The sequence below is a fragment of the Metopolophium dirhodum genome, chromosome 1 (genome assembly GCF_019925205.1).
Source record: "Metopolophium dirhodum isolate CAU chromosome 1, ASM1992520v1, whole genome shotgun sequence".
Lineage (NCBI taxonomy): Eukaryota > Metazoa > Arthropoda > Insecta > Hemiptera > Aphididae > Metopolophium > Metopolophium dirhodum.
The window spans coordinates 77,267,382-77,339,470 of record NC_083560.1 but is presented as its reverse complement, the minus strand read 5'-3'; the positions used below and the strand labels follow the sequence as shown (position 1 = coordinate 77,339,470).

The window sequence follows — 72,089 nt, the reverse complement described above, 5'->3', positions numbered from 1 at the left end:
GCGGTACACAACTTTATGAATAACGAAAAACATTGAAAATATATGAAAAAATAATAAAACGAAAATGTGACCGTTAGAATACGCACATTGCCCACTATCAGTTAGATAACGGCGCACCGCTATCACAAGCTGACGGTGGGACAACGCACGCACTCCTCGATCCGTTGTCGTGAATCACACACATGCGCACACCAGACAGCCAGCTGATTTGCTGTTGGCGCGGAAACGAAGACATTTAATTTGTTTGCGGAGCGAACAGGTGACATTTTAAAGACTAAATGGGCAAGTTTGAGAGATACATTTAGGAAAGAATTTAAAAAATTAAAACGTCCCACAGGATCAGGATTAGAAGAAGAAGCTGTTGAATCTCAGTGGAAATATTTTGAGTCGTTATATTTTTTAAAGGATAATATAACTCCTAGAAAAATGGTGGGAAACATAGTAGAAGAATCAAAAACTCATATTGATGAACAAGAGAGCTTTCCAAATTCACCATGTAATTCGTCCATTGATGTCGTGAATGATTTTGATGAAACAAGTTTTTCTGAAAAACATACTGAAAATCCATCGTCTGGTATTTTATCTTTTGAAGAAGGACCATCATCAAAAAAAAAGAAGGGAAGAAATGATGTGATGCAAGATTTACTAGCAATCGAAAAACAAAAACTTCTACAGTTCAATGAGATACAGGCAAATTCACAAAAAAAAAAAAATGATGAAGATGAAGATTTTTATTTCCTTATGAGTTTGTTGCCTCATTTAAGAGAAATACCAAAACACAGAAAGTTAGCTGTAAGGCTTAAACTTCAAAATGTTGTAATGGCAGAACAAACTGAAAATACCACTGGATCAAGTAATACTTTTACTCCTTCAACATTCTTTGTCAATTCATCGATTCCCTCATACTATATGAATCAGCCCGAATATTCTTCATCAAATTGCCAGTCTAATATTAAGAACACTATTCCTTGTGGTCAAACAAACTTAAATCCTACAGCTGTAGATAATACATGTTTATCTTCTTGGCAAAACATTAATAACGAATAAAAAAAAATGTATATTTTATAAGCAAGTTAATTTTTTACTATAATATTAAAAAGGTATGTATTATTTTTTTTTAAACTGAAAGTACGAAACGTTGTTTTTTTATTAAGTTGTTCAATAAAAGTTGTTTTCATTATTTTATTCTTATCAATTTGTTCAATAAAACTTTTTTACTATTTTATACTGATCTATTTGTTCAATAACTTTATTCATGTTATATTAAATTTGTGTAAAAAAAAAAAAACGTAATTATAGCCTCGGAAAATTATAATTATCTCATTTCGTATTAGTTATTTTATATATTAATTGAAAAATATTAAGTTATGATTACCTATTAACAATAATACTAATACTAATATAAATAATAATATTTACCTTAAAGTTACTACAAGTCTTTCTTCTGGAATTATGCATTTTCTGAAACTGCAATACTTTTCTATGTATGGACGAATTTTTTCCAAAATATAAAAAAAGGTTTCAGGTGATACCCTCATATATTCAAAAAATTTGATTGGCTGTTTTAAAAGTTGTGGGAAAAGCGTGTGAAATTCACCATATTTTTCCCTTTCTTCAAATATTCTGTTGACCCACCATTGCCTTTGTACTTTTTCACTGAACAGTAAATACTTTAGAACAGGACTGGTTTCCAAAAAATAAAGTTGGTTGATTACTTCCATTTCATACAACTACTGAACAACGAATGAGGCATATTACAATATATTCAAACGGATGTGTATATTCGACCGATGACGGGTGTAGTGAGACCAGAAAATTCGGCCGATAAATGAACCCGAAAAATCGGACGAATTTGACGGTCTCGAATCGGCCAATATCGGGCGTAGTGTGACCAATGCCTAAAACGCGTTGTGCTAATTTTGATCATACCGATATTCGACATGTTCCTGTGCGTGCGTAAATGAGTTATCGTTCCGTGAATTTCCAAAATCCTACTTCAATTCCACGGAACACGGTGTATTTAATATTTATTACTATATTATAATATTTATAACCATATATTATTTTAAGGATATATTATATTGACTAGGTATATTATTATTATTTAACTGCAATGATAATATTATTTTTATAACCTAGTCGTTCGATAACCACGCGTTTAGATTTAACATTTTTTTATATTTAAGTAAGAAGTATAAAAGTATTAAAAACATTTTGTTTAGGAAACATGTTACCTCAACTACTTATTGACTAATTATTAATTATAATACCTATTCAATCTTATTTTTTTTTTGATAAAAAATAAATAAGTACCTACTACAAATTAATATACTTATCTATAGTTATTATTTTTATTTTATGTAAATTAATTTTTCATTCATAATTAATTTTTTTTATAATTTCGGGTACGACACGACTATATTATGAATGAATATATTCCATAGTTGTAGCTAATAATTATATAGGAACATTTTAATATTTTTCCGACGAATTCTCCTGCGGCTTGGTTTATTTTGATTATCATCGTAAATCCGGGAATTCAAATTTCGTCTCGAAAACGGCGATAACGGATTACATACACTAATGTTCATTTACTTTTCACACATTGACACAGCCAAAATGTACAAGTAATATGAAATGCCTAAACACTACTGCTTAAAACATGGTATGCAACAGCCCCATTAAAATGTAAATTATAGGTACTATTATGAAGTTATCAACATTTTGAGCAATTTAAATATAAAAGTGGTGGAGCCCTTCAAGCTCTTCTAATACTCGTACCAAATCCTAAATACACCACTGTTATCATTGTGATTTGTGACAGTGTATGGCTAGGAATTATAGAGGTTGCATTTTTTATTATATGCTCTCAATTCATAGAAGTCTGCGGGGACAATATTGACAATGGGAAGTTTGAAAATCAAAAATTTAAAAATTATCATTTTGCATTTTAAAAAAACTATAGAATGCTATAATATTATAAACCGCCAAGGAGCCAACAGGCAAACAGTTTTCACACACATATTATATGGGAATATCTACGAATATTTGCATATATATTTCGTCTTTTTATGCTCTTAAGTTATCAGTGACAATGTAGCAACCACAATTATAACATCATAATCCACTAATCAAGTAAAACCGTATTTTTTTTCGAAATCATAGAATAAGTATCACATTAAAAGCGTCCCGTGGTCACGTATATCTAATAAAACTTTGGTATATTATCAATTTAACTCATAATATAGAATATAAATGCAATTTATCTACAATAATTACTAAATAATTTAACATTTTAAGAATATCATATAATATTATGTACAATGACTAATACCAATTATTGCAATATTAATTCATTAATCATTTTAGTTATATTTTATCAATTGATAATAGTTTCAAATAGTTTTCCACGATCTAAATATCGGTAGTCAACCGATAATATTATTTGGATTCAACAATTAGATAACGATTAAGCTTACATATCTATCTAATGATTATAATGATTCACACGAATCGCCTAAATAAACTATTTTAAAAAATATGATTAAAAAATAAAAAAATACGATTTTTAAAAACCAGTTTTAACCGGTAACCGATCACCAAAAAACCTTATCAACGGTTTTTAAACGATTAACGTTTATCATAGTGTTTAAAGTATCTTTAAAGAAACGGTTACCGGTTACCATAATATAAAAATTAAACGATAACCGGATACCGGTTTTAAAAAATTACCATTTTATTGGGAACGGTTTTAAGCCCTGGTTGAAACCCTAATACTATTAGTATACCGATCTAAAATATTATTTTGAAAAACATATTATGAAATGTATTTGATATTATACGCTGTTTTTCATATACAACGATATATTATTTAATTAAAATTCAACACCCTATTCATTGCATGACCCACTTGATAGTTAACACCTAGGTACTGTACTGCGTAGTAAAGCAGTACCTACCTACCCATTGGCCCCCATTTTTAAATTAAATTTTTTTTTGTCTACCTATTTAATTTTACAAGTAGGTAAAAAACTACTGGACATTTTCAATGCTGACCTCTTAAAAATACCAACTAGATTAATTTTCCTATCAGAAAAGATGCTAAAGTTGAAAATCGACTAAAAATAATGTTTATAGACAGAAGAAAAACACATATCATATACATACATCGCTACCGGTTCCGTTCAAAATATAATATGCATTGTTCTATTTTGAGTAGTATTATAAGGAAGGTTTAGGTATTTATCGGTGTTTGAAAAATAAACTTAAAACATTTTACAACTTAAGCATATTTATTTAATTTGAGAATTAAATGTACTATTATAGGACATGGTCTAACTATACTTAAACATTAATTATACATACATTATGTAATTCAATTTAGATATATAAATTTAATATATTAAATGAAAATATTATAATTTATTAATTAAAATTAGTTGGCTTAAAGACATTCATATTGATAGGAAGACCGCGACGTATAGTTGCGTATTATTACGAATCGGTTGGTACAACGGTTTCCAGCTGCTACTAACAATGTGTTCTATACATGCAATTATATGTACCTACACACCGTATAGACGCCAAAAAAATATTTTTGGTATAGAATGCCTGTAAGCGTGCATAAAATTTTAATTCACGGAGCTGAAGTCGCCAAATCTATATTATTACCTATTGGTATGATGTCAGAAGAGGCACAAGAAGCCAGTAATAAAATATATAGACGAGTTCGCGAAAGACATACCCGAAAAAGCAGCAGATTGAACACTACTGAGGACCTCATTCACAATATTCACATGATGCTACAGCAATCAGACCCAGTAATATCAAAGGCAAGAGGACTACCAAAATAAAAATGCATGAGCTCCCCGAAGACGTTTTACCTTTATTAATAGTAGACTCGATGATTGACGATGACCATTAACATAGTATATAAACTTTTTATAGGATTGCTTGTTGATTTTTTTTTGTTATATTTTGTGTTAAAAAAAAAATCTTATGAATTTTTTATAAACTATTTTTATGGACAATTTTAAATTCAATAGATTTACTAATTAAATTTAAATAAACATAAATATTTGTTTCTTAATTAATATACATTTTAATTGTATTGATAAATATAAATATGGTTCAATACGTAAATTGTCAGTTTTGTCCATCTAGATCTGGGATTTGTCCCACTGTGCGCCACAAGAAAACAACACCATTGATTTCGATGAACATAAAAATGATAATAATAATAATTCAATCAGCTCGGTCGTGGCCGTGGAAACCGGGTTGGATCATGCGGTACATAAAATTGTTCTCAATATGCCTTTAAAGAAAAATAAACAAGAAACAAACATTTCAGTTATAAATGCATAGGTTTATATGTTCGTAATTGAAAAATTATTTATTTATTTATTTTTATTTTTAAACAAGAGAATTGTACAGTCTGTAATTTAAAGGTTTACAATAAGGACAAGTGATAAAAGAATAATATAGAAAAGACGAAATAATAGGGTAAAAACAGACGGGTTGATAATTACGATTATTTACAACAATTCAGACAAGGGGCATGCGAGAAGAGACCATCCATTGATGGGACTTCGTGGCGTGTGTTGGTGGAGGTTAGGCTAAAAGTAAATCACGACCCCACGTTCGTTTTAGTCGCCTTCTGGGGTCACCAGGAATAGTGGGGATAGATAGTTCCGAAATCAAGGGATTGCAGTGATTGTGGAGATTGGTGGGCATGCGTTTGTAGAAAGACTTGGCAACGTTTTTAACTGTTTGGATGGAAAGATATTTACGGAGAGTATCATTAGAGATGTAAAATGTGGCATTAGTTATTTGTCGAAGGCATTTGGATTGAAAAGTTTGGATTTTATTAATATTGGAGGGTTTGGCAGCACCCCATAATTGGATGCCATATGTCCATATTAGTTTGAGGAGTAATTTGTATAAGAGAAGTTTATTTTTAAGGTTTAGATGTTTAGATGTTAAGAGAAGGCATAATTGATGAGTCCGATTATTTAGAGCAAGCTGTTTTGTGTGGATATGCGTTTCCCAGGTTAGCCGGCGGTCTAGATGAAGACCTAGGTAGCGAACGTTTTGGGAAGATGGAAGCGGGAGGTGATTGAGGTACACAGGAGGGCAAACAGCTTGCCGAAGCGTGAACGTACAGTGGACGGATTTGGTTTCATTGACTTTTATCCCCCAATCTTTATACCATATTGATAGGAGATTTAGGTGGTTTTGGGAAAAAATATTAAAGTATAAATGTCTTCTATTTATTTCATTAATATTTAATAATTACAAATATACATTTAAAAAAAAAAACTTCAATTGTTTATCTCTTATAATCTGGAACCCACCCATTGAGGGGGAAGATAGAGCAATGATGTCGATCCCAATGTGCCCACACTGAAGTATGGTATGAAAAAAAAATCGTGGCTGGTAACTCGCACAGCAATTTTATCAAATATGATACACCATTGACGCAACTTAAAAGGTAAACTCCACGACTAAAATGTACTAAATGTATCAAAGAGTCTTTGCGTATGATTATTAAACATAATAATACTGTTCGGCGTAACTGCGTATGTATGTACTGTGGACTGATGGATAATACTATAAGTACTCGCTAGATCTTAAATCGTACTTGTCACACATCGGTATCACTATTATTATTTTATATTATTTAAATTAGGGTCAATGTGACCTGCATAATAATATGTTGTTACATTTTTTTTTAACAACCGTAAAACATAATATTAACAAATTGTTTTATATGTGAATCAATTTTGTATTGATGGCCAGAATATTACAGCAAAGAGAAGCTATATGAGTAGGTATCTCACTACCTCCTATGCAAAATGTTATAGTATAAAAAATGCTCATAACTCACCAATTATTTATAATTTAAATTTCGTAAAGAAATAATGTGCAGATTATTTTCTTAAATCCTACAAATGTGGCCTTAGAGTGTGTTAATAAAGGTAGTTCAATATTAGGTGTATAATAACTGCTGTAATATTAAGAGGATCGGTGGCGGACCGTTTTTAAGGAGTTTGAATTAGGTTATTTTCAAATTGCATGCACGCGATTCTTGTAAATATGTGCGTAGTAATTGATCGTTGATATGTGTATCTGTGTGTAGAAAAAATAGTGGAACCTTCCCGCACAAGCATGTACAAGTCACGGCCGCACCGCGGGGTTGCGCTCGTGAACGGTAAACGATTTATGCTCATCTGTATGCGTACTTTGTTCTATCCTACCGATCGATCTAGTCATGCGATCGTTTTAAAAAAAACTGATATGAATTTCTTCTTGATATCGGTCGGTCCACATTTTATGATTTCAGATTTAAATTCCGAATAATCAACGTTTGAAAATTCCAAAATTTCATAATATTTAAACTAAATTTATTGTTGTTGTTGGTGTTGGGGGAGGGGGGGATGAAATTGAGAAAATTGGACTGACCGATCTCAAGAAGACATAAAAACGAATCCAACTCAGCTTTAAAAAGTATCATCGCATTACATAAGATTGATAAGTAAGTTTTGATTAAAGTAATTGTCCGCCACACATCCACTTAACGCTAAAAACTTATAATCTGTTCTACTGAACATACATTTGCCCAATGTGTACATTTAAAAAACAGGTGACAGACATAACATTTATAGGTAGGTACACGTCATGGTGATTCAATGTCATCTTAATAATATTATAATCATGAATTAGTTACCTCTAGTTCTTAGATAATTTATTTGACTGTCAACACCTGATATTTGTATTGCCGGTGGTGACGATTCCCGCTCTCATGGAGATATAGATTCTTCTGGCTTAACATTTTCCGAATCGTAGTAGTTGAAACTTTTCCGGTAGTTAATCAAAACTCTTGACATTATAATTGTGTAATTGTATGTAGTTAAAAATGATACCACAATAAACTGACTATTATCACACATGGTTCAAGCCGTCTATGCGAATATCGGTAGTGTGAATAATGCTGTCGTCGGCAGTTGTGGTGTGGTGGGTGTGGTCGTGTTTGAGATTGGACACGGCGTTCAAACAAACGTCACTACTTAAAATATTCTCGTAGCACCGTAGCTGCGCACAAATCACTGTTATTTTATAAAATAGCTCCGTAAGTGCACAACATACAATTTTTTTCACAATTTGTTTTGACATGGCTTGTGGACTTTTGGTGTTAAAAATATTTGTGTTCATGCGGAGCTACAGTGCGCCCTATTTTTCAATCTACATTTAAAATGGGTGGTTGTGGTAGGATGGGGGGTGTAAAGTTAGGTATTTTGTATCATAGTCAAACAGCACCAAAAATACGATGGGTGACTGTAACGGGTGGTGGAGAGAGTGTATGAGAGAGTGTTACAACTAGATTCGTCTCACGGTAAAAATTTCTTCCGAATAGCGAGGCGAGATTATTTTTGGGTACATGCTAAAGTCAGGACACATTTTTAGCGTACCTACATACGAATTGCGTTCCAGGTTTTTTTAATGTAAGTACATACTAATTAAACATTTTTGAAATAAAATAATGTATCCCAAACTCTATTCTCCTTCTCATTTTTATTAAGATTAAATACTAATTACGAAACTAATAATTAACAACTAATAACATTTTAATCCGGGTACAGGTCACATTATAATATAGCTCGCTTGGTCCATCAAATATAAAGTCATATATTAAATCCTAATTTCAATAATACATTCAACTTAAATCTTCAAATCCATTATGATACTACTGTTGAGGCCGGGAACGAAGCAACTATAGTTCGTGCGCCCGGACACCGAAGCGTTTACACGCACCTTATCACACACCGACCGACCTGTGTAGCTATTATTGTGTTTAACGGTGTAATAGCTCAGCTAGAATTGGTTGGTTCGCCGCGCAAATTTTAGTTAGTTATATTGTGGTGTAGTGACGTGTATATTTGTGTTTGTGTGTAGGCTTACAGCTATTGACAGAGGGTAACTCTAATTAACAAATGGATAACACGGTTTGCTGTATGTAGTTGCTGTATAACTCACAATTGAATATCCTAAGTACAAAACAAGCTGACTTGCAGTAATACAAATATTTATGAACCTCGGAACCTTCTGGCCCAACGTTTTGTCTATGTCGTACATGTGTATTACCCACTTAATTCATTAGTTTTTAGGTGACTTGATTGGTTGAGGAAATTAAAAATTATAATGCTGCAGATACCATATTATAATACTATATTAATAAACAAATAGATCTTCATATATTTCAGTAAAGTCTGGTAGTTAAATTGTATAATGATATGCCTATACTGTTTGATATTGCTTATGTAGGTACGTTTAGTAAATATAGTTTTTAAATAAGTAATTGATAAACAACAATAATTAATTTAGCGGCGTCGCGTCGTTATTACTATATACAGGCTTGAATATATGCGTCGGAGAGTTAGATTTTTTTCACGGTTTAAGAGTCATAGATTTGACTTCAGTTTTTAACTCGATAGGTAGGTAGGTAGGTTAAGGATGACTTGCGGGTCGTGGTTTCGATGCCGGCCCCCGGGATAGAAGTTAATTTGTGGCGGCCGTGTGATTTCGGATTTTTTTTCGCGTTTTTTTTTTCTCGTTATTTACCTTTCGCTAACACTTCCACCTTATCATAATATTCGTATTTAACGAAAATTTTACGTTATTTTTTCAAAATTCGAGTTTTACCCCTACTGAAGACGTCGGACCTCCCCGTTGATGACTTATTCGCGTTCCCCGCTAAATATATTGACCGCCTGCGGTCGTACTTCGTTCGCGTCGAGTGCCGCGGCGGAGATTGGAGAGCGGACAGCGTCGTTATTACTAAATACAGGCATATATATTATATATGCGTCGAAGAGTTCGATTTTATATTTTACAGACTTTTGCATACTCGGTCTCGGTGACGCCGTGAGCTACTCATATCGGTATTTATATATTTGATACACGCTATAGCCACAGAAGGTACTGTAGGTAAATGCATATTATAATAAATAAATGTATAAATGTTAAGAGTTGATACGGTGGTTGGGTTAGTTAAATTATAAAATATGATAATCCGGATTTTTTTTCGCGTTTTTTTTTTTTTGTTATTTATCTTTCACTATTACTTCCGTCTTATCATATTATTCGGAACTAACGAAAATCTTACAATTTTTTTCAAAATTCGAGTTTTACCGCCTTTACGGACTCCACACGGTCTTGTTGAAACCATCTTAGTTTAGAACCTACCACCCACCCACCCGATGGACCAATAACCAATAGTTAATACATTTTAACAAAATATAACATATAACTATATATGTATCAATGCAATTATTTTAATATAATATTAACAATAATGTACTATACATACATAATGTTACTGATAAAACCTAATAAAGCAGCAGCAAGTAGTATTCTCACTGTGGTGAATGAAAGTTAGCTATATTCACAATGTTAATTCATTTAATTCAATAAATTCATCAGTTTTAAAAAAATAAAATAAAACCGATGAGACAAAGTTTAAAAATATAAAAGAAGTTAAGTGTATACATATAAGTACATATCATATTAATTTAAAAAATAAAATTCCATCAAACTTAATTATCAAACTAGAAATTATTATATCATTAGTCATTTGTTATTACCGTTTTAAATAAATTATAATAGTAAATAGGTAAAAAATTATATTATGGAAACATTATTTTATATTCAATATTTTTATAATTTTAACACCTTGCTAACACAACTTTACTTTATACATTTAAACATTTATGCTTTCATATTGAAGCATAAATAATAAATAAATGTTACTATTTTAGCAGTACAGGTTAAATTATGAATAATTTTATATATTTTGTATAATTTACATTTTAATTTAATTTTACAATCTTATTATAACATTACTACATTAGTGTTTTTTTTTTTATTTATTTAAAAGTTTAAGTTAGATTTTTGATAATGTAGAACTTAAACTTGCAAATATATTAGTGACATCTTCATTGTTTATTTGAACATCTGATTCACATGTTATAATCATTAAATCTTCCAAACGATCTTGAGAAATAGTTGTACGTAAAAGGTTTTTGAGAATTTTTAATTTTCAAAATGTTCTCTCGGGGCTAGTACTGGATACAGGCAATGTACAAGCTATTTTTAAAGCTAAGTACAATGTTGGCAATATGCTTCCTAATCCAGAAGTATGGCAAACTTGAAATATATTGAGTATACTTCCTAAATTGTTCAATATTTTGTTTTCGTCTCCAAATTGGCTCAGTTCTTCATCATTATCTTGATTCGTTATCTTGGGCACTATCATCTTTTTCTGTTTCAATATCTTTATGAAGACAATTTAAATTGGAATGCATGGCAACGTCAAATTGAAAAAAAAGTTTAGAGAATTGAATATACTGACTTCTTAAAACTTCAAATTGTATATGTTTGTTATATATTGTACAAAATACCTTAAAAACATCTTTTGGTAGTAATGATGGATCTTTTTTAATTTTTAGCAGCCGATTTATTGAAAAACATGAAATGTCTTTTAATAAGCCCTTAGATGTTGAATTAAAACGGTTTTTAATTGCTGTTGAAGCTTCATCTATTGTACATAAGTATGTTTTGATTTTAAATCTTTGTACTGGATCATCAATAGTTTCATCTGACGCATTTTCTCCAGGCATTTTCTTTTTCTTTCTACTTCTACTTGTTGCCAACATTTTGAATTCATATTGACTTATTGTAATTATGTCTGTAGCTTCATTATAAAGTTCATTAAACTTATCATCACAACGTAGATTTTTTAATTCTTTCATTACTACCTGGAGGCTAGTTACAGCTCTCAATAAATCAATGTCAGGAGATTGAAATGTCTTAGTTATTGGATCAAGGATATTAAATATTTTTGTGAATGTCAAAGCTGTTAATATCTTTCTGTTAGTAAAAAATCAACAAGCCCATTTGCCCGGAAACGCACTTTAAAATCTGATTTTTCGGTTTCTTTGATGTTTTCTAAAGTTTTAATAAAATCATCAAAAGTTATTAAGACAGTTTTTAGAGCATTGGAGAAAGATGACCACCGAGTAGTTTCAACTCTTTTTAATCGTCTTACTCTTTCCTGAGAATTAATTTTTTTTTGGTGGTTTTCAAAAAATGCTACTCGCTTTTTACTGCTTAAAATAAAACTTTATAAATCTTCTAAAATGTATCAACTGCATCTACAGAACTTTTACAAACTTGAACTACAACAAGATTCAACCGATGAGCATAACACCAAGTGTAAATAGCCGATGGATTTTCTTGTTTGATTAATGCTTGTAGCCCCTCATACTCACCTTTCATATTACTAGCTCCATCATAACATTGGCCTACAAGGAACCATTTCCAATCTAGAGCATTTTCGTTACAAATATCTTGAAATACAGAAAAAAGGTGTTTTTTAGTGGTTGATAATGATTCCTTAAGTGTAGGAAGTCTTTCACGTATAACTGGTACATGGTCATTATAACACACATAACGTATTATAAAAAGAAGTTGCTCACGTCTTGATGCATCAAATGTTGTATCAATTGATATACTAAAATACTTATATTTCTCAATTGATTTTGCCTCTGCCAAGAGAGGAAATTAATTTCACTCCTACCACGGAACTTCAGACGATCTACATAAATGGCCAAAGATGGTGAAAATTTGCTGATAAGTAAAGTAAGGTCTTTAAAATTTCCTCTGAGTCTATCTTCCCAATTTTTACGATGCCCTCGAAATGGTAGTGAATGTTTACCAAGAAACAATGTTATTTCAATTAATGTAATAACAATTTCTCTGTTTTCAGCAATTTGTTTCCTTTTATGCTCATATATTTGTGGAAGAACTGGTATAGCTGATAATTTTGAACTTAACCACAATAGAAGCATTGATATGTGCTTCAGTTTTTTCATATTAACCAATGTCTTTTATTCTCTGCCATGCATGAAATCCATCAATGGTCCAAGATTCTTGAACATTTTTTCCAAAAAACATACAATATAGACCATTACTTACAGAAAAACTAAGCCATTTTCTTTGAATTCAATCACCATCTGGCATATAACTCTATAATAATATTTTGTTGTAAATCGGTGACCATGTTCCTGAGGATAGCTTAAATTCACAAGTTCATGTTTTCGTGGTTGAAATGGTCCTCTATTCAAAATCATAATTTTCTCCTCAGGTGTTAAACTGTTCAATCCGACATATAGTTTTGGGTCTAATGATGAAATGCAAGTACCTGAATCAACTGAACAAATTATATATATACACGTAATTTAATATTAAAATACAAATGTATAAATTTGTAAAATAAATATTTAGTCAAATCCCAATATTTAGCTTAATTTTTTTTTTATCGCTTGCAATATAACCAACCTTATATTTTTCATACAGTATGATAAATTGTATTATATTATAATTAAAAAGTTTATTTCTTGTTGATGTGTTAAAAATAAATTTTAAAAGTGATTTAATATTTACCTAAAATGATTTCCTTTATATTAGTATCTGACAAATCAATACCACTACTTTCGTCAATCCCACAACTATTGTCGACATTCACTTCTAAATTTTATGCAAAATTGAAATTAAGAAAAATAAAAAATTAGGTAATACACTGAATAATTTACCTGGAATGTTTTCATTTACATTATTATCTACCAAATCAATACCACTACTTTGGTCGATTCCACAACTGTCGCCAACATTAACTTCTAAATTTTAGGCAAAATTGAAATTAAGAAAAACAAAAAATTAAAAATTAGGTCATACACTGAATAATTTACCTGGAATGTTTTCCTTTACATTAGTATCTGACAAATCAATACCAATACTTTCATCAATCCCACAACTATTGCCGACGTTAACTTCTAAATTTTAGGCAAAATTGAAATTAAGAAAAATAAAAAATTAGGTAGATAATACACTGAATAATTTACATAGAATATTTTTTTTTATATTAGTAATGATAAGTAAACATTATTACCTATCTATTAAGAACAGAAAATAAATAATAATAGATTAAAAATTCTTTTGATAAAATTAAGATTGAATATCATTATTATTTTTATAAATATTAGTTTGATAAAAAAAATATATATTGAAGTTAATGTACATATTATTTATGTATAAAATATTAATATACTAAAGTCAAAATTCAAAATTCATTGAATAAATCTTTAAGTTAAATTAACCAAATAATTATAGTATAATATTAATAAAGAACTCACAATAATAATTTTACCTAATTAAGTATAAAAATAAAAATCGAATAAAAATGTAAAATAGTTTTTAATTTTTTGTTCATATTGTACTAGCTTAAAAAAAATTGTTTCTGTAATAAAATATTGTAAATAAAATATATTATAATATATAACCTAATTACTTACATAGTATGGGCTATGATAACTATTTATATAGATACAACTATTATTTAATATTTAGTGTTATTACTTAAAAATTATTAGTTTTAGTACCTAATTACCTACTTAAATTACTAATTTATATAATTATATCTATTAATTAGGTATTCAATAAATCAAGTAATTACAAAGAAAAATAAGTACCTACATAGGTTCTATAATATTTATTAACTATCAGACTATTAAAAAAAAAAAAAAAAATAGTAATTTATATACAAAAATAAACAATATTAATAAAAAAAATACTTACCTAACTCAAAAGTTTTATCAATTTTTCTTTTTTTGAAAAATATTTTTGAATAGAAACAATCGGCCGGATAATCGGCAATAAAGGTGTATTGATTTCTGTTTTTTAAAATTTTTTTTGACTCGACGTGTCTGCCAATTTGTTTTATTTAGATTTCCTCTAATTTTATTACACGTATCACAATTCACAGGCATTTTAAATAAAAATAATAAACACAATAATGATTTGAGACTCGAGTGTACTTATAATTTATAACCAAATACAGTAACAGTTTTAATTCAAGAGATAGAGACGAACATCGGTCTTCGAGAGTTCGAACCAACTACCAAGTACAATTAATGTACAATGTTTCTTCGTTTCATATCAAAATAAAATAAGTAGAAATAAATATTGTTCAAGCTAAATATTTCTTATAAAACAAAAATAGATTTATACGTGTATTATTATTTTATATTTGTATTAAAACATGTGACAGCTGACAGGTCCGCGTTATAATAATCTATACAATAGTTATTGCCCAAAGATAAATATAGAACACACGACACACCCATTCACTATTCATAATGTTTATCATTTTTAAATATAATATTAACACGTTGACCGCCATACAGCCAGGGCCTGGACACTGATAAAAATTAACACGGTAAACATACAGAATACTCAAAAACGCGGCGGCCATGTTGGCGTTGGTTAATCAGTGTCACCATACCAGAAAAACAAAATGTTTATTACAATATTTTTCCAAAAATGTATAGATCCAATTAGCTTTATTCAAATTATTTGCTAGGTACTTGCTTAAAATTTAAAATTTTTAATTTTAGCAACCGTAAAAGACTATTATGGATCAAATACACAGTTAAGGAAGGATAATGTACTGAAACACATGGTGGAAAAAATACACATTTTATTTTATTAAATCAAATATATATTTTATGTATAAGCTTAAATGCAGCTGATGTAGTTTTAAAAGCTAATAGCACACGAGTGTTTGAAGGCAGGCTTGAATAGTGGAGAGAGATACCATATGAATATGGGTTAAAAATTAGAGAATAGATTGAGAAGGCATGTTGAGGCATGAAGAAATAATAAAAGTCAAGACAGGTAACTCAAATTTGAAGGAAAAAGATAAAGAGGATTGGTTATTGCAGGAATATGATGGTATATTGAGCAAAACAAATAGTAGTAGACCCCACTTGCGTGGAATAAAGGCGAAGTTGGAGAAGCAGAAGCAGCAGTGAAATATTTCTGAAAAATAAAACATAAATTAATATACGTGACCAATATACTAGCCATATTAAAATAATTAAATGATACTAATGAGATCACTTCACTGCCAGTGATGGGCAGTGTCTTAGATATATTTCTATCTTGTATATTTTGACATAGTTAATTGTAATTTGTATCTTTATACTATTTTCAGGTATTTGGGATCCTGGTGTCTAAAGTGCCTGTAAAATTATAACAATAAATAAGTCATTATTTTTAAAATATTAGACAACATGTAATCTCAAATTAGACTAAGAAATTTTTTTAATTATAATTATAACTAAATTGTACAAATAAAAAAAAAATAAAAAAAAACAACAATAATAAATATTAAATACTAATTAAACAATATTTGTCTAGAATATGATGAATTTTACATTATTATGTCATCATGTTATCATTAATTATAAATGTTTTAGTATTGTCAGTTTTCTATTTTTAAATTGACGTTCTGATACTAACTCTCTATTTAAAAATTTAACAGAAGAAAATATTCTAAATCTTACAAATAGCTTAATTAAATAAACATAATCAAAATTTGAACATGGGTGCTTAAAAGGTACATTACATAAAAATCCATTTAAATTAGAAGACTATTTGAGCCACAAGACACATCTTTAGTTAAAGTGGTACAGATTCCAACTTTGTCACTAGATGATAACTCCAAAGATGTACTTACATCACAACCATCTCTTTCATCTGAATATAAATAAAAAATAAAAGGCGATTAGAAAATTACTGCTGCTAAATGTCATATTAGTTCTTACGTACCTGGAAATAGTGTAGGTATAGCATCTGGTTTTAACCTGTTCTCCAAAAAATTTAAAAACATATTTTTTTCAAAATGTTTTCCACATAATTTAGTATTTTTTTGTTGTAGAATGTCAGCTGGCAGTTGACATCGCTCTAACCAAATTTTACATCTTAAAGTGTAATAAAAAAAATGGTTTATTTATACTAAAAAACACAATTGACTTGGTTCTTGTTACATATTGTAGGTGCACTACATAGTTTACTAGACTTAAAACATTTGGTATATTGTGCAACTGTGTAATATTATGTTATATATTTAACAAGTACCATTGAATAGTTTGATAATTAACATCATTATAAGTTATAATATAAAATACTTACCGAGCAGGATCTTCGGGAAAAGAAAAAAAACTAACACTTTCTTTTTGAATTTTAAGTTCTCCGCACGATTCCACAATACATTTAAATGAATACCCACTCTTTCGGCTCGACATTGTTATAATATGAAGATATATAGGTAACAAAAAGTACAATATTTTTGACAAAGGCACAGACCACAAGAGCACAGTTAAAAGGCAGTACGCACTATAAATAAAAAACGTGTAACAAATGCTCTTGCTAAGTTTTTTAATAACCTTAAATCATGAATTATGATACCAGTTGTTTACCTGATAACACTAAATTGATAAAGTAGCCAACGTCAACATGACCGCCACGTTTTTGTTTACATTTAAAGTGTCCCTTCTGATTTAATCTATTCTGTGATACAGCCGCCGGCGGTCGTACTGTTGTTTATTATTATTACGCCATCGGTTATTCAGCGTGGAATTACGAAAACGCTCGAACTGTTATCTCTTGAACAATTAGGTCTAAAAATACGAATTTAATACCAAAATATTTATTTTTATACGTGGATTATTAATATGTAATAATAATTATACGACCGCCGGCGGTCACACGGCGCTCAGATAATACGATTCAGTGTCAATCGCCATACGGCCGCGGGCGTGCTTACTTATTTTAACTGACAGTTGCAGTGTTTGAATTTTAACATTTAAAAATGAATTCGCGTGTAAAAAGGTTCAATTCTGGTGATGAAAGTGTTGTTAGGGAATTGTTGGAAGAGTCTGATGACGATTTAAGTTCGTTCAGTGAATTTGATGACACGGATGAGGACAATACATACTTGCCTCCAAACTTGTCAGGTGATAATCAAAGTTCCAATGGTAAGTACGATATTATTATATTATATACCAACTATAATATTTTATAATACATAGGTACTACATAGGTACATAGGTACATATATTAGATACTAAACCAAGAATTAATAAAATTAGATATAAAAAATAATTTAAATAAGACCTCATCGCAATATGGTTTTATTTGTAAAATTTAATTTTCTAAACAACTTTTTAGTCAATTAAATATTTAAAAACTATGATATTTCAGATAGTAGTGATCTTGATGAAAATACATCAGTAGTTAATAATAACCACCCAAGAACTTTTGAACAAACATGGAATGATGTAACGAACCAAAACCAAAAACATTTTTTGTTCGAAAAAAATCCCGGTCTATAAATTGAAATTCCGCACGATGCAACAATATGGACGTATTTGAACTTGTTTATAACTGACGAAATAATTAATTTAATGGTTGTAGAAACGAATAGGAATGCTGATCAGGTGTTGTCTAAACATCGATTAACTAAATCTAGTAGATTTAGTAAGTGGGCGCCTACCAATTATGTTGAAATGAAACAGTTCTTAGGCTTGCTCATGTGGATGGGGCTGGTCCAAATGCCTAGTTTAAAAGATTATTGGAGTTTAAAGATGTTATATAAAAATTATGTAACAAAAAATATCATGTCGAGAAATCGATTTGAGTTGATTATCAGATTTTGGCATTTTTCCGATAACGATCAGGCTCCTGAAATTGATTGTATTTTTAAAATTCGAAATCTGATTATAAAAATGGTTCATAACTTTCAAAATATAATGGAACCAGAAGAAATGATGGCTGTGGACGAAACAATGGTTCCATTTCGTGGGCGATTAAAATTCAAACAGTATATTCCTGGTAAGGCCCATAAGTACGGCGTTAAATTATTTAAACTTTGTGGCGTCAACGGGTATACGTATAATATTGACGTGTATGCTGGAAAAAGCCAAACTGATGGAAGAGGCTTAGGTTGCAGAGTCGTTGTAGATTTGAGTTCTATATATTTAAATTCCGGCAGAACTATTATCACAGATAATTTTTATACATCGCTTAATTTAGCCAACGAGCTTTTAGAAAAAAAAACGCATTTGATCGGTACATTAAGGTGAAATAGGGTTAAACTTCCAGATATAACAAAAGCTAAGCTACAACCAGGACAAATAGTAGGAAAAGAAACTTCAAATGGTATTGTGGTTGCCAAATGGCGTGACAAAAGGGATGTCACCATGTTATCTACTCATCATGACATTTCTATGGTAGACACAGGTAAAAAAAATAGGAAAAACGAATCAGTACTGAAACTAAAAATAATAATTGACTATAATGCTGGGAAGACTGGCATTGATTTATCGGACCAGCTATCGAGTTATAGTAGCCCCGTACGAAAATCAATAAGGTGGTACCACAAAGTGGCAACCGAAGTTTTATTAGGAACTGCAGTAGTGAATGCACTAATAGTTTATAACTTAAATACGCCACAGAATAAACTAAAGATAACGCAATTTCGTGAATTATTAGTAAACGAATTGCTTGGATTTAATCAACCAGAACAGGACCAAACTTCACCAGCGCTGTCTATAAGACGACGTATAAAACACATTTTTGTACAAACTCCGTTAAGATGCAACAGAAACCGAAAGCTGCGAAAGAGGTGTGTTCATTGTTACAACGAAAAAACGACTACTGTAGGATCAGTACAGGCCTGCAAAGACGTGAAAAGGATAACAACTCTATGCGAAACATGTGATGTTTACACGTGTGCTGATTGTTTTGTCAAACACCATTCAAAATGAACGATATTATTGAAATATTGAATGTAAATAAAGTTTTTTAAATTTGAAGTTAAAATAATTTTTTTTTAATAATTCTTTATTTTAAAAGATGTTTATTTTTTGTTCATTATTAAAAGTGATGTTTGTTTTTTTTTGTTAATTAAGTATTGAAATTTATCTATTTAATAAAATAAAGGTTTTTTTTTAAATAGTATGATTTTGACATTTTTATTGAATAAAATAAAGATTTTTAATAAAAAAATTTCTTCCTTGGTAATTTTCTGTATTAAAATATGATACGAAATTAATAATAATAATTATTATTAAAATATTTATGGGTACTTATTTGAGTAACAATATAACTATGAAATAACCTTGTACAAGGGTAAATAATATACCAATCGAAGCGTAATTTTCAGCTCTACGCCATGAAATAATTATAGAAATCATAACTACAGCGCCAAGAAATGTATTGCTATATAAAAGAATATGAGAAATACGGCAGCCGGCGGCAGTATGGCCTCACAGGAATAAAATGTTACGGCAGCCGGCGGCCTAAAATTCTTAATTCATAACCAGATTTTTGTGGCCGCCGGCGGCTGTATGGCGGTCAACGTGTTAAATAATGTAATATAATATAAATATAATACGGTGGCGCTGTCGTGGTAGAAATTTGAATCATAAATAGTGAATCTGTGGAGGAAAAAACTAAACTCACTACTTTCTTTAAAGACTTTTCCCCTATATTTATCACTACAGGTGTATTCATTGCAACGCAAATTGAAGCAAACGAACATAATCTCAATTTGTGCGTTTCGTGTTTTTTTTCGTACATTTGCAGTGTTCTTCGATCGCGCGAGGGCAGCGTGTCTGGCAGCTATCGAGGATCTCCTTCGTGTAAACGAGAAATCGCTGGGCGACTTCGGTTTGCCCCTCACCGACCCCCGTATCCTGGAAACACAACAGGACAACGCGCTGTTACGAGCAATAGACGCGGTGGCACGGTGGCACCTACAGGTGGACGCGTTAAACGCCGAATAGCGAACGGCGTACGACCGCGTGATGGCGGCCGTCGACGACCAACGTGCGGTGTCGAAAAATTTCATCGTTGACGGACCAGGAGGTGCCGGAAAAACAACGCTCTACGGATTCCTGCTATGGTTGCTTCGGCACCGACCACCACAGCGGGAGGTTTTGTGCGTGGCGTTTACCGGGATCGCCGCGTCGCTTATGGACGGTGGCATGACCGTGCATTCGACGTTCGGACTGCCGTTTGGTACTCTGACAGAAGACTCGACGTCCACCGTCATCATGCAGTCCGAGTGAGCGCAGAAGATACGCAACGCGGCGCTCATCATCTGGGACGAAGCCCCCATGTCGCCGGGACTGCAACTGACCGTTGTGGACCGCATGCTCAGGGACGTAATGAGATCGGATTTACCGTGGTAAAACTATGCTGTTCGCGGGTGACATCAGGCAGATTGTCATGTCATCGATGAAGGAAAACGGTCTTTGGCGTGGCATGAAGCGCTTTAATCTTATCCAGCACGGACAACGACGCGGACTTCGCGACTTGGTTGCTACAGATTGGCAACGACCGCCTGCCCGTGGTTGACGGCGTTACGGACACCTTGCAAATCCGGGATAAATGGTATGCGAAGTTGTTGATTTAATCGATTTCGTGTATCCTCGGCAAATTTCGATGGCCAATGTCGATGAAATTGTTCGGAGAATCATTCTGTGTCCCACCAACGAAGATTGTAGAGATCAACAGGGACGTGTTAGAGCGCGTGGACGGTGCTCAAATGAGCTGCACCGCCGTCGACACCATGATAACGGACGATCCCGACGAAGTGGCCAATTTTCCAATAGAGTTCCTTTACAGTTTGGAACCGGACGGCCTGCCACCGTATAGGCTGATGTAGAGGTTGGGGTGCATCATGATGTTACTAAGAAATCTCGATCCGAGGAGACGACTGTGCAACTGTACGAGGTTGGTGGTCACCGAACTACGGCGTCACAATTTTAAAGCGAGAATTTCGGGAGGTGACGCACATGACGAGGACATCGTCGTGCCCAAGATACGGCCAACGTCTAGCGGTGAGGACGACCTGCCCATATTACTGCACTACCTTCAATTTGCGGTGAGATTGTCGTTCGCCATGACCATCAACAAGTTGCAGGGTCTGACGTTTGATCGGGTAGGTTTGATACTGACGTTACCCGTGTTCACGCACGGGAAACTGTACGTAGCGTTTTCTAGGATGAGAACCACCCAATCCGTGAGGGTCAGCATGCACGGTGATGAAAGTGGGCGATTCGTCACCAAGAACATTGTGTAAAGGGAAGTTTTGTAATGCAATAAAATATGTAGACCATATATGTAAATGTAAGTGGTTTATGGACTGTAAGTGATTGCCACGGGCCAAGCCTTGGTGACGCCCGATGATGAAGCCTCGGTGACGCCGATTGCAGACTATGGTCCTGAATAAATAATTTAATTAGATTTATAATGCATTGACTGTTTTTAATAAAATATACTAAAATATCATTACGTACGAAATTTTTGAATTTATTTTTTCGGCTGCTTTAAAAGAACATTATCAACTACCAAGTTATATGGTCCGATCGTCGCACGTTGTCCGCTATCCGACGAAGTCGCATTTCCTACCTGGATGACAACGGCGAACGTCATTCGAGGTTGCTGACCTGCTAGACACACAATAAATAGCAGCAGCTATACTATAATCGAAAGGTTTTTGGCTGCAGTAAAATATTCTGTTTAGCATTAAGACAGATCCTAATCACCAAACCTCCGTATCACAGTTACGCAATCCATGCCACTTCCACAATCGGTATAGATTCAGAGCTAACAATTTGGGGCCTTTGGATACCTATGTGATTTGATGACTGATAATAGTATTATTATATTTTATTAAAAATAATTTACTTTGCGTATGATATATATGGCCAATCATCTAAACAACCTCTGCAGCACCAATTCCTTTTGCCCTATTTTTATTTTATTACCGATGCTGCATACATACTTAAAAATACTGTTATTTTTCTCATATGTTTGGGTCTGCGCTCGTATATTTCAATTAAATATACAATGGAAGTTTAAATAATTTATTGTTCACACCTATTGTTGAATCGTTTTTAAGTTTTTCATAGGTTCAGACCTCAGATCATAGGTAACCAAGAATCAATTCGGCTGATCGAGTTTCACTTCTATATTGTTCTATGGTCTTACAACTATCACTACCTTTATAATTCAAACAACTCTACTCCAAAATTGGAATCCACTCTCAGCGAGTCCGACGGGCCCCGAGTTTCACTTAAAGCTAGTTTATAATATAAAATAAAATAATTTATGGTTAATTTACTAACACTTTGAGTGGCGAATTAGTTTGTAAACATTATTTTATCATGATTCATCTTTTTTACAAAATATCAAGATTCACCAAAAATAGAAAGTACATTTCAACATTAACCAGCGAATGTCTACAGCTAAGAAAAAATTGACATTCACCAGAAATTTTGGCAAATGTGACATTCCCTATATATATATATATATATACTTGCCTATATTAGCCCCATTCACCCAACACCCATTAGACCATGGCATATGCTTCGATAAATAATTAATTATTCCTAAAATTATATTATTTTTAGAACTATTTTTTTATTGATTGCTTGTAGCGTCGTACTAATTTGGTAAACTGAATAACTGTTTTTACACTATTTTATTTAAACTCTGTTTATTTTGTTAATTTAATTATTCATTTATTAGTTAGCAAAACAACGAGTAATGTTAATATGTTATACACCAGTATATTTTTTGTAAATTCACAAAAGTTATTATCCTATACATTAATGTTAATACATTTTTATACTTTATAAGTACCTATTCTAAATATCATTTATTTAAATAAAATAAAATAATTATTTAAATGGACTGATTTACCCTCTGTAATATAATATTAGTATATAGTATAAGTTCCTTGGTTTTTGTAAATATACATTTTTAAAATACAGTGAAAGGTCATATTAAATTAAATAACATTTCTAAAAAACTAACTAGTTTTTTATTTCTTCTGTAAGAGGTGGATTGGTTACAGATGTGGTATTTTGAATCGGTTCCAGATTGTAATATTTCATGCACCACTTTGTATTAGTCCAGTATTCCTTAGCTACAAATAATAATAATTTTAATTAAACATTTTTTTTTTTTTTTTGTTGCGTCAAGTCATTTTTAAGCCATTTGCAAGGTTCTTATATTATTGAATTAGTATAAAAATTAGAAAGAAGTGACAATGAACCTTGGACGTAACATCATATTCTTAGAATATCTTTGGTAATTTTTTAAATGGTTACTGGTTGTTTAGTTTTATGCCAGCACAATGAGAAAATTTGTGTCTGTACAAATGCGATTTGAATAAAGTCATAAACTAAAACTTGTTTAGGTGTAATGTATAGTGCAATAGTAAAAAACTGTCTTTGGCCCCAGAAAAAAGATTACTGTATTTAAGGGTCCTTTTTCGTTATGAAATGATTCATTGTCGAATTCAAATTCAACACATATTTTACATTGACTTACTCAATGATGAGATACACTCAAAGTAAAAGTAGTGTAACCTACTTTCCTCTTTTTTTTTATGTTTCAAAATACTTTTTAAACAGGAAAATGTTGTAACAATATTCAGGGTAGTTTCTGGTATAAATTATATGAATTGCCATCCAACTATATGCGAGTTTCCTCCGAACCCTAAATTGTATGGGAACGAAAAGACCTATTACAACTATACTAGCTACCTCCAAACGGGTAGGTAGCAATTTAGTAAATGTACCTATAAGTGGTTCCAAACATGTTAAATTATTATGTATCAACATAATTTTGTAATTTAATGGTCAGAATTAATGACTTGTTATATTTGATATTTGATACGATTATATTATCTATACGCATGAACATCAAGGGCGCCTATTAGGGGGTGCAAGGAGGTGGCATGTCCCCTCATAGACAAATGCAAAATGATTCGTAATTTATAAACTATTTATAAACTATTTTTACTGATGATATTATAATAGATTACATAAGGTACATCGTTTACATCGGGGTAACTGGGGGGCTTAGGGGGCTTAGCTCCTCCGTACTTCTATTTAGCCCCCCTATGAAGTTTTACTTTTTAGCCCCTCCTTAAGCTTGTTGTTAAAACCCAAATCGTTACGACAAAAAAATAACATGTTAAAATAATTAAAGCCTTTAAATTTAGTTTTCAAAAAAAGTTAGCCTTCAACTAAGAACGGCGGAACTGTCCGTCAAAAATATGTAAAGCTTCTATAAAAGTAATTTTTGACGAAAGTAAGTTGAACCATAATAATCAAGTAGCATTATCTGAACAAGTACTTAATAGGCAAGAAATAAGTAACTCTTTAAAAAGAAAAGCAGTCACTGAAACATTATTATTTGAAAGGCCTTCAAAGTTATTACACGCAGAATAAATTAGGATACCATAAAATAGATACAATATCACAACTATCGATGTATTGTATATTTGTGTATAGAAAAAAATTACATCGAGCTTGTAGTTAATTTTGTCAAACTTTTTTAAATAGTGAAATTAAGTTCATAATGTTTTAGACGAGATAGATATTATTTACGAACATCTCTATACATGCATCTATATAATATAAATGTTACGGGCAAAGTTGGAATAAGTAACATTGTCCGGGCATTGTAAACAGTGACCATTTAGGTTCGGGCACTGTAGGTTAAATATTTAATATATTAAAAATCAAATAAAACATTTTACTTCATTTAATGACAATCATAATAAAAACTTGAAATTGACGCTTTGAATATCAGTTGCCTTTTAATAGTTTTCAAACTGTATTATGGTATATCCTACTGAAGAATTCATATTTTTATCTAAAAGTGGTTTGACATGAACAAGATGAATATTATTTATAATTAAATTATAGTTGTTTTAATAGTTGTAATTTGATTATTAATTAATTGTTACTAAAAACTCATCTTAGATTCTTAGTCACATAAGGTAGCATTAAATTATACTTAATTTATAAACACATACCCGACTATTATGGCACTTTGAGTTACAAAAGTCGACCAAATTCTTTGCATCTACACCAATTGGTATTACATTATATTACAGAAGTAATGACGGACTACGCGACGTCGTGACAATATTATAATCATTCGATTTCGAATAGGTAGGGGTTTTATAATAAGATAATGAAATATTATCTATATTACCTATATAATGTTTGAAATTATTATTGTGTTCGCGCAAATGCGCAATATACTATGTGTTCACTTTGTCGTTCAACTTACGGATCGGTTCGTAGTATCGTAAGTTTCTTTTTTCAGTGCATACTAGTTGCCTCTCAAAATATACGAATTGCCTCTCATCCTTATCGCAAATAAAAAGGTTAATTTAAACTAGTTGCCTCCGATGACCAGGTAGTTCATAATTATATACGAGTGGCCTATCAAGAATTTTCGGACTAGTTGCCTCCCGTATAGAATTAAGTAAGTAGTGGTTCATAAACTTCACTTAACAGTTCCAAATAAATAGATTAACTTATAAAACTAACATAGTATACTTGTAACCTGGATTTGAGTAGGCAAAGTGAATTAATTACTGCACACATTTATGTCGAATGGTATTTATTACAATATGACCACAAAACTATTCTTACATAATATTATTTCATTCTTTTGATACCACGACTTACAAGGCAACTAGTCCGAAAATTCTTGGGAGGCCACTCGTATAAAATTATGAACTACCTGGTCATTGGAGGCAACTAGTTTAAATTAACCTTTTTATTTGCGATAAGGATAATTCGTATATTTTGGGAGGCAACTAGTGTGCACTGAAAATAGAAACAAATAAAAATTAAGAATTTAATAATTTATCATTATTTTACTAATTAACTGAAAATAAATAAATATTATAATTCATTATTACTTTGTACAATCATACGAACATTTATTCTGGAGTCTTAACTCTTCTAACAGCGTATTGAAGTAGTCTTGTTTTGACTCTATAACAAAGAATATTGTTCAACTTTTTAATAATTTCAATTATAATATATTTTAACATTGGGTGAACGACAATAATATATTACATTATTTAAAATATGTATTAGTTATGAATAAAGCAAGGATTATCATATATCAAAATAACCGAATTATGTAAATATATTAAATAAAAAAAATAAAATACGATGGTGGAAATTTCATATTTTCGATGTCTAAACGGGTGAGATCTGTCTGGAAAAATATCCCATTTATTCCGCAATCGATATCTCCGATTGAATGTAGGCAGTTTAAATCAGTATTTGTATTTAATACAGTATACATTTTATCTTTAACTGCCACTCCCGATGGTACTACCCCGATGTACCGTCCTGAACGCACGGTTATGGATAATTATTTAAAATTATCATTACCGTGGACTAATATTGACAATTGTTTTTCTGGGTCATAAAACTCGATAATCTTAACTTATGTTGACCATAAATTAATTTCCTGAAATATATTAATTTGTGGACGTATACTATTGGAAACACGAAATTGTCACAAAACTAGAAAAGTAGGTATATTTAGTTTACAATTATAATCGTATTCCTAAATTATTAAAATTGTGTAAATATGTAGGAAAAAATGAATTTATTGAGAAAAATGTAAAACTATGTAGGTAAAATTATGTATTTATCATTTTATTACAAATCATTTAAAACAAATTTATCACTTACCCAAATTAAATTATTTATCACGGTAAAAGTTAGATTTTTCATATGAACTGCTCTTTACATAATATGACTTAAATGAATTATAATTTAGAAAAAAATCATTATGATTTTAGTCAATATTATTAAATCACAGAACTAGAAAAATACCATGGACAGTATTTTCATTTAGTTAAAAATAGCTGCCTATTATTTTTATATAATGAATTATATTTGTATATATTTTTCAAATTTTTACTCTGGAAAAATTATGTAAAAATATTCTACCTGGCCATAACTTTATTTGTTCTGTAACAACGGCAAAAAAATTTGTTACTTAATAATGATTTACGTTAGATGAGGTTAGATTTTTTAATCTATCCCTAATTATCACAGTCTACATAGTACAATATAATTAACATACCCTCAATTGTTTTTTTGGTACTCTCAGTATAACTGTTCGTATCTACACCATAAAATAAAAAAGTGTAAATTATAAATATTGTTTAAATCTTCCAAGCAACACGTGATAACTCAGACGATTGTAAAACATTTTTATGCTGCAAAGTGAAAATTAAAAACAGGCTTTGTTTCTGTATTGAAATTTGTAGAAATTTGATCTGTATTAATGTTTATTAGTAAAGCATAATTTATTTAATTAATCAATTGAAGTTAAGTAGGTTCATTTATTCTATAATAATGTGCTTACTTAAATTATACGATATAATGACATTTTCGTACGTATTTTCTAAGATTTAATAAATACAAACTCATATTAATATTTTATTACATTTTATTTGTACTTATACTATTTTAAGATTTAAATTTTATATAATTTATTTATTATTTATTATACAAACGCCAATCAGTTTTTACATATAAATAGTATGAAATAATACATATGAAGGTAATTATTATAACATTGCAATGACATAACTGTTATAAACAAAAAAATTTTAACACATTTAAAAATAACAAATCACATTCAAATAATAGCAATGTATGGCCTATATATCAACATTATTATTTATTATAATTTAAGCTACGGACTGTTCTAACAAAAGGATCATTCGATAAAAAATTATAATGGAAAGTTATGATGTGAAAGGTCTCAGGGGATCTAGTATGGACGGCTGGAACTCTGTGGTTTATATGCTCAAGGTGAAGTGGTGCATCGGTATTACTCTGAATTAATTTTAATAAAACATTGTGATCAGCCCTTAAACGCCTGTACTCGAGAGAATAGCTTTAGCGTTTTCACGACTGGTAGATAACAAATTCGGGATGATAAATTTTTAATAAGAAGCGATTCTGCAGTCATACAACTAATTTTATTTTAATTCGGAAATAAGGATTCTGTCACCTGTTATGGACGTCTCCAAAACCGAGTTTGTTCGTTAATAAAGAAATACGTGGTGTATGAGTTATCACTAATACTTTATAAATATAATCAATTTTAAAAGAAATTTAGTTGTACAGAATACTTATTAGACTTAAAAGATTAACAGAGGTTCTGCTCGATGGTCTGACAGTACTACACTGACTCTTATACAGACAGCGAGACACGGTAGGGGCTCGCTCGGGCTCAAAACTGTCCACACAGCGAATTCCCTTAGACCGTGTGACTCTGCCTGTTCACATATTAATATGCTTACACACTATCATATATTATACTATTACTATATCTCATACTGCGTATAGCATACAGACAGGGGTTCAGAACACGCCGCCGCGACAATATGAGTAGGCTCTGCCACCGACCGGCACACACATACACACACATACACACACACAGTCGTTATTATTATAATTTGTATTAAATGTTTATTGTGAATTTATTATTGTTATGTAATATGCAGATTATAAAGCTCGTTATCGCATGCCGCCGCGTCCGCTGTTTAGTTATGATTTTTGCACGGCCGCCGAAAGAGTCCAGTCCGCTCGGCAGTGCTAACGTTTTATTGTCTAGGCGCTAATCGCCATCGTTTTTAGATTCTGAGCGAAGCGATGAATGTATTGATTCTACAATGATGTGTGTTTTTTTTTTTATTTTTTTTTTTATTTTTGTGTCTGTCATCACCTTTTAGGACAGTAAAAGTGCTTGGATTTTCTTCAATAGTAACTTTTCTGATAGGAAAGTGAATCTAGTTGGTACTTTGGGGGGTCAAAAGTAAAAATTTCCCAGTAGTTTTTACAAGCGACGTGAAAAACAAAAGAAAAATTAAGGAAAAACGGGAATTTTTACGCAAAATCTGTTTTCGAGAAAATCGATTTTGGTTTTTGGTGTAACTCTAAAACAAATGACCGTAGGGACATGAAATTTTGACTGAATGTTTATATTAGCATTTTCTATGCACCATAAAATTTACAAAATATTTTGACTCTTTTTGAGCTGTTTACGGCCATTGTCAGTTTTCAATTTTTTTAGTTTTTTTTTCTATAAATATCAATAAAATTTTATCTGTTGAGTAAAAAAGCTTGAAAATTTAATAGAAGGCTCCCAGGTTATTGTTTCAAAGGCAGATGAAAAAAATTAAAAATCCTTAGTCACAGTTTTTAATTATAAGCATTTAAAGTTCAAATTTTGACAAAATACGGAAAAATCACGAAAAATAGCAAATTATTTTGATGAGAATTCATAAAAATTTTTCTTTTTAAATCTAAGATTTGAAAATGTAATATAAGATTACTCATAAGTTTGTCTACCTTTATCAAAAAAAAAAATGTCTAGAAGAAACTTAAATTAAATTTTTATGAGCGTCTGAAATTTATATTTTTACAACATTTGATATTTACTCGATTTCTCATGTAACAATTTTCTTATTTTATTGTAATTAAAAAACGAATGACTGTAGATACTTGAAAATTTCACTGAATGTTTATATTAGCATTTTCTATACACCATAAAAATATGTTGAAAATATTTTGACTCTTTTTGAGCTGTTTACGGACATTGTCAGTATTCAATTTTTTTAGTTTTTTTTCTATAAATATCAATAAAATTTTATTTGTTGGGTAAAAAAGCGTGAAAATGTAATATAAGGCTCCTGATATATCGTTCTAATAGCAGTTGAAAAATATTAAAAATACATAGGCACAATTTTTTTTTATAAGCATTTAAAGTTCAAATTTTGACAACATTTATCAAATTTATAATTTATTAATTATTTTGTAGTTAAAAATTTATAAATTTTTAACTTTTATGGCTAAGGATGGAAAATTTAAAACAAGGCTCCACGTAAATAGGTTATATATAAATTACTTTATTCACAATCATCAAATATACTTGGTAAAATCATAGGCTGACTGACCGTTTTCGCTCAGAATCGTTTTTCTTATACAATGATATTATATTATCATTGAATTCAAATTTAACACCATCCATTACAGTGACCCACTTGTAACCTACCGTACAGCAGAGCGACATCCACTTATCCACCTTTTTTTTTTATATTGTAATTTTTACGTGCGCGAATCGCCGTATTTTTATAATGTATTTATTGTATTTTAGTGTGCGCTAATCACCACGAATTAACGTATGTTATTATTCATATTGTCGCATAATATTGATTATTGACGTTTACGCTATTTATTATACCTTTATACTATATGAATTGTGAATTATATTGCAAATTATATTATTATTATTGCCACTAATGTGGACACAAATTATTTAGGCACAGGTAGCAGCTGGCCAGCAGTGCACCGCCAAATTATGTGAGTTCCTTTTTATATTATTATTATATTTATTATTGTATTGCTGTTAAGCCAGAAGGGCTGCTTATTATTGTTATATTTATTGTTGTATTTAGGCCAGGCAATAGAGACAACATTTTTGAAAATGGCGGGAAAAATCCCAACCAAGATTTTTTTTTTTTAAAGTTTTTATAAAATATGCCCTATAACATACTAAAAGTCCCCATTGATCGGACTGGAGCTTTTTTTTAATAAGTTCACGAAAGTTTTAAAATACGAGCTTTTATGAATATCTCAAAAAATATTACAAATATCAAAAAAAGTTTCAAATAAAAGTTATTTATTAGACAATTAACAAAAAAAAAAGTGTTCTTATATTTTTTCATTTAAACAAATATTTGGCAAAGATATATTTGTATAAAAATTGACAGTTAAAAAATTATTAATAAATTTCTCTCTCTTTCCGTGTTAAATTTTTTTACACTGTATTAAATATATTTATGTGTTCTACAAACTAAAGGTGAACGATTCAATTATAATAACATAACAAAACATACTACAAATAAAAATAGTAAATAAGCTAGACGCTAGAGAATAGGTAAAAGGTCAGTCGCGAATTCGCGATGTACATACTTTTATCTGAAATTCTGTACGGCACGTCATAAACTCATAGTATTTATAAGCGAGAAGAAAATAGTTTTGTGCCAAATAATATTGCTATATTGTAATCTATTCTTACAATAGTTTCCCATCATATACGGATGGTACTGATGGCAGTAGTGTACGTATCGTAGTCGTAATGAGTCAGTTCAGAATTTTAACGTCTTCTTCGATATAGAGAATATTACGTAGTTTCAACATTATTAGTTCAATTTTTATTTTAAATTATAATATTACAAAAAATGTCATTAATAAAGTGTTATATTTGTCAGAAGACCATAGGCGTGCGCAGACTTCAACTTCCGGTCGAGCCTGGATACAAATTAGTGCCCTAATACTTATACTGTGCCCCTAATTTTTTTCTAACACTCCTTCATAGTAGATTCTGTTGTAAAATAAAAACAATGTAGTATTTATATCTATACATAGAATCAAGTATTTTACTGCTAATTTTTGGATATATATTTTAAGAGTACATATTTTACAAAGTAAAACTTTGAATTCTTTAACATCAAATGATATAAATACAATTAATAGTTATGTATAAAAAGAACAAAACACATTCCCCAACATTTAAAAAAAAGCTTGGTTTAATAAACAAATATTCTTTATAGGTACTAAATTAATACATAAAGCATATATAATGTATACATGTGTAATTATGTATAATTTAAAAACAATTATAAATGAATTCTCCTATTTCCCATCATTTTGAATTCGTCAATCACCATGTCAATGTTAATACTAGATGTTAATTCTGATTCAGTAAACATTAATAATAAACTATTAAGTCGGTCTTGTTGCATAGTACTCCTTAATTTATTTTTTACTATTGTTAGTTTTGAAAATACCCGTTCGCAGGAACAACTCTTCATAACTATTCCTCATAGCCATCAAGTTTTGTACTAAAGATTGTACACTGTTTACTGCTAGTACAAGATCCATGTTTGGCGACTGTAATAAAGAACTTGTCTTTAATATTATATTTAATATAGGATTCAATAAATACAGCCCAAAAATAAAGTCAAAACTTTTTAATTGATACTTCAAACCCATTCCTTTTGCACACATTTCTGGAACACTTCTACTTTCACAAATTTCTTCTTTGGCTAAAAGCAAAACGTCATAGTTATTAAGCACTGATTTGACTGCTTCTGCTCGACACGCCCAGCGAGTAATAGAACACGACTTTAATGTAAGTAACTTAATTCCTACATCTTTGGATATTTTTTCTAAAATTGCATGCCTCATTGCACTACTTTCAATAAAATTGTAGGTAAATTGTATAGTTCCAAAAAAATTGAATACTAATTTATTTCTTTTGGAATTTTTTGATTTATCACATACTGAATCAACAAGTGCTAAGTTTAGACAGTGAGCATAACAGTGAATATATTTAATATTTGAATTTTGTTCTTTACATTTTGTCTGCACGCCTCCTATTTTACCAGCCATAGTTGAAGCACCATCAAAGCAAACTGATAAAACTGAATGCCAATCTTTTCCCATAAGTATCAATACATCATGAAGACAGTCAAAAATAGCCTGAGCTGTAACAGATTGCATTCGTTTCAATGTAATATAAGTTTCAACTGGTCTATTTTTTTTTTCATCAAAATATCGAAAAACAATTGACAATTGTTCAAAATGTCCAACATCTGTAGTCTCATCAGCCATTATTGATATGAACGAATTTTGTTTTTTATATTTCGTAAAATAACATTTTTAATTGATGTTATTAAATCATTCTGTATTCTGTTACTTGTGTACAAAGCATTTTTTGGAGCCTCTTGTAAATGGTCTTGAAGAACAACATCATATTTTGTCAGTAAGATTACTAATTCCTTAAAAAGTCCTTGATTACAACTATCAGATTTTTCATCATGACCACGAAATGGCCTACCACTCTTTCCTAAGCAAATTATAATATCAATGATACGATTCATAAATTCTCTGTTTTTCAAACGATCTTTTTCTTTTCTACTAATTTCTTCAAGACGATTCTTATCGAGCACACAGTCAATTGACTTCAAATTAATAAAATCAGTTAATGCTTTTGCACTGTTTAAGTGACATTTAGATGATTGATGTTTTTTTAATGCATCAATAGCTCGATACCACGCTTTAAAACCATTACTACTAAATGTTGATTCACTGTAGCTGCTATTTATTTCATTACCTTTAAAGCAGCGACAAGGGAAACAAAATGCTGTGTCAGAAGCATCACTATACTCTAACCAATCAAAAATATCATACCAGTTTTTCTGAAATGACCTTTTTTTAGAGTTTTGAAGTGACCGTGGATAAAGATCTAATATAGGCTTGTAACGTCCTTTCAAAATTCGATTTTGGAACTCTAAGCGATCTTTTGATGGATTAACCGGATCATATACATTCACCATATTAACTTAAAACAAAAAAAATATAGTTAATAAATATATAATATAATTAATAAGCTACTAAAAATACATACCATCATCACTATATAGTTCCTTATTTTCACTTTGTTTTGAACTGTTGAATATAGAATCTGTTGTATTTTCTGCACTAGCTGTTGACAGAAACATTAAAACCATAACAAAATTAAAATTTGTTAAATTGATTGTCTTATAATAAAAATACATACTATCATCACTATGTAGTTCCTTATTTTCACTTTTCTTTGAACTTTCGAATATGGAATCTGTTGTATTATCTGCACTAGCTGTTGACAGAAACATTAAAACCATATAAAAAATTTAAGTTTATTAAATTTATTGTTTTATAATAAAAATACATACCATCATCACTATGTAGTTCCTTATTTTCAATTTTCTTTGTGCTGTCAGATATGGAATCTGTTGTATTATCTGCACTAGCTGTTGACAGAAACATTAAAACCATATAAAAAATTTAAGTTTATTAAATTTATTGTTTTATAATAAAAATACATACCATCATCACTATGTAGTTCCTTATTTTCAATTTTCTTTGTGCTGTCAGATATAGAATCTGTTGTATTTTCTGCACTAGCTGTTGACAGAAACAGAGTTATTGAGTTATTATTATTGATTATTATTATTATTATATTGTTATTATTATTATAAAAAAAATTTGTATATTATAATTTAAACTAATGTGTAATATAGGGTGTAATATGTTATATCCATTAATCCATTGAGATTTCTGGGGGGCTAAATTAACTAAAAAAAACTATAGGTATTTAAATATATAAGATTCTTATGCCAACTCAGTCAAAAAACTGAGGGGCAGTTGCCCGTAGTGCCCCCCCCCCCCCCCAGATTACGACTGTTCTATTATTTAAAATAACTCATTACATTAATTCAATTTTACTGGGGTCTGAGTCTATCTAGACTCTTGATAAATGATTTATTTCTTACATTAATAACTATTAAGAAATTTATTAGGTACTTACAACTTTGAAAATTGGATGTGCTTGATGTAAAATAATTTTTTATTGAACATTTACTTTTAATTTTTAATAGTTCTGCTTCTTTACAGGCTTTACGTTTTCTCTTTTCACAACCACTTCGTTGACTTGACATGTTAAAGTTCTTTGTTGAATACAATTTACATAACACCCGATGTATTAACAAGAATAATATTAAATATAATAAGGTCTGATACTCTGATCATATTATTTCGCGGCACTATAGTATAAAAATATTACAACGGTAAACATGGACACACGGTGTACACTGAACAGAAAAGTGACAAATCACAAATGACAACAGTAAACAGACCGATTAGATTATTGAGGGGACCGTTTATTGTGTTTCATTGAAACTTGAAAGCGAATAATTATAAACGCATGGGTTTTTCCGTGGAGCAGTGTGTATGCGACATGCGTCCACGAGCGCTTGCTGGTGCAGGTCCGCATTCCGCTTATCTTAAAACGATTTAGGTACCTCGAATAATGGTTATTAGAAAATAATCATTTATTATAGTCATAGTACCCACATAATATTTCGTACAGAATAAAAGTGATATAATGATAGCTAGGTAAACACAAAATATATTTTATATTATATTTCACAATCATGAAAAATAAAATTTTAATGATTTCCACGGGCATATTGAAATATATATATAGACATTTTACTATGCCCCCAAAAAAGTTCCGGTCGAGCCGGGGCACGCCCGGCTCGCCCCGTGCGCACGCCTATGCAGAAGACTCAAGGTAACTTTGTTGAAGTTAAACAAAAGGGTTTAATAAGTCTCGTCAAAGCTAGTCAAATGCGTGATGACAATAAGTTTAATAATGTCAGTGGCACGATAATGGTACATATTGAATGTAGAAAATCGTACACGCGTAAAAGTAGCATCGTAAGTGACTTAAAACAAGCTAGTGCTTCAACTGCGTCTAATAAGTCAGCGCCTCTTACACCTATCAAAAATAGAGTACGGTCATCTCATCAGTCGCTTCAACTAAAATGTAAGTGTCTTTTTTGTTTTGAAATTATACCAGACAATTTTTCGGATATTCAAAAGAAAAAGCCTGTTGAGAATAGACAGATTGTATATTTGTATGTACAGAAAATATTTGAAAATAAACAATTTAAGTGGTTGGAATGGATACATGGAAAATATATGTCAGCTTTCCCCAATAGACTATTCACTTTCGCAAATAATATTTTTACCTTTTGTAGATTCACCCGCTCATAGTTATGATGCAATTTCAACAGTACTTCATTTTGCAGTAACAAAATCAAACGAAATTTATCAAAAGACTACGTTTGTTACTTTCAATATTTGCCATTGTACATGAAAGCAAAAGATATTGTTCATACTCATGGCAAAGAACTTTCAAACGTCATTGTTCGACTTGGTGGTTTTCATCTACTTTGTCTTTTCTGGGCTGCATTGGACATTTATTGACGAATAGTGGACTTCAGGAAATGTTAAACACTATATATGCACCAAATTCTGTAGAAAAACTTTTAACTGGTCATGCCTATTCTAGAGCCGTCCGAGCACACTCATTAACACACTTAGCTTTATCAAAACTTATTTTTGAAAGAATTAAATTAACTGAAGATGAACGTGTTAAAGCCAACAAATATTTCAGTGTATACTTTGAGCAACCAACAAGTATGGAAGTTGTAAACCAAGATCCAAATTTTAATTTAATGACTAATAAGCTTATAACCGAAATAAATTAAATTAAAAATCTAGGGCCAACAGCTGAATTATGGATACAGTATTTTGAAATGGTAACATTAATGAAAAAATGTATTCAAGCTGAAAGATTAGGTGACTGGTATTTACATTTATCTTGTTGTAGGGAAATGCTACCTTATTTTCAAGCATCTGGTCATATCCCGTACGCTAAGGCAACCTATTTGTATCTACAAGAAATGCTAACATTAGAACAAAAAATGAATGCTGACGAGTATTCAAAATACTAAAGGTTACTTTACTATCCACCGCACAGATAAAACTTGGCCTGGTTTATGGACTGACATGGCATCGAACAAACTTTTATGAGGACGATGAAAACGGTTCGTGGTCTTACTCATGGTAGAGGTATGACGAATAGTGTTAAGACTAAATGGATTCTGGGTATGCCTGTTTTAAATAATATTTGTACCAATATTGAACAGTTTGTAAATCTTACTTCCAATGTAAGCGAATAGCATGTTGAGCTACGGGATTCTAGAATATCTAGAGATGACAGTGATGTTGAAAAAATTTCTCAATGGTTTTCGTTTAACTATCCTTTTCAAAATACCAACTGTGCTATGTCAATCGCTAGCGGAATTTCTGGTAACGATAATGTTAACTGTCACAAAGCATATGAAGTTGCTCTTGATCTAGTAAACTCAATGGTGGGTAATAACTTTTATGATATAAAACTGAAGAGGTCAAGTAAAGTTTCAACTCTAGCTTCAATAACTTCTGGTGTTAAGATTAATGAGAAAATAATTAAAATTAACCCGTTACTACTGTTTCAACGAATTGCAATCTTAAAAAAAACGATGATGAACTTTTATCATACCTTCAATTTGAGCTTGCACCTTTCCCGTTAGCATTATTTGATGAACAAGGTCTAAGAAAAACCAAAAAATCAGCATTGTATGATATCTTACAACCAATACCTTTAGAAAATATTAATATAACTTACGGAAAATATGTTATTGATGAAGGATTTCTCCTACATAGAGTTGTTTGGCAAATAAACCAAACATTTGAATTGATTTGTGAGTCTTATATTACTTATGTAGAAAAACATTTTGGTGCTGATGTAATTATTGTGTTTGATGGTTATGAAAACAACGCAAAAAGTATAAAAAGTTCAGAGCGTCAACGCCGAAGGTTGAAAAAAAAGTGTAGTGATGTGTTTTTTGAAAGCCATATGATAGTTCCTGTTTCAAAAGAGAACTTTTTATCAAATGATAATAATAAAATGCGATTTATTGAAATGCTTAAAATAAAATTAATTAATCATGGGTTTATTGTTAAAATAGCAAATGATGATGCTGATACATTAATTGTTAGCACTGCCATTAATGTATCAAGTTATCATCCTAAAACTATCTTGGTTGGTGAGGACATTGACTTGTTAGTACTTCTAATTGCTTTAACTCCTAGAGAAAATAATATTTATTTTCTAAAACCTAGCTCAGGAAAAATAGAAAAAAAAATGTACAATACTGAATTCATACAAAACCACGATAAACCAATGATAAATAAAATATTGTTTTATCATGCGCTAAGTGGATACAACGTCAGCTTTATTCCAAAAAGGAAAAAAAAATGCGTACAAATACTAGATAAACAGAAGGATATAAACTCAATCGTTTCAATTTTTAATAATCCTAATTCAACTCATGAGGAAATAGTAAAAAATGGTGTTAAATGTTTTTTATATTTATATGGCACAGCAGAAAATGAGAAGTCTTTGAACCAACAACGTTATAAACTGTTTACAAAATATGCTACAAAAAACAAAATTAATCTTGCGTCACTTCCTCCAACAGAAGAAGCTGTCAGACAACATTCTTATAGAGTTTACTTGCAAGTGCAGCTGTGGCTAGGTCATATAAAAATCCCGGAGGATTTGGGAAGGACATTTCAAAATAATATTTTGTTACCAGTTACTACACTGAAAGCTCCAGCACCCAATCAGTTACTTAAATGTATATTATGTAGTTGTACAAAAGGTTGTGGTAAAAACTGTGGCTGTCGAAAAGCAGGTCATATGTGGACATTGCAAAGGCCAATGGTGCACTAATTCTATAGAAATAGAGGTTGATTGTACAGAAGATTGTACACTTTCAGAATTATTAGATGGAATCGCAGAAGAAGAAAAAGAATACGAAACATAAAAGTATGATCTGCCTGCACTATATGTAGTGTAATTAACTTTAAATTATAATATTATTTTTTTTTATTATACAAATTATTTGTATGCTATCATAAGTTTTAAAAACACCAATTTTTACTATGTTATTATAATTCAATCGTTCATGTTTATAGTTTGTAGAACACACAAATATATTTAATACAGTGTAAAACCTATTTAACACGGAAAGAGAGAGAAATGTATTAATAATTTTTTAGCTATCAATTTTTATACAAATATATCTTTGCCAAATATTTGTTTAAATGAAAAAAATATAAGAAAACTTTTTTTTTGTAAATTGTCTAATAAATAACTTTTAATTGAAATTTTTTTTGATATTTGTAATATTTTTTGAAATATTCATAAAAGCTCATATTTTTAAACTTTCAAGAGCTTATAAAAAAAAAGCTCCAGTCCGATCAATGGGGACTTTTACTATGTTATAGGGCATATTTTATTAAATCTTTAAAAAAAAAAATCTTGGTTGGGATTTTTTTCCGCCATTTTTTCTTCTTTGCCTGGTCTAACTGCTGTTGAGCCATTATTATTATATCTAAAACGTGTATTATAATTAATAATATAATAACTTGTATATTGAAAATATACACGCATATTCATTATTTTGAACCATAAACCTATTGGTATAATTTATTTCCATAGTTTTAAGCATACACACACACACACAGACACACATATACACACCAACACACATCATCACACTACATAGCTCACTAGTATTTATGTGGCATACCCAACCAATGCTAGTTGAGCTATAACACCACTACACACAGGTCGTTCGGTGTGTGAGTGAGCGTGCGAAGTAGTTTGGTGACCGGACACCACGGCCTATTATTGTTTGTTCCCGGCCCGTACAGATTCCAAATGATCAAGTCATAGTCAAGAATTTAAGAGCGGAGAAAAGAGTTATTAAACAGGCTGCTGAGGTCAAATTATTAGTATGGTGACGTAGGAACCAAATTTGTCTAAGGCCTTACAAGTGATATAGTCAATATGAGGTCTAAAGGGAGGTGAAAAAGTATATATTATACCTAGATTCTTTATCTGGGAGACTCGATTTAAGGGTAAATCATTATAGGTATAAGTGTAATCAGCAAGATTGCATGATTTAGAAACTGTATTACTTTACACTTCGTCGTCTCAGAATAAAAAGGTTTTAAATAATTTTCTTTGAAAAATGGTTTTTTTGTATATAATTATTTAATATTTATTGTTGTATAATTCAATCTTGAAATCGTATCGATCCGTTGATTATACAATGAAATACAGGGAATGAAAAGGTTCTAACTCATAAAAACGTGAATGATAAGGGTTAAACCGAGAAATATCAGTTACAACCTTTTCATTCTAAACAATAATTAAGAATGAAATAGTTCTAAACGGTCTTAAATGTAATATCTCAGAATGAAAAGGTACCGTTATAATACGGTTATACCACTGGTACAATATAAATTATTATTGTACCATGATTAAATATTATTCCAGCATAAATTTATCACCTATTTTTGTTTTGTTGCGGTGATAAGGTAGGTAATACCTACATGCCACATAGTATATAAATTTGAATGTCGTTTTTGACATTTATATGGTTGCCTAACCTAACCTAACCTATTGTGATTTATGATTTATGCCGTTTAATTTATATGGTTGCGTTTTTCTTCGTAATTGTTAAATCGTGATATTGTACTTAAATTTTCAACAGGAACTCGAGGAGAAATAGAATAAATAAAATGATAGCGCTAACAAAAAATAATTCAATTATCGGTTCCGGTTCTGGTTTAGGTTCCTAAGAAAATCAAAAAAAGGGTTTCGGTATGGTTTCGGTTCCAATATATTCAATAGGTTCCGGTTAAAAATTCCGGGAGGTGGGGGGCCCCTCGCCCACCACATATACAGGTATGTTATAATATAATAATACTTAACTTATGAACTAAAAATATTGCATAAAAAAAAAATTTATAATTTTTAATATAATTTACACTAGAAGTTGGTATCACAGCATAGAAAAAATGTTTTAAATCAGAATGAAAAAGTTCTACTAAATAAATAATTTTTATTTTCAGAATAAAAAAGTTCTACACGTAAAACCTTTTAATTCTAAAATTAATATTTTGGTTTTTTATAATTAACTCAATCAATAATTGAGGAAAAACAAATTGCAGGTAAAATTGTGTTCTTAGGAGCTTTCTTGATATTGCATAAAATTTTCACGATTTAGTATTTATGGTGAAAAAAGTTATTCAATGTCCAAATTTAAAAACGTTCCCCTGAACAACTACATAAATTACGTTAGAACCTTTTCATTCTGAGACGACGACTTGTCATAGTTTATTAGTTTATGGTAATAGATTTATAATAATTTAATACCAATAGTGTGGCACCAGTTAACAAGACTATTGGCCGACGATGACGGAAGGAATACACAATCAATATTGGAAGATATACGGGAAAACAGTTTCGCATCATCTTTGAAATTTTTGTATATTAATATTAATGTTAATATTAATGGATATGGATATGGCTATGGGCTATAGGAATTGGGAATAATATTTATTTATTACTAGCTGTGTCCCGCGTGCTCCACCCCTATGGACAGTTGTTTGCAAATAGTGTGGCTGTTACTCGTGCAGTCGAGCATAAGATTTGTTTATTTTATAAATATATATTTTGGTCAAGTGGGTAATTATAAAATTACTTTGAAATTAAACCTATAGCCTGGTTCGCTTTATACTCTTTTATTAAAAAAAAAAATCAAGAATATCGTATGAGTAGTTTCAGAGTACATTCGACACAAAGATTCCATTTCCAAATATAGCTTATATTTAGCACGTAAATATATGAATATAGAAGTATAGATATATTTTGATTGTTGAATTTTACTTCTAGAAATAATTCATTTGTATACGCCGATAAAACATACATAAGAGAAAAAAGTCTGGTTGCAGGTAGATTGAAACCCAACTATAGACACTAACGCGATCGGTAACGGGAATACCCGAAATACCCCATGCGTAAGTAGATTAGCTTTGTTTTTATTTTTCAAGAACTTTATAAGTACTTATTTTTTATTAACAAAAGTGATACTAAAACCTTCAGCAGACTGTCAGATATAACAGTAAAAATATTGGTGACGATACGTTGAACGGTGTGGATTTGTATGTGTTACAAAAAATCGGGACTGGCTTTTAGTATAGATTAGGGCAACACATTGAAACAATTGAACACCAATTTCAAAAAAAATTAAAGATTTAATCTCAAATCTTGATTCGGATAATACAATTTCTATTGCAAAAACTAAAGATATTATGCAAACTAATGAGCTGAAAAATAATTTAACATATATTTTAGAAAATTTTTTGTTTTTTAGTTGAAGTCATCAATGTACGTTGTTTTAAACTGTTTCGAAGACCATGAATAAATTAAATTACGAAAATGTTATGCTATTTAATATCAGAGTTCTGTATATATATATTACTTTTTTTTAATGATTACATATAAATTAAAAATACACATTTTTTTTGTTAAATATTTCATGATTTTATTACATATTTTGGCAAAAATAACAACATAAATATTTACATATTTTTACTTTTTTTACATAATAATCCACACCTTAGTGATGAGAGTAAGATCATTCGATTTTAAGACAGGTGTAAGAATGCTAATTTTCCAAACAGATGGAATATTCCCATCCGTGAGAGACTTGTGAAAACTAGTGCAAAGTGGGTAACAGAGTACCTCAGGACATTTGAAGAGTAAAGAAGCTAGAATATCATCAGGTCCCAACCCATGGACATTAGTTAGTGTTTTTAAGAGGAGTAGATACTTCCTCAGAAGAGATGATAATTGGGATGGCAAGGAGGAGAACTGCTGGATTTTATTATTCATAAGAGCAGGACTTGGACCAGAAGATGGTGGTTTATTAGTGGAGGAGAAAAAATAAGAAAATAGATCTGCTACCTACCTTAGAACTACAAGTGGAAATATCATTTAAATATGCTTGATTAGGGATCAAAGAAGCGTTACGTCTATACTTTATGAAAGGCCAAAATTCACGGGAATTAGAAGTAAGTGGAGTCTGAGTAATATTAATGTGAGCTCATAAACATAATTCGGATACAGCCTTACACCGGGAACGTAAATACGAGAAAGTTTTGTAATCATGTAATGAACCCGGTATTTTTAATATTTAATAATACAATAAAATAATTGTAAAGATTGGTTACTTAAAAGTTACACAAACTTCGATTTTTTCAATTTTTTTTCTTTTAATGTCGATAACAAATTGTTTATTTGTTCAAAAAGTTTATAACTACGACATAATAATTTAAAAAAAATGATTTTTGATGATTGATTACATATAGACTTTTGTGAAAACCGTTCACATTTGCAAATTATTTTCAAGTCAAAGATCCTTTAAAAATATACACACTTTTGATTTCATTTACACCAGACTATATAATATTTCTTTCAAGACAAATAGTTATGTGTAATTCATCTATTGTTAAACTTTATATTAATACAATTCTAATTAAGTACATTGTGACTGTCAAAAATATTAAATTAGGATAAACCTTGAGGACAAGTAACTTAAAAAATATGTTCAAAGAGTCTATGTCAGGTTTCACGAGAACTTAATAAAATTACAATTATAATACGAACTACTGCTGCAATTTAGCTTTGACATTTTGTGTTGCGTATGCTTATATGTTAATTATGTAATATGTATGACTAATAGGTAATTAAAAAATAACAGAGTATGGAATAAAAAGTTATCTCGCAGTAGAATAATTAAATTTCAAATGTTTATTTAAATTACATAATAATATGATAACATTATGTGGCCAAAATAACATTTATAAGTTATGTCAATGTCTGATTCAGTCCCCGGCAAAAACTATTTTTTTTTTTTTTGTTTAGATGAAAATAGAGTATTTACATTTTGTAATATTTATTTACATACAATAAGTAAATTTGATAGCCAATATAAGGTACATAACATGAAATGGCGCGAGGAGGGAGGCCCACCAGTGTGGATACCTTCTAACTTTGGGTATTTTAATAATTTATATAATATTTTATATTTAAATAAAAAATGTATTTTAACGTCTATAATAATATACCTGTACTATATGTTTGGGATATTGAACCTGTTTAAAGAATAATATTTCACAAATTTAATATTTACATCACCATAGTTATTAATGTTTCAATTTATCACTGATATTCTGTCCCGGATCTCTTAAGACATTTAATAGAATTACAATGATCTTCTAAACTATTGCATTCTAATATAGATAGATTTTTTTGTATCGTACCTATGATTAAAACTCGCAGACCAAATTTTAAATAACTAAAAATTTAAAATGAATAGAGGATAGAATAATAGAAAAAACCTTAGTAAAACATTTAAATTTTAAATTTTTATATAACGACAATAAATGGGGGAAAACTAAATGTATGTATTACGATGTTAGCTAGGTACTTATACATTTCTGAGGCAATCGCCTGCGGATTATAAATGTTTTACTGAGTTATAGGTATTAGATTTTTTCCTTTTTATTAAATTTGTCATTCATTATATTAATAATTATAATATACTTGCAGTCATATTGGGTCCTTACTGTTTAAAAATTAAAAATTGTACAAATGTAATATTGACGGTAAAATTATTATTAATGAAAAATATTTTAAACAATTAAAATAAAAGCGTTAAACGTTTATAATAGGTACAGTTTGATCAATATAATTTTCATTTTTCATTCATAAAAATTGAGCATATATTGAACTTATAAGTGTATGTTTGAAAGCTCATAATTTTCATACAATACTAGCTGAATATTATAGCTCCACCCATGTGCAGTTTTTGTTGTGCAATTCCTATACATATAGTATATTTATAATATATTATGTTTATCTCATTTTTAGTGTACCTCAGTTCACCGGTAAATTGACTTAGATGGGCAACCGTAAATCTCAGGTTGGATTTAGTAGATGGCATTTTTTTATCATGGTTTAAACTTCTTACTCTCTAAACTTTTCCGACATCTCTAAAAACAATCTCTAAGATATTTGTCAAATTAAATTGAGTAGTTTTTGAGTATGTTAGCTACACACATAAATAATTTTTTTTTTAAGATAGGTACAGTTTTTTTCATTTGAGACCATAACTGCGTCAATTTGATGTATTCTTGTACCTGATCCGCCTAAGTAACCATAGGCAACCATTTATAAACAAAAAAGTTTCAATTTACATATTGAAGCTTAAGATACCTTTTTATTTTTTACCTACTCTTTAAAATGTGAATATCGAAAATCCATTCTTATTGCACATCTAGATCATTTGAAGAACCATTATTCCAAAATTAAAGTTCGTACGTTTTGTAGTTTTAGATGTAAACACTGCCCGTATATTGTGTGTACCTATGTGTGTTCTAACAATAATTAAAAATTAAAAGGAGATAGGTTAATGGGAAATGTCTTAGTAGACCATTAATGTTTAAAATGTTGTAAAACATTAATATGTAGGAGAAAACGAAATTTATGAGTTACAATGTTAGCATCTTACAAATTTCTGAGGCAGTCCTTACTTATAATACTATTTGATTCAGTTGTAAAAGATTTTTACATAATTTATAAATATACATTAATAAATAATAATAATATACTTACCAACACCATACTTATTTGTTGCTACTACAATTTAAAAAAATAATATTTTATAAATTTTATATTGACATTAACACAAAAAAAAACTATTATTAATGTACAATAAATTACTTTCTACATTTAATGCAATCTTAAATAGATGCTTTATGAAACTCAATAAAAATAAAATAGAAGCCATGATAGTTAGTAAAGAAAGCAGAGTTCCTGTCGTTAACAACTTGATTATTAAAAAATTAATCAACTACAATAATACAAATATTAAAGAGTAGGTACATGAATCAATGACACCAGATGTTCAGTAGAAATGAAATATCGAATAGCGAATGTAAAAAGAATTTCCGCACAGAAATGACAACTACTCACAAATAATAATCTTAATCTAAGGAAAAACTTTGCAAAACGTATGGAGTATTCTGTTGTATGGTAGAAACAAAAGAACAGTTAGAGACAATGGAAATATGGACCTGGAGAAGACCTCTTCACACTAGCTGGATTGAAAAGAAAAGCAATGCAGACATTTTCCAAACAATAGAAGAAATTAGAACACTACTATCCAGTACTAGATCGAGGAGTGGTTTGACGCACAATCACAAATGTACTATTCAGTTGATACAGTTTTAGAAAAGGAGGATGCAGTCTATTTCCCAACTAAATTTATTAACTCTTTAACACCTTCTGGGCACCTATTATTTTAATGAGAATTTTGAGCCCACCCACACTTTGCAACGGTACAAGACTAAAAATCAAAAATTGAGAAGTTCATTGTTCGAGTGCATAATCTTAACGGGCTGTGGTAATGGAAAAACTGTTTTAATACCAAGAATACCAATTATACCCTCAGATTTATCTTTTAAGTTTAAACGTAGTCAATTTCCTGTTAAATAGCATTTACAATGACTATAAATAAAGCACAGGGACAAACACTTAACGTTGCCGGAATTGACCTAATCGTTCAATGTTTTTCTCACGAACGTAAAATGAAATATTTTAAAATTTATTTATTTAAAAGGTCCATTGGTTTCGTAGAAACATTTATTTCATGCGACAATCTGAGAAATAATTATATTATATTTCGTATCCAGGCCATTACCTATCCGAATTAGTTATTACTTTTAAATTGTATAGGTATTAGCACTATTTTGAATAACAATAAACTTAAAACTTGGATAACGTTTTAATTCTAGATAACGATAAACGAAAAAGTCGAATAACGTTTTAATTGTAAATAACAATATATAACAGATTTTTTTTTCAAATGCAAAAATTATTTATATTTACTAATTCATTATTATATTTATTTATTGGAAGAAAATAGACAGTCGAGTTTTCCATGGTACCTATCTTATTTTTGGAGTAAAATGGCAACAGCCAATAAAATAAGACATTATGTTACAACATAATCGCCTCATGACCAACATAATTGTAGGAAGAATCAATAGATGAAAGGAAGAGGAAGAGGAAGACCGAAGACTTTCTTAGGATATACGGTTGAAATGGCTGAATGTAACGGGTACCTATATAATATTATGAAGGCTGATGAATTAAATAAAGAAGAATGGAAGTTGATAAGACAGATAGATCATTTATTAATGAAAAAGAAAAAATTAAACAATACAAAAAGCGGGCAAGTAGGTAAAGGTGTTCATTATTTATTATCGACAATAGTTTAAAAAAAACTAATAAATATCCAAATTTTCTTATGCCTATAAATAGTTTGACATTGGTAAACAAATAGGTATTCGTTAGCTTAGTAATAATAATATACTTACATATCTTGGTTGTTATTTCTATTTAAAAAAATAATATGTTACAAATTTAATATTGATATAAACACAGTTGGATTTTTATTAACAAATAATAATCTATACATTACAAATATTCATATTAGAACTTTTATAATAAAGGTTGTTTCATATTTTATTTATTTAAAGTTTAAACACCCCATAGGGGTAAATAGTTCAATTATAGTTTTACAATACATTTTACATCAAGGATTTAAATATTGAATATTTCAACAAAGATAAAGTAGTTAAAAAAAAGCAACAAATATATAACATACAATAAAGACCAACATGTAGGCACTAATATTCATGTCCAAGATAATACTTTTTTTAATTTAAGTTGTGAATCAAAAGAAAAATCAAAGTTAAGTACATTATTACAAGCATCTAAATGGCGATACTCTTGACTATGAACGGACTACCAAAATCAATATAAGCAGAAAACGCATGGCGTGTCCATTTAATTCTTTTCTAATTCCCATTTTATCTATCATCAATGAACAAACAAGTAAATAATTTTTCTAAACCCATTTTACTTTGTTTTGAAGAAGAACTAAAGCTTTTTTACTGAATCCAGGGGCACAGTCAACACTTCATACTATTTATGAATAGTTCTTGGATGAAAAAATGCATTATTAAATGTTTTCCTTTTTTCTAACATAACTATAAACTATAGTTTTTAATTAATAAAAATTTAATATTAAAACAAATCTCCTTAATTCTGGGGAGGGTAAATGATTCTTTACTTTTTCTTGTAAAATCTGACGAAATAATTGTTTTGAAGGCTCAGATATAGTTGTCTGTAGTTAAAATGATTATATTAATTGGAATATTAGTACTAATTTAAATTCATAAAAAAAAATCTCATCACTCATCACACCAATTATGACTTTAGCTTACAGAAAAATATTAGAACTATTTTTAAAGTAGGTGAAATTAAAGTAATATAATAAACGATCTTAAAAGGTATAAATAATCGATTATAGGGCTTGAATAAATAAGATAGCCGGGAAGTGGCAGAATAAAATCAAATGATATAACACTATATAATTGCAGAGGATCAAGCACTAGGCGCAAAATTGAAGTAGGATTAATGATCAATAAGGCTCTTCTACCAAAGGTCGTTTGGTTTGAAGCGATAAATAAACGATTATGTTACATACGATTTTTGATTACATATATTATAAAATATAATAATATGTTTGTTGAAATTATACTCAAATATTTTGCACTCAAAAACTGCCTTATAATTTTATTTCCATAGTTTTAAGCTTACACACACACACACACACACACACACACACACACACACACACACACACACACACACACACACACATCATTATACCACATAGGTCAACTAGTATTTACGCGGTGAACCCAACTAAGGCTAGCTGAGCTATAACACCATCAGCCTGTTCCTTGTATGAAAGTTGCCAAATCTCTGGGGTGAACATTATTTTATCACCATCCTAGGCCAATCGCCTTATTGTAGGAGCTTGGTGGTACATTTTTGGTAACTGAGCGTTGTTCGTTTAACGGGTTATTACTTTTTATTGTAACTTTTGTACAACGGTACGGCTGATTGATAACGTTTGTTTGGTGTGGCTTATTGTAGGCATATTCTACGTAGTATATTGGAAAGAGGTACGTGGTCCCTTTTAGTCGATATTATTTAAGGTCCTAATGAACTAAGGTTTATTATTATTGTGTATTGATAAGTATTATATCCAATGCCTGATCCGGTTGATACAGGTGCTGCGGAGCACGCACGTAAAAAGTCCGTTTTGAAACGGGATGAAAGTATTAGGCGTATTCGTGACGCATGGCCGTGTGGTGTGGTGTGGTGGGTGTGGTGTGGTGTGAAACTGATTTAAGTTTGGTCGATCAGCTATCGATCCTTACCGATGAAGTCGATGAGATATGGTCGCAATTTACAATCTACAGCGATGCGCTGGTTTATAGTTTGATATATTTGGGTCGTGAATCAGAGTATTCTATTGATCAGATCGCGGAACTTCGCGATTTGATCTTTGTTTGTAGGGCTACTTACTTTGTCAATAGTAACAGGTCAAGTCGTAGTATTAACGTCTCTTTCCGTAGAGATTATATTTTATCCGTCTCGGAACTCATGTCTGTGAATTAGTTCCAATTAAACGAAGACCCAGAAGCTAATGTAGAAATTATTAGGACCTAGGCGCGTAGCTCGTCAGCAAGTGTTGTAGAAGCCCAGACAGGTAGCGGCCTTATGTAAAACCAGCCCGGTTGCCGGAGATACCATTGACCATCAAATTTTTAAATGACTAATGTTTCGTGACCATTTTTCCAACCAGGTCCATTGAGACCCTAATATTCCGGACATACATATGTGTTATTATTTAGTGGGTTGTTTGAGAGACAAAGCGTTAGAAGCAATTGCCGGCATACCGGTATGCGGGGAAATACTCACTTTCTTGGTCAACATAAACGGTTGCGTTTTGATAGGTTCATTGCGGATTTCCCCGTTTTGAAGCAGGTAACTATTCTCCGTTTCGTTAGTACTCAACATGGCATACAGTGTCATTTATGCGGGTTCTGTGATGCGTCTGAAAAGGGGTATTCCGCAGAGCTTGAAGCCGATTGAAATAATTTTGGTTAGGTTTCGATTTTGTAAACAGGTTTTTAATTTTTTTGATTTCGGTTTCAATTTTTCAATACCGGTATTAGGAAATTTTGGTTTCAGTTTCGGTTTTGAATACCGGTTTCCAATTTTCTTTTGCTAATAATGAAATGGTCATAAACATTTTAACCCTAATCTCAATTTTATTATGAGTATTAATTATGCGTATTAATTGAATTTACGTAAAAACCTACCGGATTCTAATTTTTTTGGTTTTAACTTAGCAATACCAGTGTTAAGAAATTTTCGTTTAGGTTTCGGTTTTGTATACCGGTTTCCAATTTTCTTTTGCTAATAATGAAATGGTCATAAACATTTTAATCCTAATCTCAATTTTATTATGAGTATTAATTATGCGTATTAATTGAATTTACGTATTTAAAAACACGTCAATTAAAAAAAAAATAACGATTTTCAATTTGTTCAGATTTCGGTTTTGAATTTAATACCGTTTTCCAATTTTTACGTTTTCAATTTTGAATTTAATACCGGTATCCAATTTTTTCGGTTTCGTTTTTGATTACGGTTTCATATTCGGTTTTAAAACGGTTTATATCAGTTTTGAAAACGTTTTCAAGCCCTGGTATTCCGTTGACGTATAATTAATATTAGTTAATCACTCCTGACCTCCGGTAATTTCATTAATAGATTCGAAGACCAAATGGCTTCTCTCAAGGCGTCTATGATTCCGTGGTTGGAACCGAATATAAATACATTACAAACTCGAAATCGTTGGACCAACGACGCGCCCAACATTTCGGTAAATGACATGGTTATTATTAAGGAACCTAACGTTCCCCTGTTGCGATGGCACATGGCGCGTAGTGCACGTAGTTCGTTAGCGGGCCGCAACCGGAACCTTAACACGCCCGGTCGTCAAGATTGTAAAATTACCAAATGATTAGGTCTAAGAACCACTCCAACGTGTGGGTTGCAATACGTCACATTTTACTAGTTCTCAATACCCTTTCCAACATTCTAAAAAATATCGCTTACAAATGTACCTTAGGTTCTACCATGATAGTACCGTAATTAAGAGGCGTATAGAGTGATGCAATATATTCCTATTTATTCTATTATTATTGTTAAGAAAAACAAATTATTGTCGGTGATATGTGTATTTATGCAGAGTGAGTTCTTACAAAAAGCATTCCCGACGCGTCGGACGTAAGTGTGCCATTATTGAATTATGCTGCGTTTAAATATTATTATATCGTGCAACATCGCCTTCGTTGCCACCATTAAGAAGATTCAGACTTGGGCATATTTGGACACCGGTAATCACTAATTAGCCGCAGATGAAGCGGCACGCAGTGTCTATAATTATTGTCATATTTTCGGAGGTCTGTAACCTGCCGTCTAACACCAGCTTTCAACGGTCCTTCATTATTGTTAACTACTGGAGTGGTTACACCAGTCCCTGCTTCAATCGCAACGTTATCACTTCTCGATTATCATCATAATTATTATCATCGGCTTATTGCCGTGTAAGAACCCTTGTTTATAAATTATTAGTAATTGGCACAATAAGCACCTTTTTTGCAATGCCCGTCGACGCAATAACGAAATACCGAATGAGCGTCGCCGGCAGTTGTATTTTATATCACACACAGGACTCTTGTGAATTCGTATTCAATAAAAGTATTTAGTTAAGTAAATCAAAGACTTTTTATTTATTACCTAATAAGATCCTCCGGGAATCAATCTTAAATAATATAGTTGTTTCCTCATGTATAGTTAACTATCTGGTACCCGATAACACGTAGAAAATCAAATCTTTCTTAGGGTTGATAGGGTATTATAGAAGGTGCATAAAGGATTTTAGCAAAAAGGCCAAGCCGCTGCCTTACTTATTAAAGCAAAATCAACCATTCTGGTCAGATAGCTGCGAAGACTCCTTCCTTTTCTTTAAGAATATTTTAACAAATGAACCAATATTGCAGCATCCAGATTTTGATAGACCATTTATCGTAACAACAGATGTGAGCAATACGGCTATCGGAGCAATTATTTTACAAGGAAAAATTGGAACTGACCTACCAATCACATACGCCTCGCGCACTCTGAACAAAGCTGAAAAGAACTACAACACCACAGAAAATGAGCTGCTAGTGGTAGTCTGGGCAGTAAAACAATTCAGACCGTATTTATATCATATCAAATATTATATGGTCGAAAGTTCACAGTGGTTACTGATCATAAGCCACTAACCTGGCTATTTGGGGTCAAGGATCCAGTAGCTCGTTTGGTGAGATGGAGATTACAACTGGAAGAGTTTGATTATGATGTCATATATAAACCAGGTACCCAGAACACTAATTCAGACGCTTTAAGCAGAATATCAAAGGTAAACGCATGCATTGTCACACTCAAATGTCTATAAACAAAAGTCATATCAACAATTCACTGAAGAGATACAAACGAAGCTGATCACAAACCCTAATGTTATTGAAGTACAAGGGGATTTATTCGAAACCTCAAAAGACATTGTTTTGGGACATTGCCTATCCAAGGATTTTAAGATGTCCCAGGGGATAGCTTTAGAATTTAGGCGTAAATTTGATAAAATCAAGAATTTAACGAGTCAAAATAAAGAGGTAACAGAAATAGCAAGAATCAACACAATGATAAAAATATCTTATATATAATTACAAAGAATCATCACCAAGAAAAGCCAACTTACGAAACATTTTACCAAGCAATAAAAAACCTAAGAACATTCTGTGAAGAAAACCAAATCGAAAGACTGGCCCTACGAAAAATTGGTAGTGGACATGATCAGTTAGTTTGGGATCGAATCCTCACGATATTACGTTACATTTTTAAAAATTCAAGAATTAATATGTAGATATTACATATTCGGAACCAGAGAAACAAAATATAATCAAGGAATTCCATCTAACACCTTTAGGGGGACATCAGGGAATTTCCAAAACTGTTAAAAGAATTAAAATACATCATTCTTGGAAAGGGTTTAAGAATGACGTTATAGAGTACGTAAAAAAATGTACTTTGTGTCAAATTAACAAAAGTAGAAACCACAGCATTCAACAGCCGATGGTAGACACCACATCTGCGTCAAAACCATTTGAAAAGATGTTCCTGGACATTGTAGGGCCAATCGATACTTCGTTGGAAAGTAATGCTTACATTCTTACGATCTAGGACGATCTTACAAAATTCTCAGTTGCTATACCATTACTTAACCACACTGCCAACACTATTGCAAAAGTCTTCGTGGAGGAATGTGTGTGCCTTCATGGTATACCTGATTCTATTCTTACAGATCAGGGTTCAGACTTAGTAGAAGTAAAATATTCCAAGCATGTTGCAAGTTACTTCGAATAGAAATTTTCAAGACCACAGCTTACCATCCACAGTCCAATGGGGCTCTTGAACGCTCTCACCGTACATTAACGGAGTACCTAAGACATTTCGTTAGTGAACAGAAGCAAAATTGGGATCAGTATGTAGCTTATGCAATGTTTGTGTACAACAGTTCAATACACGCAACAACAGGTTATCAACCATATGAGTTGGTATACGGAAGACAAGTTGAGGTGCCTCATTCCTTGAGCCGTGTTATAATTATGATGACTATAATTTTGAACTACGTAAGAAACTTCAAGAATCACACAAGTTGGCTCGAGATAAGATCCTAAAAACAAAAGAAAAGGCAAAAACAAATTACGATAAAAATGAACACAGCATAAATATCAATGTAGGGGATAAAGTACTTACGAAGGATCATACTCAAAAAGGAAAGCTTAGCCCTAAATGGAAAGGACCATTTGAAGTTATCAGAATTCACGACAATCAAAATGTGTCCATTCAACGAGGAAAAAAAGAAGTGAAAATCCACAAAAATGAATTGAAAATATTTTCAGAATAATAATAATTAAATATTATTTTTTAAATTTAAAATATATAAAAACAATAATAAATCTAATTAACAAATATGGTATTGTTTTAGACTGTGCAGTATTATACAAGTAAATACACAATTCACAAACACACCTATCACACAACCATCAGGGATATATTTTCAAACAATAAGTACCCCCCAACTATCCAATTCACATTGGAAAATAATCACATATGTAAATATTACCAACTATAATGATAAACAGTCACGAATCCAAGAGATCATTAATAAAATAAAAGAATCCTGTGAGTTAGGAAATAATCTTAAGATAGAATTCACAAAATATGTTGGTATGCAGTATACTAATCAAGCGACAAGCTTCTTGACCGAAATCAACAGTAACAAAAAGCACGTCATAAAAATTGTCGAGCAACCAAAATCATATAATATACGTTCTAGGAGAGGGCTAATTAATATGGTAGGACGCCTGGCTAACGTACTATTTGGTGTACGCGACGACTCTGACGCTAAATATTTTCACGACAAAATCAAGGAACTCGAACGCTCTAAATCTCAACTTTTCCAAATAACTGAAACGCAAACACAAATTACGAAATCAATGTTAACAAATGTAAATTCCTCATTAATCGAATTAGAAAAGAAACAGGGATCTCTGGTAGACGGGTACAATCATTTATTACATAAAACAGACGTGATAAAGATGGATGTAGGTACCTATTCTAAAATTCCAAAATGCACTGACAGAACGCATAGCACTCTCAAATATAATTTTAACCCAGTACGCTTACTAAACAGAAAATGTGGTTAATATCGTTAACTCAGCACTTTTAGGTCATATTCATCCAAGTATATTAGACGCAAGAGAATTCGACCAACCATTAAAAGAAATAAAAATTAAATTTCCAATAGGACTAGGCTTACCAATTGACCTAGCAGAAAAAGGGGTATCGGAACTACTACGGATAGTGGAAATTAATGTAGTGTACGTAAAAGGCATCCTTATGTTTATTATGGAAATTCCATTAATTGACAATTACGATCTTATGCTGTATAAATCTATTCCTTTACCTGTAAAAGTACGAAGTAGTGTGTACGCTATTATAGAACCAAATTCTGATTTTATAGCAATAGATAAATCACTTTTATATTATATAGAAATAAGTAATTTTCAACTTTCAAAATGTAAAACAACCACAATCACTATTATTTGTAATCATGAGCAACCTATACAACACGTAAGATATTCATGCGAAACAATGTTATTCTGAAATCCTAAAACACTTCCAAACGTATGCACTATTAAATACATTAAGCTTAGCCACAATGTATGGCATAAGTTAGAATATAAGAATTCGTGGTTATATGTAACGAACAAAGAAAATATTATAATTGCATGTAAAAATGTAACAGCACCATTAATAATAAGTGTAAACGGAACTGGAATATTTAGTTTAGAAAATCATCGTGAGGCTTGTTGTCATAACTCTATAGCTGATAAACAGTTATAGAGGTTATGTTTTTATTATTTTCTTTTTCACCTATCATTATATTATATTACCATGCGATGTGAGTAGAACAATTATTAAATAGTTATGTTCAAAATAATAAAGTCAGTCTTTTAATTTTTTTATTAATTTTATAGGGATTCTCCTAGGATGATTTATTACAGGTATACTATTTTCTTTAATTTTAATTTTAGTTTTATCTGGAAATTTTCCAATTCCAGTGAATATATCAATATTCTCTTTAACAAAACGTTTTTTTTTAGTTTCTATTTCTACTTCATGTACCTCATTAAATTTGTATTTTAAAGTCTTACAGTCCTTAAAACCAAGTATTGGCATTCCTTCATAATTAACAATTTCAAAAACAACATTTGTCTTACACTTATAATTTTCAATTTGAACATTAATTTTGCCCTGCGATTTCATATGAACCCACCAAATGTTTTAATAACAACTTCACTTTTTTCCAATTGTGCTGATTTAATTTTTTTATACATTTCTATTGGCATCACATTTAATTGTGCACCCGTGTCTAATTGTATTTCTACATTTAATTCATTTATTTTTACATTGTCTGTCCATGTGTTACTTGTACCTATTTCAACCTCATCCAGACACAAATATTTATACACTTCATTTTCTTTTTCTACTGTGTTAACCTGATTGTTTTCTCTTTTTTCATATTTTTTATTTTCACTTTTAGCTTTATTCTTACACATCAACGCAAAATTATTTTTATTACCACATGTATTACAAATTCTATTATAGGCCAGACATTCATTTATACCGTGTACTTTACCACACTTATAGCAATTAAATTTATATGTTTTACATTACCCTTTTCCTTAGACATTTTCTTTGAATGTTCTCTTCCAATTTGTTCCGACACATTTTCTTGCTGCTGCTTCCTTCTATGATAATTAGTTGAGTTGCACTTGTTGGAATTTTTCTTCTCAATGACATCAATTTTGTTCTCGCTCTCTTGCACCAATAACTTTCTATTAATTTCCGCTTGCTCAGTTGCTTGACAATGCCGCACGACTTTATCACGGTCCAGGTCTTCACGAACCAATTTTCCTTGAAGATCTTTGTCACTAATGCCAAGAACAATCTGCGTCGCAATAATTTCTCTTCAGATTTTCCAAAGTCACAACTTTTTATGAGATCTCTCAGGTCAGCATAAAATTTATCAAATGTTTCACTTGAACCCTGTTTTCTCATGGAAAATTTGTAACGTTCCATGACTTCATTTCGCTTTGGTGTACAATACCCTTCTAGTTGGTCAAAAATGACATTAACAGTTCCTTCTTTTGGGTCAATGTTAAATGTTCTATGAATTTTAACCCGGTCACTTCCAATTAAATTTAGTAAACGTGCTACCTGTACTTTTACCGGTTTTTCCGTTGTTTCCGTTGCTTCAAAAAATACCATGACTTCCTCCTTGAATAATTTAAAATTTTCAGCAACATTTCCTGTTAGTTTCAAACAGTCTGGTTTGTTGAACTCCATGATTAACGGTCGTATGTGGAATGTGGAACACTTTAGTTCACTTCAATTTCTATCTTATTTAATTGTAATAATCATAATAAGTTCACGACTGCGCCATGTTTTATTATGTTCATTTATATATACAGAAGATAGTATTATTTGGTATAAAGACTAACAGCGAATTAATTTTAATAAAAAATAATTAAAAGACTGAAATAGTAAATAGCTAAAAAAATAATAAAAAAATTAAAAGAATTAATTGAGAGATTGTGTGTTCAAAATATTATTGAAAAGTGTGAGGAGCCTAGTGAGTGGCAACATTCTTTGGTTGTCATAGAAAAGCCAGACAAGTCGCTAAGAATGTGTCTGGATCCTAGGGCTTTAAATAAGTGTATAGTGCGTGAAATGGTACAAATTCCTACTGTTGATGAAGTTAGAAATAAACTAACAAACAAAAAATATTTTACATTATGTGATTTGAAAGATGGGTTCTATCAGTGTGAGCTAGAAAGTGAGTCAATGAAACTTTGTGCTTTCAGTACACCGTTTGGCTCATACCAATTTAGGAGATAACCATTTGGATTAGCCAACGCACCAGAAATATTCCAACAATTAACTTCAAAAACATCTGTGTGTATACAACAGGAACACGATGAGGCATTAAGACAGGCAGTGGACCAGGCCAGGAAATTAAACATTAAGTTTAACTTGAACAAGTTACAGTATGAAAAAAGTGAAGTGCGTTTTTTAGGAATGATATTTAGTGAACAAGGAATAGCTCCAGACCCTGAAAGAGTCAAGTCTGTTGTGGAATTAAAAATACCGCAAAATACTAAACAGCTTCAGTCATTTCTAGGAATGGTTAATTATCTTCGAATATTTATACCATATATGTCTGAATTAATTGAACCACTTAGAGGATTATTGAGGAATGATGTTGTGTGGTCATAGAGTATAAATTGTGACATTGCGTTTAATAAATTAAAAAATGTTCTAACTGAACTGACAACTCTTAGTAATTATAATATGGAAGATAATTTTACTATACAGTGCGATGCATCAGGAAAAGCGTTAGGGTGTATACTATGCTTCAAGATGCATGAGTGACACAGAACAGATGTATGCTCAAGTGGAGAAAGATATGTTGGGTATAGTGTTTGCATGTAAAAAATTTCACAAATTAATATATGGGCAAAGAATAGTTGAAATATTCACTGATCATCAACCACTTATATCAGTAATGAAAAAAGAAATAAACAAAATACCCAATAATAGACTGAAAATAATGAGACTTAAGCTATTGATTTATAATACAGATGTTAAATATTGTCCAGGGAAGTACATGTATATAGCAGATTTGCTCAGCAGATACTATATACAAAGAGTTGAAATCACTGAAGAAAATTTAAATGATGTAGTACATGCAATTAATGAGGTTGAAATACAATTTAAAAATGATAGAATAAAAAATTTTAGAGAAGAAACAAAATAGAGATGAACATTTAAGTAAAATGTTAAAATATTTAGACACAGGATGGCCAAACAAAATGATTGAGTGTGGGGAGATTAAACATTACTTTCAAATTAAAAATGAATTAATTAAAGAAAATGGAATAGTTTACTTTGGAAACAGAATAATTATCCCTAAAGCACTAAGAAACTATGTAATTAAAAAATTGCATGAAACACATTTAGGAATTACAAAAACGTTAAAAAAAATTAAACTCATTTTCTACTGGCCAGGAATGTCATCAGATGTAAAAAATTTTATTGAAAAATGTGAATTATGTAGGAAAGTTAGTATTAGTAAGATAAAAGAACCACTACTACAACATGAAATCCCTGAGTTACCGTTTCAAAAAATTGGAATAGACATAGCTGAGGTAGAGCGTTCCAATTACCTAGTTGTTATGGACTATTATTCAAGGTGGTTAGAAGTTTTAAGCATAAAAAATAAAACTAGTGATTCAGTCATACAATTATTAAACATATTATTTAGTCGGTTTGGAATACCAGAGGAAGTAGTATGTGATAACAATCATTGCGGAAGTAGAGAATTCAAAAACTTTGCTAAGGAATGGCATTTTAATATAACAATATCAAGCCCAAATTACCCCCAGAGTAATGTTCTTGCGGAAAAGGCAGTAGGAATAGCTAAAAACATAATAAAGAAAGCTAAAAGTGAGAATAAAGATTGATCCCCTGATTTGTCTTTGTATTTACTTAGTTATAGAAACGCTCCTGTAGCAGGGTTAACTTGGTCTCCAGCTCAGATGCTGCAAAGTAGAGTTTTAAGATCAAAAACTAATAGTATAAATAAAAAAATTTTAAATCCAACTGTAGTAGACTGTTCTGAAAAAATTAAAATATAAAAGTTAAAACAAAAAGACTGGTATGCTAAAACGCTACATATGTTGAAAAAGAATTTAAACCAAATGAACATATTATGTTACAAGACAAATTTACAAAACTATGGTCTAAAGCTGTTGTTCTGAATAAAACTAAGTGGCCAAGATTTTATTTAGTGAAAGATGAAAAGGGAAAGATACTCAGGCGAAATACAATATTTATGAGAAAAGTGAGTAGCTATGACTTGGATTTGGATGAAAGTGATGATGAAGTTATAGTTAACGATGAATTGAATAAAAAAGAGGTAGACAAAGTTGAAAAACAAAAGAGTGAGATAGGTACAAATATTAATTTTAAAACACAAAGAGGAAAGTTAGTTAAAAAACCTATTAGATTAGGTATTAATTAAAATGTATACCTATTATTAATTGTATTTAAAAAAAAAAAAAAATCTGTTAAACTATGTACTATGAACTATATTATTATTAATTGTATTTAAAAAAAAAAAATGTAAAAGGGAGATGTTGTGATAACTCAATAGCTGATAAACAGTTATAGAGATTATGTTTTTATTATTTTCTTATTCACTAATCATTATATTATATTACCATATGATGTGAGGAGAACAATTATTAAATAATTATGTTCAAAATAATAAAGTCAGTCTTTTAATTATTTTTTATTAAAATTAATTCGTTGTTAGTCTTTATACCAAATAATACTATGTTCTGTATATAAAAATGAACATAATAAAACAAGGCTTACACTGCGGATAACAAAATTAAATTTGTACCTAAAAGGAAAATAAGTACAAACATTAATAAAAATTACCCTCCAAAACTTAACTTATCTATAAATGTCGATATATTAAAAACTGTATTTAATAAAGAATTGGATAACACTTTGTTTCCAAAAGAAAATTTAAGAATAAATGATTATCTGAATAAAATAACTGAAAATTCCAAATAACTAGATGAACTACAAAGTCACCTTAAAAGAAATGTTGTCGATACGATTTATGACTCAAATCATTATCTACTAATCGGTGTAATAGTTATGGTCAGCAGTGTGGGCTTATTATTAGTATTAGTATTATTATTTTTAATGTATAAGAATAAGCAAAACAAAGAACTTGTATTTAAAACATATGAAGACTTAGAAGTTACTCATTCCTCTGAAATTCCATTACCCAGAATAATTTAAATATTTTTAAATGGGAAATATACTTTCATTTTACCCTGAGGGTGTTACGAACCCTTGTTTATAAATTATTAGTAATTAGCACAATAAGCACCTTTTTTGCAATGTCCGTCGACGCAATAAAGAAATACCGAATGAGCGTCGCCGGCAGTTGTATTTTATATCACACACAGGACTCATGTGAATTCGTATTCAATAAAAGTATTTAGTTAAGTAAATCAAAGACTTTTTATTTATTACCTAATAAGATCCTCCCGGAATCAATCTTAAAATAATATAGTTGTTTCCTCATCGAAGACGAACTTACAAACACGCAACTGGTATAACCGAAAAGGGAATACAACAGCCGTGTCAAAGCGTGATCATGCTGTATTATTTATTATTTATTATTCTGCATCATTATTATGTACTTGTTATATTTTACTGGACGCCCGCTTTATTTATTATTTTATACTATTGTACGGTAATTACACCGAGTATTTTTTCATTTATTTATATTATATTTATTGTTGCTCGACGGTGCTTTAACCTACACACTTGTGTTATTAATTTCTGCCTATTGCTTGTATGAAAGTTGCCAGATCTTTGGGGTAAACATTATTTTATAATTATCCTATGCCAACCACCTTATTGTAGGAGCCTGTTGGTTGATATTATAATTTGTTTGTTGAAATTATACACACATATTTGCACTCAAAACCTGCCTTATAATTTTATTTCTATAGTTTTGAGCCAACACACACACATATACACACCAACACATATTATTACACCACATAGCTCACTAGTATTTGCGCGGTGAACCCAACTAATGCTATCTGAGCTATAACACCACTACAAACGAATTACACAGGTTGATCGGTGTGTGACAAGATGCGTGTCGCGTTACGGTGCCCGGGCGAACAGACTATAATTCAACGTACCTGGCCCGTATAATGGCAATAAGTGAACACTATTCAACAGTAGTAATAATACATAAATGAGGCCTTAACCTATATTAGTATTATAACTAAGGTGAACACAAAACGATCCACCGTAATAACAGTTTAAATATAAAATAATAAAATTCATATAATGAACAAAAACAAACATTTCGATTGATAATACAATAATAATAATATGTGGCGAGCCGCCGCCACATGATTTCCCCCCGGCGTCGGTTGTATTGTAAGACGGTTGGTCACAGTGATCCCCGGCGGACGACGACTGCCGTGGCTCGGCGCTGATCCAGCTGGAGTATATGGAAGAAGTACGAAATGTATATACTTCATGATGGCTTGGATTCGTTGACTTGGTGAGATGTATACCACTACCGCAAGTACTTTCTGTCCATTCTCCAACTTAAGTTCAGTTGTCCATATATCACCAATGGCTTCTACTGATACACCCATGGCACTTGCTTGACGACTGATGATGGTCATGTGTGGTATAATTGCAATGCTGCTGTTTTGGTTTTAGTAAATTGCAACTCCACCATGAGAACGACTGACTCGTTTGAACTGGATACAGCAGTCAACAATTGGAACATCAACTTGCTCGTCATTTTTGAGATTAGTCTCAGAAAGCAAGAGTAATTGACAATCTTGCGTAACTTTATCCGTCAAGTCAAGATTATGAGCTCGCAGACTCTGGCAATTTAATGTTAACAATGAGGTGTAATTGTTGCGTCGTATAAATTCAACAATTGTATCTTGCGCTTTACAAAACCTGTGGTCGATGAGGCGTCCAAATTTCAGTTTAAGGTTAGTCATATCAGCTGCTTTTCTTTGCTCGTGGTGAAAGACTTTTTGCTGAAACGATATACAATCCTTGAAAGATGGTGACTCGTGATGGAGCTAAGTATACCATTTATTGATAATGACTTTTATCATAATAGTATACAATCTCATTAAAGCTTTCTCATTGGGTTGAATGAATTGTTGTAGCACTGGCAGATATCAATGGAAATTGATAACGTTTTACACCTGCCTTATTCCGGAAAATAACCCACGGTCGATGCCAGATTTGTACTAAATGCCGGGGATGTTTTTTTGCTGCATCGGAGCTCGATATTTCGTTCTTATTTTCTACCAATTTTTTGACTCCCATGATCACGTCCAAAATTCATCCAAAGTTGTTTGATGCAATTCTCGTCATCGCCATAAATCTATTCTTCGTCTGGTTCTTCGTGTTCATTATATTCATATAGGCAAAATTTCCATTTGCCATTCCGTCTGACACGTCTATGTTAGCTTTGAGCACGTAAGACTTGCCTAGGACGAGGTCCAGTATACAAGGCATACCATTCGATTCCACAACACTCATTTTGTGAACTGTTCTGAAGGATTTTGCACCGAGTTCTTATAAATGTTAACAAATCACTTATAGTGGGAAGAGCCTGCGTGCTTTGATCAGCTTCAAATAAACGCTATATAGGATAATAGAAAGCCAGACAAGCATGGATCACTGCTGTATTCTCCTGGAATACATTTAAGAATTGTTCAGATCACTTAACGATTCATTTTGTATAGAGGCAAATTCGAATAGCTTGTCCAAATGAACGTGAAGTATCAGACGCGTATTGTTAAATCGATCATTCAATTCGTTCCACGCCACTTTATAGTTGGGACCAGTAAGATGCATCGAACGTACCACCACAGCAGCAGGTCCAGAGACAGCAGAGATTAGATAATGAAATCGCTCAACGTTACTAAGATTCAGATTCTCGTGGACAAGAAAATCGAATGTGTCGTGATAAGACCGCCAACTAATTAAGTCACCGTTGAAATATTGTAGTGGAATTTTCGGTAAGTTGATGTGAGAACCTGATTTATGTACCGTTTCCGATTTACAGCAAGCCACCGCCTCAGCCACGGCTTGTATACAATAATATTGTTCTGTGACAATGGTTTCAATGTCACTATGTTCGCTCTTTAAAGGCATTAAAAACTTGGCCCAGCAAACAAGACAAAATATATGGTTATATATAGGAACACAACAGCAAAAAGTAATCTCGTCTTATCTAAGGGCTTTCTTTCGAGTATGTAGACACCTTTAAGTGCAACGGAGACAATATAAATTAAAAAAACAATATATCCGTAACAAAATTAAGATGAAACTTAACGCGGAAAACAGATGTTACTTCTCAATGATGGGAATGATTTCCCCCAAGTTACTGTCCAGGCAGTCTAACACACACACACACACACACACATGGAGGATATTAAAAATATCAAAAAGGTAAATGACATACCATCGGTAGTGCGACGAGGGAATAAATACTCTAATAACAAATTAAGTATCGCCAATTTATTTACTGAATATTATTTTTCAGAATTTACTAAACTAAATATTATTAACGAAGATTGTTTTCAAGATCTGAACGAGATTGTGGATCTATCAAACTGCATTATATCAATATCAGACGTATTTCATGGACTTTTTAATATTGGTCTTAACCCTACCTCTGTTCCGGACTTAATTCCGCCATTATTTCTTTAAATGTGTCATTGCTTCCTAATCATACCTATCCACTATTTATTCAACCTTTCATTGTGCTCTGGTATTCTTCCTTGGATAACCATTTTATATAATTTCGCTTCAGCTTCATCTGGTGTACCCCAGGGCAGGCATTTATTTCCAGTCTTGTTCATTAAATTCATCAACAAAATTGGAGCTACCTTCAACTTTCATAAATAACTATTATTTGCAGACGATTTAAAGATCTTTCTATAGATAAATTTGATTAATGATTTGACTCTTTTGCAATGTAACCTAGATGAGCTTACCAAATAGTGTGAAAGAAATTATCTTTCAGTTAACCCCTCTAAATACAAAGTAGTCTCATTTAGCTGCCAGAGAAATCAACCTACAAGCACATACAAAATAAATGGTTTCGAATTCAAGCTTCTTCTACCATTAAAGATCTGGCATTATGTTGTCATGAGACTTGCCATTTAATGCTCATATAGACACTATTTATAGTAAAGTATTATAATACTGCTCTCTAATGAGGTCAATTCTAGAATTTTCTTCAGTGATATGGAACCCTAAACATAAGAACCTAATAGATAAGCTGGATAAAATTCAATGGAACTTTCTAAGAGTAATGGCACATAAGCTTGGTCGTATTGATGTCTCCTTGGAGACCATGGCTATGGATTTAGGTATTAAACCATTGGCTTCCAGGCAGTTATTCAATGACATGACTTTCATACATAAAATAATTAATAACAAAATATCATATCCAGAATTTTTAAAAAATATATATTTTAAGGTATCAGCTTTTAATCCAAGAAATCATTGTCACTTTTTGGTTCCAAATTGCTCTACTAACATTGTCAAGTTCAGACCGGAATATCACCATTTAGATGAATGTAACAATGAAGCAAATTAAAATTTTTTTTTTATTTTTTAATTATATTTAAAAAAATTATATTGAATAACTACATTAAATTGGCTATTTTGTATTTAGTATTTATAACTAACAATTGATTGTATATTAGTTTGTTTTGGGCAGCTTTAAATATTTATTTCTTTATAAATGTCTTGTCATTTTTGCACTGTACTATTTGCAAATTATATTAGTGTATATATTTTTATACTAGCTGTTCTGCCCGACGTTCTTCATGCATTGATTTGTATTATTAATAAAAATATTTGTACAAAATTGATATGCCATATTTCTTCTAATTTATTATAGTATAATTGATCCCGCACACTTCGTTGTCCATAAAAAATGTCAATGTATTTTTTTAATTAATTGATTCTACGTACTGTACTTACACATTGTAGTTAATTTTGGATTATTATAGAATTTTTCGTCACATTGTTCGTTTCTTTGATTTTTTATAAGGTTCTTTACATTTCTAGTAGACAATTCAGAAATCTGAAGTTTTAATTTCTCATTGTCTGATTGCAATTCCACTACTATTTGTTTCAAAGTTAAACAACTTCAAGTTACCAATACATTAGAATAAATTATTACATTTGGTGGTAGATTTGCACTGACGACAATATATTCATTGATTTTGCAATGTGGTCAGTTTGATAGTAACCCACTTAAATTATGTTTGTTTATAATGACTAGCCTTACTTCATAGATGCTCTAATTCCGTGAACTGTAAGAACAAAGCACTCGGTGTGGATAACGCTACTTATATATTTATATGATGAAAATAGGTGGTAAAAACTATATTTATTAAATACAATGTTAATATACTATAATTTTGAAATGTCTGATTCCGTTCCTTCTTATAACTATATACTATTTTATCAAATTATATTATATATTTTATTTGAATGAAAATGGTATTCGTGATATTTATAATAAAATTATTGTAAGTACTTGCTTTTATATCCTTTGGTTATTTCTCCTGTAAGAAAATAAAATATTTTACAAATTAGATACCTACGGAATGATATTAACACAATTAACCACGACTATACAATTATATAAAGATAAATTAATAATAATTTAAGCAATATAAATGCATGCCTAAGAACATTTATAATAAATTTTCTTCAAAATAATGTGGTATTTTTATGGTATACTAGCTGTCCCTTCCGGCGTCGTTGCCCGGGCAAAAGTTACCTTAGGTGAAATAGTTGGAAATAGCCAATATTATAACTTATGTGTATAAGTTCAAGGAATCAAAAATGTATTAATTGTATATATATTATAGCTAATCACGTTATCTGCGTTGCTCGTTAAAGTATGTACCATCTCTATAGGATTCAAACTTTGTTCAATTCATTTATTTAATATTTGGTGTATGATGTTCAAAACTTAGAAATTGTCATCGATCATCTTGAATATATAATTACCCGAGAGACACGCTTGTATGTATTGTATGCGTGAGACACATAGTATGTTTTCAGGTAGGCATTCCAACTGCGGTGGATTGCACACTCCTCGAGGTTATGTGCATGTGTCGACAAATTAGTCTTGGGAATACCATTTTTACTAAAAGCTACATAGCTACGGGTCTAAAATTATATTCATTATTCAATCATGACCAATCATAACCTTACAATAAACAAAAATATATTATTATTTAGTTTCTGTTCTTACTGGACAGATGGTATCCAAATTTCCTACTTTTCCGGTAGATTTTCTTAAAATTATCTTACTTAAGAGTTAAGAACCTATTCCTGATAATATTACGAACACAACAAAAAAAGAATTAGTCAAATCGGTGCAGCCGTTTACATGTGATGGAGCATCCAAGGCAAATGTATATATGGAGATTAATTTATCATAAGTAAATGCCGACATTTCACGGCGACGCCGTGGTTTAACTAAATTTTTGGCAATAGGAAAATCGTGAATATTGTTAAAATATAGTCGATATCAGTATCATTAAATGCAAAGTTGTCATTAATATTGTTATCATTAATACTTGTTCGGACTTTTCCAGATAGAGGGCGGCAGATAATTGAATTAGTATGAAATCTGGTTCACGAGACGCATGCGCCGCCGTTATGTACTATCGGCAAACCACCGTTGCGTGTATCGTCGGCCGTTGCGAGTGTGTGTCCAGCCGGTAAGGTCGTCAAAGTCACCCCGGTATATATAAATACGTGAATGAAAACGTGCTGACTCATACGTCGCACGGTGCAACTGGACCGAGTACCGAAGAGAGGACGACGTAACCAGGTCAGACGGATCACACCCGTTATTATTTGTATTATCATTTAACGATTGTTGTTGTCATTATTATTTCTTGTCAATATCACGTCATGTAATTATTTATTATTTATTATTATTTATATTATTATGTAATTCGATGTGCTAGGACTGTTATGACTTACCCGGTTGGTATTGTTGGCGTAGTACAACACACTATATAGGTACTTATAGGCACACAGTGTATATTACGCTACGTACAAATACCGTATAAATGGTGTAAAGACAATATACGTATATAACTATACGTAATTACGTATACTGTATAGATACGCGTTTATTACGTATTAACGTATTATAAGGAATATTAAGTACGTATGTACAATAATATTATCGCGTATGAAACTATAATAGACTCTCTTTTCTTCGAAATAGTGTCTTTCTGAACTATGAACGCAACACCGCTGCCACCAGTTGTTATGACTTACCTGGTTGATACGGTTAACGTCAGTTTGAGTGTGCCGTCGATTGGTTTCTTCCAGAAGACGGTTAAGGAAAATTGGTAGGTTGGGTTCGTTCAGGAATCAACACAAGTTCTTCAAGATACTACTAGTTTATTAATATGAGACGGTTTACAACAGAACTATTATATATACTTAAATTAATTAATATATCATTAAACGTATTATAACTTCGACGTGTAACACTTGACTGACGTCGCATTGTTAGACATAATTTCGCGACGGCGGTCGACATATATTTCGTAAGCAAAAACTACTACTTAAAAACAGGGGTTCATAACACCCCAGGGTGAAATGAAAGTTCATTGTCCATTACAATTAAATATACCTGGGCGAGGGACTTTCTGGGGAAGTTAACCCTGTCGTTTCTACTTGTTTTATTTTAGATAATGATATATGATTAATCTTAAAATATAATGCTAATATACTTAAGCCAACACTAATGATCAATATAATTATTATGACATTTATATAACTATATAATGAGATGCTCATTATATTTTCTGTCTCTTTGTTAGGTAAATTTTGCAATAAATTTATTGATTTAGCAATTTCGGCTAATTTATTTAAATTATGTTTTGTATCGGGATTTTGTGTTATAATTCCAGAATTTTTCATTTCTTCATTAATTGAATGTATCCCGTCTTTTGAAAGACCATTGAAATGTTCAATTTCAGAATATAATTAAGTGACATTTTTGAAACTAATTTTCTGTTTGGTTTTAAGCTAACATTTTCATCAATAGTGTTTGCCTCACAATAGTTGTCCAACTTAAAAATACCTGTGCCATCTATTTGTACATTTATTGGTTCTGTAATATTTTGACATGTTACTAGCATATTTTCCTTATTTACTAAATATAACCAATTGTTCGTGTTTTCTATTTTATGCCATATGCTATGATTACAGTGTATAATATATTTGACATTACATATTTCGGGGATATTTTTTGGACTGCGGAACAACATTATTTCACATGATTCTTTTACATTTCGAATAGTTTGTTCATGATAACAAATAATTTAATCTATTGTTGTTTTACATTGAGATAGTTGAAAAGGGTTAAATTTTATAAAATGCAAATGTGGCTTTTCTATCGCTATGTATTCGGATGTAGGTTCTATAACTAAATATACATCATTGTTTAACTTAACAGGTAAAGGTATGGACTATACAATATGAATTTAAAATTATTGATAAGGGGAATTTCTATGATAAAAGTTAATATGTTTCTTACGTAAACTATATTGACTGTAGCCAATCGTAATAACTCTGATACGCCTGAGCCAGACAAATTTACGGGTAATCCTAAATCTCTCAACTGTTCAATAAACATTTCAGTATCTATCAGACTCGAGTGAATAAATCCCTGTAATGCTGAATTTACGATATTAGCTAGATTATTAGTCTCGTAAGCAAACTGTGTAAGAATTAAATTAAAAATCGTAATTTTTTCTATTATGGCGGTTTCCAATTTTATCGTACGTTGTGCTAATTTTTGTATCTCGACTTCATGTCGTAGGTAATCAAACGAGTCCTCTAGGGAATTTTGTTTTTGTTCGGTTTCAATAAGAGAATCGTTTACAGCTGATACTATGGATTTCATTAGAGTAGAGTTTTGGAATTATTGAGTTCTGTGATTTTAGATTAAAAGTATTCAGCGTCTGAATCATCGCAGACACCAAATAAAACATTAGCTGCACGCCCTACTACATTTATTAACTCTTTGAGGGGTGAAAATTTCCTTTGGAAAAAAAACCCATTTGGGCAATATGTGTCAAAATTAATTTTTTTAATTTTTTTTTTTTTTAAATGCTTTTACTCTGGTATTTAACTAAAATATTGTTGATTACATTTTTTTTGAGTTAGCAGTTTTTCCAGAAAAACTTGGGAAAAGGTGGTCTTTATAGTGACCACCACCAAAATAAAAGGCTTTTTTGAATAAAATGTTATCAAATCCAAACTTATCCATTTTGACTTCAATAAAACATTATATGAGTACCATAAGAAGGATATAAGAAAATATTTGAATCCTCCAACTAACAAAGAACTAGAATATTGTATACTATTTAATAATAGATATATTTAAAAAGAACTTATTATATAAAAGAACAAAATAATATTATATAAACTCCAGATATTTCTGAAAAACAATTACAAAACCTTTTTTTAATAATAATAATAAAAACACAAGATAAAATTATTGAAGCAATATAGATAACTCAAAATAAAATAAATTTATACCCTTTTGAAATAGATAACTAATAAAAAAAAAAAATTTGAATTTAATACAAATTATTTTGTATGATAATCTTGAAAGGAAGTTTTTTCTTTCTTGATACACAAAGGAACTTTACAAGTAGAACAAATCCATTTTGTTCTTTGTGGTTTTTTTTTAGTTGAACACATCGCACACCTTCTACTACTGCCTTCAGTTGGTTGATGTTTAGATTCAGTAAGTCTCAGATGTTTTGAGACATGTGGCTTATGTTTACAAATTTATACTAATATATTATACTACCTACCTACTAGTTACTGTTACAATCAAAATTGTACGGTGGTCTCTATAGAAACCACATTTACAACAACCCAATAATGAACCTAATTAATGTTATTTACTTACCGTTATCGTGTAAATAGTTTTAATTAATACTATTTGTTGAGTATTTTACAAAATAATTAAAATTTGATTTTTTAATTTTGATTTTTAATCAATATCTCTTTACCAAAACATTTAGTACGTATATCAAAATATTGATAATGATAATAAATTATGAAAAACGCGGGAAATGATATCAGACCAGCGGCAGTGATATTGTTTGATACATGTATAAGATGATAATAAGGTGGTTGGTATGCTGACCACCATCAAAAAAATATTAAAAATAATTTTAAAAGTGGTTAAAATAGTAACCACCGCACTTGAACGGTAAAAAAAAAAAGTGGTTAGCATACTAACCACGGCCCCTCAAAGAGTTAATCCTCTTTTGGGACGAGAATTATTAAATTCCGCATTACTTATAGCTCTTAGAACGTGATTTCTATTATTATTAATTTCTGTTAGAAAATTTAATGCTTGATTACGAAATTGTAAACAGCTGTCTTTTATCGAATCGCTTGAAAGTTCTATTCCTAAATTGCAAGGTTTGTTTATTTTTTCGATAACATTACTTATTTGGCTGTATTTTTCATTATAATTTGTAATGTTTACATATGTGATCAAACGCCACTGCGCATTCGACAGCCGGAGATCTAGCTTGAAAGTATATTCCTGCTGGCTGCTGTATCCGGGTGTCTGAAAATTGAGTTGTCACGGTTTGAATACCGGCGAATCTGTAACAATTGATTTTATACTTGATTTTACCATGGAATTTTTGTATTTTATTTAAATTATTATTGCTATTATTATTATTTATTTATCTATTATTTTATTTTATTTTTTTTTTTTTTACGTATTTATTTACAAACTAGAATTTTTTAATTCATTTTTGTGTATTTTTACTTCGTTTTTTCCTCGCTGTATGACCACGTTTTTGTTGTCGTGTAAACGTATTACTTTGTATGGTCCCAGCCACTTTTGTCCCAATTTTCCTTTTTGTTGGTGGCTTTTTATCCATACTTGATCATCAATTTCCACATTTATTTGATGTTGTTTTTGGTCGTACACTTGCTTTGACTTTGGTTTACTGGCTATTATATTTTCTCGTGCTACTTTGTGTGCTTCTTGTAACTTTTGCTTTAATTCAAACGTATAGTCGTCGTAATTGTACCTAACTTACGGGGAACTGCTGAGAGTATGAGGCACCACCGCTGGAAAGCCGTAAACTAGCTCATACGGTTGACGATTCGTTATCGAATGGACCGTTGTGTTGTAGACAAACATAGCATAAACTACGTAATCGTCCCAGTACGTTTGTTTCTTCTCCACATAGTGTCTAAAATACTCCGCTAACGTTCGGTTGGATCTCTCAAGACTCCCATTTGCTTGCAGATGGTATGGCGTTGTGATTATTTTCTCTATCTGGAGAAGTTTACAACAACTTGAGAAAATTTTACTCAAAAACTCCGTTCCAGAATCTGTTACAATGGATTCAGGTATTCCATGTTGACATATGAACCCTTCGACTAACGCTCTCGCTACACTATATTTGCGTCATGCGTGACTAATGGGATTGCAGTTGAAAATTTTGATAAATCATCCTGAATAGTCAAAATGTATGAATTCTGTCTATTTGATGTTGTTA

General features: G+C 30.9%; 5 protein-coding genes and 1 pseudogene across 5 annotated transcripts; 3 read left to right on the top strand and 3 right to left on the bottom strand.

The window, feature by feature from the left end:
- Positions 1 to 278: 278 nt before the first annotated feature.
- Positions 279 to 1,047, top strand: LOC132941857 (uncharacterized). Its single transcript, XM_061010075.1, has 2 exons — positions 279 to 282; positions 338 to 1,047. The coding sequence occupies exons 1-2, from the start codon at positions 279 to 281 to the stop codon at positions 1,045 to 1,047; spliced, it is 714 nt and encodes a 237-aa protein (XP_060866058.1).
- A 14,313-nt stretch (positions 1,048 to 15,360) lies between these two features.
- On the bottom strand, positions 15,361 to 17,201 carry LOC132935723 (52 kDa repressor of the inhibitor of the protein kinase-like). Its single transcript, XM_061002338.1, has 4 exons — positions 17,089 to 17,201; positions 16,726 to 16,877; positions 16,634 to 16,653; positions 15,361 to 16,136 (listed from the first exon to the last, which is right to left on the bottom strand). Exons 1-4 carry the CDS (start codon positions 17,199 to 17,201, stop codon positions 16,128 to 16,130), a joined length of 294 nt encoding a protein of 97 aa, XP_060858321.1. The 3' UTR covers positions 15,361 to 16,127.
- A 4,442-nt stretch (positions 17,202 to 21,643) lies between these two features.
- Positions 21,644 to 22,045, top strand: LOC132941850 (uncharacterized). The gene has a single exon (XM_061010066.1). The coding sequence runs from the start codon at positions 21,644 to 21,646 to the stop codon at positions 22,043 to 22,045; it is 402 nt and encodes a 133-aa protein (XP_060866049.1).
- Positions 22,046 to 32,497: 10,452 nt separating this feature from the next.
- On the bottom strand, positions 32,498 to 34,041 carry LOC132941843 (zinc finger MYM-type protein 1-like; annotated as a pseudogene).
- A 2-nt stretch (positions 34,042 to 34,043) lies between these two features.
- LOC132941837 (uncharacterized) lies at positions 34,044 to 35,436 on the bottom strand. Its single transcript, XM_061010042.1, has 6 exons — positions 35,233 to 35,436; positions 34,752 to 34,829; positions 34,444 to 34,521; positions 34,291 to 34,368; positions 34,092 to 34,224; positions 34,044 to 34,050 (listed from the first exon to the last, which is right to left on the bottom strand). Exons 1-6 carry the CDS (start codon positions 35,360 to 35,362, stop codon positions 34,044 to 34,046), a joined length of 504 nt encoding a protein of 167 aa, XP_060866025.1. The 5' UTR covers positions 35,363 to 35,436.
- Positions 35,437 to 58,715: 23,279 nt separating this feature from the next.
- LOC132941824 (uncharacterized protein K02A2.6-like) lies at positions 58,716 to 59,366 on the top strand. Its single transcript, XM_061010016.1, has one exon. It carries the CDS (start codon positions 58,716 to 58,718, stop codon positions 59,364 to 59,366), a length of 651 nt encoding a protein of 216 aa, XP_060865999.1.
- The last annotated feature ends 12,723 nt before the right edge of the window (positions 59,367 to 72,089 follow it).

Coding starts and splice junctions, on each gene's coding strand:
- LOC132935723 (XM_061002338.1), bottom strand. CDS start 17,201: ATGTCGAGCCGAAAGAGTGGGTATTCATTTAAATGTATTGTGGAATCG. Junction 16,878..17,088: donor TTTCCCGAAGATCCTGCTCG/GTAAGTATTTTA, acceptor TTACACTTTAAG/ATGTAAAATTTGGTTAGAGC. Junction 16,654..16,725: donor TATACCTACACTATTTCCAG/GTACGTAAGAAC, acceptor ATTTATATTCAG/ATGAAAGAGATGGTTGTGAT.
- LOC132941850 (XM_061010066.1), top strand. CDS start 21,644: ATGATGTTACTAAGAAATCTCGATCCGAGGAGACGACTGTGCAACTGT.
- LOC132941837 (XM_061010042.1), bottom strand. CDS start 35,362: ATGTCAAGTCAACGAAGTGGTTGTGAAAAGAGAAAACGTAAAGCCTGT. Junction 34,522..34,751: donor GGAACTACATAGTGATGATG/GTATGTATTTTT, acceptor TTCTGTCAACAG/CTAGTGCAGATAATACAACA. Junction 34,225..34,290: donor GGAACTATATAGTGATGATG/GTATGTATTTTT, acceptor TTTTGTTTTAAG/TTAATATGGTGAATGTATAT.
- LOC132941824 (XM_061010016.1), top strand. CDS start 58,716: ATGATTGAGTGTGGGGAGATTAAACATTACTTTCAAATTAAAAATGAA.